General features: G+C 37.9%; 5 protein-coding genes across 5 annotated transcripts; 3 read left to right on the top strand and 2 right to left on the bottom strand.

Moving 5' to 3' along the window:
- Window positions 1-10,080: 10,080 nt before the first annotated feature.
- adgra1a (adhesion G protein-coupled receptor A1a) lies at window positions 10,081-17,598 on the top strand (the record flags this gene model as incomplete). The annotated part of the gene is made up of 5 exons (XM_081393736.1): window positions 10,081-10,202; window positions 13,556-13,679; window positions 14,917-15,068; window positions 15,827-15,922; window positions 16,131-17,598. Exons 1-5 carry the CDS (start codon window positions 10,153-10,155, stop codon window positions 17,596-17,598), a joined length of 1,890 nt encoding a protein of 629 aa, XP_081249862.1. The 5' UTR covers window positions 10,081-10,152.
- Window positions 17,599-25,909: 8,311 nt separating this feature from the next.
- LOC308706922 (zinc finger protein 518A) lies at window positions 25,910-36,100 on the bottom strand. Its single transcript, XM_081392833.1, has 2 exons — window positions 35,729-36,100; window positions 25,910-32,953 (listed from the first exon to the last, which is right to left on the bottom strand). Exon 2 carries the CDS (start codon window positions 32,933-32,935, stop codon window positions 28,415-28,417), a length of 4,521 nt encoding a protein of 1,506 aa, XP_081248959.1. The 5' UTR covers window positions 32,936-32,953; window positions 35,729-36,100; the 3' UTR covers window positions 25,910-28,414.
- Window positions 36,101-39,110: 3,010 nt separating this feature from the next.
- Window positions 39,111-40,852, top strand: mxtx2 (mix-type homeobox gene 2). Its single transcript, XM_081392596.1, has 3 exons — window positions 39,111-39,226; window positions 39,329-39,501; window positions 39,602-40,852. The coding sequence occupies exons 1-3, from the start codon at window positions 39,208-39,210 to the stop codon at window positions 40,277-40,279; spliced, it is 870 nt and encodes a 289-aa protein (XP_081248722.1). The 5' UTR covers window positions 39,111-39,207; the 3' UTR covers window positions 40,280-40,852.
- Window positions 40,853-41,622: 770 nt separating this feature from the next.
- On the top strand, window positions 41,623-58,894 carry bms1 (BMS1 ribosome biogenesis factor). Its single transcript, XM_081392474.1, has 23 exons — window positions 41,623-41,824; window positions 42,930-43,106; window positions 43,279-43,469; window positions 43,685-43,764; window positions 44,513-44,701; window positions 44,780-44,922; window positions 45,021-45,142; window positions 46,096-46,289; window positions 46,517-46,656; window positions 46,767-47,338; window positions 47,621-47,722; window positions 47,856-48,010; window positions 48,126-48,207; window positions 52,136-52,215; window positions 52,315-52,518; window positions 52,937-53,125; window positions 53,289-53,469; window positions 54,343-54,401; window positions 54,510-54,632; window positions 54,769-54,916; window positions 56,304-56,479; window positions 56,579-56,740; window positions 57,976-58,894. Exons 2-23 carry the CDS (start codon window positions 42,937-42,939, stop codon window positions 58,201-58,203), a joined length of 3,690 nt encoding a protein of 1,229 aa, XP_081248600.1. The 5' UTR covers window positions 41,623-41,824; window positions 42,930-42,936; the 3' UTR covers window positions 58,204-58,894.
- A 3,242-nt stretch (window positions 58,895-62,136) lies between these two features.
- sh2d4bb (SH2 domain containing 4Bb) lies at window positions 62,137-69,025 on the bottom strand (the record flags this gene model as incomplete). Its single annotated transcript, XM_081392730.1, has 8 exons — window positions 62,137-62,229; window positions 63,561-63,781; window positions 65,342-65,469; window positions 65,694-66,003; window positions 66,101-66,239; window positions 67,361-67,514; window positions 67,684-67,843; window positions 68,863-69,025. The coding sequence occupies 8 exons, from the start codon at window positions 69,023-69,025 to the stop codon at window positions 62,137-62,139; spliced, it is 1,368 nt and encodes a 455-aa protein (XP_081248856.1).
- Window positions 69,026-69,454: the final 429 nt, after the last annotated feature.

Below are 69,454 nucleotides of genomic sequence, written 5' to 3'. Positions count from 1 at the left end.
GGTGGTGCCGCTCGGTCTGCAGGGGGCTCATGTGACTTCTCCGCGGTCGATGGTGGTGAAACGCGCTCTGGGTCTGGCAGTGGGTGGGGCGCAATGCTCTCCAGACACGTCACGACAGATTCCCTCCAACTCAGTCTGGTGGTGTCTGGAAGGTTGATGGTGTTGTGGAAGTTCACCCCGATCCAGAACAGGTTCTTTAGGGTCTCGTCTGGCAGTGGGTGGGGCGCAACACTCTCCAGACACCTCACAACAGCTTCCCTCCAACTCAGTCCGATGGTGTCTGGAAGGTTGATATATATTTAATTATTTATTTATTTTTAAATAATCATGTGCACAGATAAATAACTCGTTGTAAATACTGCAATAATCCATAAAAAAATATTTTGATTTCATGGTGACATTAATTCATGGTGTCATTTGCATGGCACGGCTGGTGATGTCAACATGGCAGCACCCGCTCCTTGTAGAAAAAAAAGTTTTTTTGTGACTTGTGTCATAAGTATTTATCTCATGTGAGTGAGATTTTAATCTCAGTTGTTTTAAGAAATATCATAAGGTGTTGTTAATTTATTTATGTAGGCTAAACTTTTTGAGTTAGCCAAAAATTACTACGAGTACATCTTTAACACCTTCGAGTACACCTTTAACAATTTTTACTGAAAACCTCTCTCTCACACGTTTTATAGGGTCTTTCCATAGACATAATTATTTTATGCTGTACAAACTGTATTCTATCCCCCTAAACCTACCCAGAAAACGTAATGCATTTTTTACATTTTCAAAAAACATCACTTAGTATGATTTATAAGCTGTTTTCCTCATGTGGACCAAAAAATATTTCCCCACAAGGATAATTTGCCCTCTTTGTGGGGACATTGGCCACACACATAGGCTATATGTGTGTTCTACAGAATTGGTGCAAACTGCTGTTGCACAAACAAAAAATGTAAGTATTCAAATTTTACATTTTTACAAATATCCTTCTATTATCTATTGAATCCCACAATAATATTTTAAATATCAGTAAGCTTAATATATAAAATCATCATTTATTGGGTACTTTCAATTGGGAGGGGGCTGTCCCAAACCCTAACCCCTAAATTTCAACTTGTGAAAATGATATTGAAATGTTTGAAAAAAAAAAATCATTGTTGTTTTTAAAAATCTCTTTTTTTTTTTTTTAAGTGAAGTAAAAACAACAACATTTATTTTATATTTTATTTTTAAATCATGAAACTTTATGTAAAAAAATGTGTCCCGCATTTTCATGTCAATACCGAAACTGTGTGTGTTTTAGTCCATTGGTTGAGACTGATTTTAACCACACCCCTAGATTTTTGATCAGGAAATTTTCCTGTTCCCCTCTCTCTTATAGTCTCTCTTTCATTGTAGATAGGTACCATCATGTTGAGGGAAATGTTTTCAAAAGTTTGAAAATCTGTGTGTAAATTTAAGGAACGTCACTACCAAACACCTTTTTTTCTGGAATTAAGCAAACTTTTTTGGGTGTTTTTTCCATAAAATTTAGTTTTTATGTATGTACAACTGTTCAGAACTGTGCTAGGTAACCTTGTGCTGGTTATCATCTTTGAGCAAGGCTTAAAAGTATCTAAAATTTGTCACTACCGAAACAGTCACTACCAAAACATGGTGAAGTTTCGGTTGTGACATCATGTTTTTTTGAATGTTACTCGATCAAATTTAGTTTTTATGTGTGTACAACTGTTTAGAACTGTGCTAGTTAATCACGTGCTTATTTGCATCTTTGAGTTAGGCTCAAAAGTATCCAAAATTGTCACTACCGAAACATGTCATTGTTGTTTTAGTAGTGACAAAAGGGAACACATAATCATTTATTTGGGGGAAATAAACAAAAATTTAGTACAGTTATGCAAATCATTAGTATCTTAGTATGTTTTAGTAATGTTTTAGTATACGAGTTAAAATTCTGTAATGTGATGAGGTTGCTACCAAAACATTACCGTCACTATAGCGAATATGTGCCCTCACGACCGAAACATGCATGTTTTGTCTAAAATAAAGCATATTAAATTATCAACTAAGATGTTATTGTAGTGTTTGGTTCAATGCATATTCAAACTAATGAATCATTAACTTTGAATCAGTATGATTAACTTAATGCTTTTTACAAAGAAATATTGGATTCAAAATACAACAAATATGATAAATGACATTTAAAATAGTTAAAATTGTCATTGTTATTGATTTACCTGTGAAAACTTTTTTTTTTAAATAGCAAAAAAAATAATATATTTACAAGGTAGATGTAAACAAAATATTAATAGTCCAATATAAGCCTTCTTATTAAATTATTTATTATTGTGTTTTGGTAGTGACAAATTTGGGGAGAGGAAAAATATTCCAAAACTTTCTGAAAATACAATATAATAATTAACTGCACAATTACAAGAAATGTGTACCTTGGATATTATACAATTTGCTTGTATACAAAATTAGTGAAAAAATAAAAAAATGTAAGACCTTTCCAACTCTGACTTTTAACCAGTTCTGTAGAACAGCCCATACAAATAGGCTTGGCTACGCAGACAAACACAAATAGAAATCTTAAGGATGATTAAGAAACGCTTTTAAGAAATAACAGGGCGAGACCTCCCGATGTGATTCTCCAAAACGCGCTACATGCGAAGGGTAAAACCTGGTAGGTTGTCTCTTTAAATCAGCGCTGCAGCGCTGATGTGCCCGCGAGCTCAGATGGTTACAACCATTTCCACCTCTGCAGTGGGTAACTGTAATCGCGCGCGCTCAACAGCGCCGCTCACGCGACCGACGACATTGCATTGTTTCCACACGAATTCTCTCTCTCCTTCAGATTGGTATCCCACGCTAAAGTGAAAACTTATCAGACGCCTTTTTGGGGGTGGGAAGAATAAATATTTTTACACGGTATTTCTGAGAGAAACTTACATTTTTCTCCCCCTCATTATTATTACTTTAATAGTCCATCATCTCACGTGTTTCCGTTAACGGTGGTGAGAGGAGAACTCTGACCACCTACTGACCACCACTTTTGAGGAGTAAAGTTGAGGTTGGGCCTGTTGCTAATGATGGGAACAAATCATAATAAATCCAAAAGGTCTGTTTACGACTTCAAACGCCTTCTTCAAAATTAGTACATTTCACTGGCTTATGTGAAAAATTAATACTAATATGTTAATATTGTCATGTGTTCATTTTATTATTATTATTTTTTGTGTGTGTAAAATAGGCTCCTGATTACAACAAAACACATCATGTGAACAAGTCACCACTGATTGAATTAATTTCCACTAGTCAAACATTTCTTGGTTCATTTCGAGTCGGACATGAGGAAAGCATTACCTTGGGGTTCAGTAAGTGAGTCACAAATTTCAGTAACAGCTCTCCCAATGAGCAAAAGTGTATTGATTAAATATAATGAACCGGCTCATAAGAGTCATTTGTTCGAGAATCGGACTAGCTTGTGGTATATATTTTTGAATCACTAAAAGAACCGACTCATAAGAGTCTTTGGTTAAACATTGTTCACGCTGTATCATGTCTCCTGCTGATTCAGTGGCGGTGTTGCAGTGGATGGTAGTACGGGAAACACTCAGAGTATTTCACCACGGTGTTCCTTTTGCATCGGCGGAACAATGCAGATTCGAGAATCGTTACCGGAACCGAACGTCATGAAAATCATTTGGTTCTGCTATTTTTTTTGAAAAATGGAACCGGTTGATCGGTTCTCGGTTCGCAACCCAAGATCTGATATTTGTCTTCCTCAGAGATGCATGGAGTAGCCTATATTACTCGCTCACGCTCGTCAAGCCTTAGATAACGGGACGTAAAGATGGGGTACGACACCAGTTGCTCTCTTTAAAATAGGTAAGGATATTTGCAGTAGGCTAAACGTTACGTTTTAGATAGTAGCCTTGGCGATCTCGTTCTGATACTGCAAGTGATATTCACAAAATAGGGTAGCTCATGAATTCACGCACCTACGTTCATTTAAAAAACATTTTTCTGATGAAAGTCTTGAGTGTGCCATTTTGGGAAGGTAAGGTAAAGGGGTGTTGGCTATGTTTGCTCGTCATAAGGTTACGATTCTGGAGACACTAGAGAGTGTTCCGTTCCCAGGGCTTTGAAATAGCAGCAAGGCTATTTTAAAACCTTTATTACACTGCCTACGCTGTGAAGTGGTCGTCTAGCTCTTTTTCTCGGATGCTTGTGCTTTAACATTTGCACGAGTGATATTTACTAAGACTTACGTCACGGCGAATGCGCACGTGCCCAACGGAAATCGCCGCAAATTACTTAAGTTCAATCATTCTGAGTCGACTATTAACAAGGAATGGTTAGTGTTGATGTCCGCTTTGTTTTTTTTTGTTTTTTGTGCCTTTTTTATGGGGTGTTCTGCAGCCTCTCCTGTCGGAGAATGACCCTCCCTCAGCGCCTGTCGGAATGCCGTTTCTCTCCGCGTGCACAAGGGCCACGCGCCAGATGGCCACATCATAACCGACTGTGATACTTGATACTATTGCATTAAAGCTGGACCTTATCTTTGCGGATCTGATGGTAAGTGATTCTAAGTACCTAATTTATATTTTTAGTTTAGTTTTAGGCTGTTCATGTTACGAGATAAAACTTTGCTGTCTCTCCATCTCTTATCCACACACAAAAAAACTTTAGATGATGACCTGTTTCTCTTTTTAGCTACTAATGGCAGTGAATTGAGAGGTTTTTTTTTTCACCAAACAAACGGGCGTTTGCGGTGGGCAGTAGCCTAGCATTGATCTCCGATGTGATATACGAAATTAAAGCGATGCCTCACAATGGCATCGCATCATAGATTAACGTTGCATTTTCTCAGGGGCAGAGAAAGAGGATCCATTAGTTACTAGTGCCAGACGCTTGCTCAATATCGCCGCACTGTTAAATTAACTTTATTCAATTACGTATAGTCGATGCACTGTCTTTGAATCTCTGAAAATGGTAGAGATTGTGTAGAAGGGATTTAGTCAGAGGGTAACCGCACTGGTGGCTCTGGAAGCTGGAGTGCGCGTGTGATGAATATCAATTGTCATTGTCAGCTAATCATCACAAGGGGCTGTGGCGTGTCTGTGGCATTGGTTATTCCTGAGGCAAAGGCGATTTTACTTTGTTTTCCGATTACAATGGTTTTTTTTTTTTATCTGTGCCAGCACTAAAGTATAGAGGCTACTCGAGGTTGTATGACGTGAATAGGTTTTAATTGTGTGCGTTATGACGTCTAAATTGGCTGTTTGACGTCGGCTGTCGCCGCTTCCTCTTTTCAGATATCTAGCCAATCAGGTCACTGGTATCAGCCAACGTTTTCTTTTTCACCGCACAGAAAGCACAGCAGATCACAGCAGCACCACGGAGAGTGCCTTTAGCGCTTTATCGGGTTTAAGCACCAAGGACAGAGACCCGAACCAACTAGGCCTACAGTCAATGACAAGTGTTAAAAATGGCCTTGATCTAATAATTTAACAACCTAGATCTCAGCAAGGGCGTAGGTTTGCTTTGAAAATAGGGTCATATTGCAGGGAGGCAGGGTAAAATATTAGATTATAATCTTTTTAAACAAACCACAGTTTAAAACAGCGAGTCGCACAGGAACCTGATTAGAGTGTTGATGTTGAGAAATGTCACTGCGTGGGTGTGCTTAATGTTAAAAATAATATTTATTCTATCATATCACAAGGCTCATTTGTATATTTTTCTCAAGCCTCACAATTGTATATATTACAGCTGACCTATTCTATCAGGTTTCTTTTATTTATTATTATTATTATTATTATTATTATTTTAAATGAACCAGTCATTACATTACATTAAGCATTATCCTTCTGTCTGGTCAGTGGTGAACCTGATCTTAGGCAATAGAGGGTGCATGTTTGGCACGCAGTATACTGACCAACAAAGTAGTTTGGGCCCAAATATCAGGGCATTTTCCTACTATCCCTATCTAAATGTATGTCTATAGATCTCAAAATGCATTTTAAATGTAGTCAGCAGCAGGTTTCCCAGTGCTGCTTTTATTTATTCAGTCTTCTATGTAGTGTTCAGTGTGCTATGTAGTGCCTTTTATGAGTATGATATTTTATTGTAATTAATATCCCATCTTTACTGTTTTCTAGATATTAGGTGATCAGGATCACCCTGAATATATTTACATATATATTAATAGATATAAATAAATTAACATTAAATATTGATTATTTCATTAGCGTTCTTGTAGAGGCAGTGGTGAGACAGAACACAGGTTAAACCAATATCCTGGATGAGTGGTCAGTTGTACAGCATTGTCCGTATCCAAAAATATCTGATTGCTGAATGCTGCGATTTGACCAATCAGAAATGCGTTTTTCAGAGAGCTGTGTAAAAATTTGAAGTATGTTCTCCCGAGCACCACATTATCCATTAGACCTTGCAAAAGAGCTTTTTCAGATTACAGAGGACATGAAAGTGCAAGGGATGTGCAGAGCAGCTCTCTTAAACAGCACACTCGTGCATACTTTCCACAAGGATTACAGTGAAGATCATAGCTCCCTACCACCAACATTGCAGATGAAAATTGAATTGCATACTAAAGTTAGTTTAATTATAGATAATATGGTAATTCATTTTAGTTGTTTATACGGTAGGGAAATCTTGAATATTAAACAGTATTTGTAGAAAAAATACAAAGATAGTTGTTATATAATGGGTGTTTTACTGCTTTTTGTTTTATGCGGTGTGTGAGAGAGAGAGAAGGAGAGAGAGCGTGTGTGTGTGTGTGTGTACGTGCATGCAAGCCTATGGGCCTTGTGGATGCATCTGCATATGACTTTTATATATTAAGCCATGTATGTTTGCAACATTTGTACTCATGTGTAAATATGAGTGTGCACAGTTGGTATTTGTTTATGAATATATCTGTAAACGCCTGCAACAAGCCCAAACCGTCATATTCTGTTGGAAAGATGAGTCTGTGCACTGGAGCAGACTGATTGACCAAGTTTTGTCTCTAAGATAAGCATGCTCACTGAGGCACACAGAAGGAGAGGCCAAGAACACTCTTAATGCTCAATATGCATCAGAGACCTAAATATGGAGGAGTCACACCAATTTTTATAACATCATATTAGTATGAACAAGTTTTATGAGATTGGACAGTTTCAGCTTTGTAGCATGCTGTAAAGACGCTGTATTGATCAATCAATTTCAGTGCCTCATTAAATATCACTTTACTCATACATCTGTGAGAAAAGTGTCAATCACTTTGGCCCCTGAACGTACAATATACCCTAATCAATTTAAGAGCTATAGGCTATAGCGATATAGAAGCTATTTCGCTAATCATATTGAATCCAAGCACAGTCTGTCTGAGTGAGAAAGCATGGTGTCTTAGTGACAGCAGCCGGTCCTTTCCCATTGTTTCACTGCCTCCATTTGCTTTAGAATTGGATCTGTCAGTTTTCATATGATCGCCCTCTCAAAACTCCTAACAATTTGTCTCTCAATGGCACATATTTTAAAACTGATTTTAGATGTCATGTTTTATCAGTTCTTGCATCCACATAGTATATTTAGTTTTCTTTTTCCAGGTCTGTGATATTGTGATTGCATTTACTCTTCTGCCACCAAATGTGCTATCGACAGGTCGGGAATGTCACTGCTTGAAGAAAGAGGGTCAGTTCACAGAATGTTAGCAGTTCTACTGAGTCCTCTTTTAAAGGGTCTTAAAACACATTTTTTGAGATGTTAACAGATATGTACAGGTTAAACGTCAATGAAAACAATAGCACTCATTATGTTTATTATTAAGAGAAAGATGGTTATTTTTTCGTTTTTCTGAGCCATATCCGGTTTAAAACGCAAAGAGTGGTGTTTGACTGCCGTGGCATCACTGCGCTGTATTACGCACGAGATCGCATTACAGCTGAGAATTCAAATGTGACAAGACCAGCTCGGCGCTGTTCATTCACCTCTGCCTGTTCAGCATTGCGTTCGGTCACAAATGTCATAAGTGTATGTTTCCTCATTACAGTGTTGTTTGCATTTTCTCCGTGATGAGGTCAGAACTGGAGTTTGACTACCAACATAAAGAAAATATGTCTGTAACAGTATTTAATTCGTAACAATAAGTTACCGAACCGGAGCAAGTGTGTTTTTCCTCCACTCATATTTTAATATTCTTTTTTCTGAATAATGTGTTGCATGTTTGTGTTTTATTGGTTGTACACTCCCTCTACACTCCCACTTTTCCACAGCTTTACACACCCATTTTTTTTAGTACTTTTCAAAGCTGAGGTGTGAATGACCAGGCTAAAACAGGGGGGGGGGGGGTATAGAGAAAGAGATAGAGTTAGTATAGAGGGATGTCAAATAAATATCCTAAAGGAGTGTTCTGTGAAATTCCTAGATTTTCCTGTAGTGAGGTGACCCTGATTAGATCTTTATTTAGAGCAAACTCTGACTGTAGCGTACCCCAAAGCCTTGATAAACGTTTTATGGGCAAACTGTTTGAAATGACTTTCTCTCAAATGCTTTGGGGCACTAAAGGAGTTGATATTAATCAGCATTAACTTTCTGTGCAACAGTGGTTTGATGTCTTAGGGCATTAAAGGTACGGTATCTTTACTGAAGAACTGAGGTCAAAGGATCAATAATGTGACGCTGAGTGATGCTTTATGGGAAACTGATTAATGGGCAGCAATTGTGCTGATCTCACCTTGGATTAAAGCAGACATGCACTCTGGGAGACAGGGACACACAAGTGCAAAAAATACTATGAAGCTAAATCATATACAATGCAGGACATATTTTTTTTTGTACGATGATTTCAATTGCTCTTTTCATAGCTAATACCTTCATGGACCAAATTTATATGTGCTAGTTAAAGGCTGTCTTTTATTTTTGAAACGGGCATTCTGGTTATTTCTTTTTACCTAAATATAACTTGCTGAAGATTGAAGGAAGTGTTGAATGACGTCTGCATGTTATTCTCTCGTTTAAAGATGGAGACTAAAGGAAAGTGGCTGTTTTAATGTGGAGCGTACACTCTTAAAAATTAACGTTCCAAAAGGGAGTTATCGCATCGATGCAACAGACCTAATTCAGAGCAGTGCCATGACAGGTATGAAAGTGAGGCTGTGAGGGATAGTATTACCATGTTTTCTATGGCATCCACTGTAAAACGCAGTATAAAGCTCCTAGATCCCCTAGCATTTTCCACGGCTCATGCAGTCTGAAGTTTTTTGTCTACTGAAATTTCTTGGAAAGATATTTTTGCAAAAATGGTGCTGCTGTAAATGTCTCTAAAAAAAGAAAAAAAAGGCTCTTCCCCAAAGAGCCTTTCAGTGAACAGTTCTTAAAAAGAACCATTTTTATTCTTAGTGTGAAGAACATTTTAATAATCCAAAGAACCTTTTTCCACTATAAAGAACCTTTAGTGCAATAGAAAGTTTCCATGGATGTTAAAGGTTCTTCGTGAAACCATTGATACCAATAAAGAACCTTTATTTTTAAGAGTGTATTTTGTCTGTTGGAGTGTAAAGAAATGCATGTACATCTGTGGTGCTGCTTTCCAGAGGGGAAGGAGCCCTTCAGGCACACAACAAAGGAAATCTTCGGGCTGGGTGATAAAATAGACATGCTGAAAGAGATTGATGCGTATGGGGGTGTAGTCTTTGACTCAAAGGGACGAGACTCTCCTCTTCTGTTGTTTTTCTTTCTTCTGGTCTCCCCCTCCCACTCACCCCTTTTTGTTCTTCCTCTTATTTCACATTAAAATAGATATATATGTTTTACTGGTCAGCTTCTTAAATCCAACAACTTTTATTCATGTTGTGCATCTGTACCATAACTCATACTTCATCACCAATAGACTGACTTTTGTGGTATGAAGAGTCAGTTAAAAGTCTGCAACCAAAGATGGACACGAACAATATGCGTTAATAAATATATAGAAACAAATTAGGGAAATGTGCATGTACAATATAAAGACTATTGCATTTTTATCATCTGACAGAGTCAAGAAGTCATCTCATATTCTGATTTTATTGACAGGATTTAAAGAGGGTGCTGTCCTTTCCTCCATATCCAGGGGATTATCTGCACCCAGTGGTGTACGCCTGCACTGCAGTGATGTTGCTCTGTCTGCTGATTTCTATCATGACATACATTGTACACCACAGGTATGTACTATAATTAAGCTGCACCAGTGACATAAATGATTAAATACAGCATAGATCTGAAAAAAAAAACCTGTTAGTTCATTAGAGTTGAGCATGCACTGATATTGCCATTCTGACTGATATTATATAATATACACGACAGTTCAACAGTATGGGGTCAGTAAGATTTTCTTAATGGTTTTTGAAAGAAATCTCTTATGCTCACCAAATACAAACTGCAAGTTACCTTACTGTGACCCTGAATCACAAAACAAGTCGCACGGGTATATTTGTGGCAATAGCCAACAATTCATTGTATGGGTCAAAATTATCGATTTTTCTTTTATGCCAAAAATCATTAGGATATTAAGTAAAGATCATGTTCCAGGAAGATATTTTGTAAATTTCCTACCATAAATATATAAAACATTTATTTTTGTGAGTGAATGCAGCACAATCGCAAACATAAATGGACAATTTTAAAGCGATTTTCTCAATGTTTCGATTTTTTGCACCCTCAGATTCAAGATTTTCAAATAGTTGTATCTCGGACAAATATTGTCCTATCCTAACAAACAATACATAAATGGAAAGCTTATTTATTCAGCTTTCAGATGACGTATACATCTCAATTAAAAAAAAAAAAGACCCATGTGACTGGTTTTGTGGTCCAGGGTCACAGGTGAAAACTGTAAAAGGTTTAATTGATTCTTCTTATTTTTGTTATCAGTAATATACATTAGTGTGTTTTGTTACATGCTATGTTATTTAGTTAATGTTTATTGCATTATTTTAGTAAGAGTAGAGACAAGTGAGACGAGAAATAATATAAAAAGAAAATTAGTCAAAACTGAGAATTTGGTAGAAGAAACATAGACCATCTCTTTATTGTCTTGCTGTAATCTCTTCCAAGAGTCCATTCTAAAAATGTATTGCTCAAAGGTTGCTCTTTCTTTCTTTTTTTTGATTACATTGGGGGTTTTCACTTTTAATGGACAGGACAGTAGGCAGGAAACAATGGGAGAGGCAAGAAGGGAACAGGAGCAGGAAAAATCCCTTTAGCTGGGACTTGAAATCATGCTGACTGATGTGCAGTTGTGTCTCGATGTCGATGTGCTGCCCACAAGGCTGTGGCAGAGGTTTCTCTAAGCTCAGAATACTAAGGGCTGACTATTCTCTTATGTCTCATTTAGGTATCAGCTTTGTCTTCAGATGTCTTCAATTTTATTTTAGGAGAAACATGTAAAATATATATATATATTTTCAGTAATGTAAATACTGAACTATAATTTAAACAGCATTATACATTTCAGAATATCAAGGGTTACTAGTTTAAATTTAACTTCAATGACAATGCATGTATATTGTGTTTGATTTGAATGGTGTGGATTAAGTTTGAGACTACCCAGAAGGAAAAAAAAGATCAAAAATAAGATCTCTAACATCCCAAATGTTTCTCCTAGACAGAAATTAGGTTACATTAACATCAAATGGCGACTTTTGATTGAGTCTCCTATCCTGCTTCTCAAACTTGTCCCCTGAAACAATTATTTTTATCACTCTCACAATGGTCTCCATTAAAGTTTTAGAAAAGATCTCAACATCACACACTGTGCTCAGATTTTTTCTCCTTAGCTAGAGACTCTGACTTTCTCATACATTAGTCTCCTCTAAAGTTCAGAGAGATCTCAACAACTTTCCAAAGTGTGCACCAAGTCAAGGACTTGAAAGGCACTAAATGAAGTTAAAAAATCATAAATTCAGAGCCTTTATTAAGAGTAAAATGGTTTAGATTAGAATTAATCTTAATTGTTCGCATAAAATAGACCAGTACAGTTTATGTGCACAGGGCACATCATTTGTTCTTGGAAACAAGAATGTACCTGGTGCTTTAATCAGAACTGATTTTCAGAAGTCATTCTAAAGGAACAGTCCCCCTGGAGCTTTCTTTGCTGAAAGGTACATTGAATCCCTTATGACTCAATCCTTAACTAATATGATTATTAATACATATGGTAGAAATGCTCATATTGAGTTCATATTAAGATCTCTTCTAACTTTTAGAGACAAATGTGAGGGCTTCCGAGTCTCTAGCTAAGGAGGAAAATCTGAGCACAGTGTGTGTAGTTGTATAGATCTCTTCTGAACTTAGGAGGAGATGAATGTGAGAGCTTTAGATTCTCTAGCTAAGGAACAAAATCTGAGCTCAGTGTGTGATGTTGTAGAAATCTCTTCTGAAGTTAGGAGGAGATGAATGTGAGAGCTTTAGAGTCTCTAGCTAAGGAGAAAAATCTGAGCTCAGTGTGTGATGTTGTTAAGATCTCTTCTAAACTTTAGAGGAGACAAAATGAGACCTCCAGAGTCTGTAGCTTAGTAGAAAAACCTTGGCATAGTGTGTGATGTTTTCGAAATCTCATCTGAAACTGAAAGGAGTTAAAAATGAGACCACCGAAGTCTTTAATTTAGGGGGAAATATGAGCACAGTGTCTAATTTTATTGAGGTCTCTTCTACCTTTTTAAAGGAGACACATTTTAGAGTCTCTAGCTAAGAAGGCAAATATTAGCACAGTGTGTGATGTTGTTGAGCTTTTGTCTCATGAGACAAGTGTGAGAAGCAGGAGACTCAAGCAAAAGTCTCCATTTAATGTTAAAGTAACCTCATTTATGTCTAGGAGAAACATTTGAGATGTTAAAGAGATCTCATTTTTGACTTTTCTTTCCATTGGGTTGGTATAATGGATAAATTAACAAGGACAATTTGGAGCTGAAATTAGTTTGAAATTAATCCACATTTAAATAAACACTGGCCAATCAACAGGACTACTGGTACTGATATATAAAGATGACTAATATTAGCCAAATACCAATACATTAATAATATACTTTTTGGTCTAGTGTCTTTCTGCAGCCAGAATTCAGTGATATTTACTAGTGAAATGTTACATTTTACATGATGGTGCCTTTTTGTATTGTCTTTCCTCCACTGAAAACATACAGTAGCTATTTGGAGCACCAGTACTAACACTGGAAGGTCACAGTAAGGATTGTTTTTGGGACAGTCTGCCACGATATTGCTGTGTTTCTGAGTCAGACCGCCAATATTTATAGTATCATCACCCCTGACTGTCACAGTTATTTCCAGTGAGTAATGCTTGCTCTGTGGAGAGGGGGCCACTTCTAACCTTAGAGGGTCGGTGCCAAATTTAGTGAGCCACTCTACTTTGAGACACTTTGCAGACGGGGTCAAAAAGATTCTTTAGTCATAGCATTGCGCTTCAAAGGCAGTTACTTGTCCCCTTCAGTGGTAAGCTGTTGATGTATTACTCATGGCGCAACTGTCTCTTCTTCTGACAAGAGTGTGTGTGCCTCTGCAGCATAATCCGAATCAGCAGGAAAGGATGGCACATGCTCCTCAACTTCCTCTTCCACACTGCCGTGACGTTTGGGGTGTTTGCAGGGGGCATCAACCAGATCAAGTACCCTGTGATCTGTCAAGTGGTAAGTCTCCCATTTCTCTACTCTGTTTCTTTGGCCTGAGCGAACCACATTATTCATGCCCTGTGTCTGTGGCTCTCAGCTCAGAGTCACTGTAGCATATGGCCTCTTTGACTCCTGAATTAGCATGGTCGCCATTTACTAAGTCACAGAGGGCTTTGTTTGGCAGGGCTGCTCAGTGGTGAGAGGCTAATGCACTGGGGCTCTAGGATTGCCATAGCCTTTCAAAGTGTAGCACTTATTCCTTCATCAGAGACATTTTCCAGCCTGGATCAGTGAGTTAGATTAATTTGATTATGTTTATAGCTGCATGCTTATTAAACATATTTTACTTAATGACAGCAGTTGATTCACTGTCAGTAAAGCTCTAGGTTTAAAAGCATCAGATTTATGACTCGACTCATAATAAACATGCATTAGACATGCGGCCCGTACACAGTATACTGTGTCTACAGCAGGGCAGTGATGACTGACAAATTCTTCCTCTTTCATATTAATCAAGAATTAAAAGAAACATGTAATTTGTCAAATATTTCAAATGAAAACATGACAGTATCAGGGTTGTGAATTGAATTTGAATTGGAATGACAGGAAGAGAAATTTATTGAATTGCAGGGAAGTGTTTTGCTGCTTACTCGCTATTTCAAGCTGTATGATGAAAACGACAACTGTTTAAGAGTTTGGAAGAAGTGTTCTTCTTATTGAGTACACTTTTCTGGTTTCTGGAAGCATTCATGCTAGATCATCCCATTCACATTGCTTAAGAATCATTTGCATAATCTAAATATTTAGTTTAATATTAAATAGTTAATGTGTTTATGTGACTAACATTTATTTACATTTTCCTAAATGTAAACAAAAAAGTGAAAAGTGAATATCACAATATATATATTTTTGAATATATGAATACATTTATTTTTTATACATTTACACAATTTATTGGAAAAACACGACTGATACTCACAGCACATCATCATTTACATCCAGTACCCCATATAAAAGTCATGTTTATCTTATATGAACGGATGGAAGATTTATTTTATGCAGTAAGTGCATTGGACCAAAGAGGACAACAGCATGACCTCACTGTCTGAGGAGGATTACCTCAAACTCCCCCTCAGTGCATCCTTCCTCACACACCAAGGCGGCTACACACACACTTCTGCTTCAGTTTTCTGTGCCAGTCTGCCCTCTATGAGTGAGCTTTCAATGTTTAATATTTCATCTTGTTCGTTGACAGGTCGGCATTATCTTGCACTACTCCTCCCTCTCTAGCATGCTATGGTTGCTCTTCACTGCCAGAAATATTTGCAAGGAGGTGTCCAAGGCTCCGCCCATACCTCAGGACAGGGACCCTCCCACACAAGCACGCCCTAAAGCCACCATTTTAAGGTACACAGCATGAATGTCCATGAATGCACTAAAGATTGAGAATTCTAATTCAGAACTGGGGTTATTTTTCAAAAAAATTCTTAGGATATCTCAGGATCTCTCATGTTTTCCAAGGGTGCATTTAAAAACAATCAAACATTAAAAACAGTAATATTCTGATACATTATTACACTTTAAAATAACTGTTTTCTATTGTAATAGTGATGGCGTGTCCTGTGATGGCGAACAAACTCAAAAGACTAATTCCTGTGACTCAAAAGAGCAGCATTAATTTGAACTAATTAAAAATATTTTGCAACATTAAAAATTTATTTATTGTCACTTTTGATTTTATTCCTTTCTGCATAAAGGTATTAATTTGTTTTAAAAAAATCTTACCGACCCCAATATTTTGAACAGTCGTGTATATATTTTTTCTTTTAAGAATTGAATGCAATTTTTCTGTGATTTGATCATGTTCAGTCAAAATAAAAATAAAAATGATTTCATAATAAATAATGATCTTAAACTAGATGAGTCAATTTTGTGAACAAAACTTTGATGTTGGCTTGAGGAAGCCTGAATAGAAAGTTAGTAGTATAGTTCTAAAAGCTTGAAGTTTTAATGTTTTACAGATTTAGAATCTATTAGATAGATAGATACTTAATTAGATACTTTACAACTGCCATCCCTAGACAGGTATCATTTTGATCAGATAATGAAAATCTGTTTTTCTGTATTTTTTAACCCCATTTTCTCCTCTTTGACCTCTTTGTAAGGTTTTATCTGGTCAGTGGTGGGGTACCCCTAATCATAGTGGGCGTTACGGCTGCTGTTAGCTTGGATAACTATGGTAGCAGAGATGACGCCCCTTAGTAAGTATCACATTTACTGGCAGTGCCTAATTAGCTGTCAATTGTAATATGTTTACTCCATTTTTACCAAGCCAGTAAGAAATCACTAATGTCACTGATTCCGGGAGATGTGTCTTAATTAATGCTTTAAATTAGCATGAGGTCTGTTATTAGATGTAGAGTTGTACCAACACTGTCAGTTGAATTATTGTCTCTATCTGTGCTGCAGCTGTTGGATGGCCTGGAAGCCCAGTCTGGGCGGCTTCTACGGACCCACTGCCTTCTTGGTCTTGGTAATGTGCATTTACTTTCTGATCACATTCGTGCAGCTAAAGCGGCACCCGGAGCGCAAGTACGAGCTCAAGGCCATGACCGAAGAACAGCAGCGTCTAGCCGTGGCTGAAATCGGACACTGCCACGCCGTCAGTGGAGAGCCAGGTGAGCACGGTGAGCACACAGGCTGCACAGCCATCACAGCGTCTATGTTGGCCAACGAGCACTCTTTCAAAGCTCAGCTGAGGGCCACCGCCTTTACGCTCTTCCTCTTCCTGGCCACCTGGGCTTTTGGCGCGCTGGCTGTATCACAGGGTCATTTTCTAGACATGATCTTCAGCTGCCTGTACGGAGCATTTTCAGTCACATTGGGGCTTTTTCTGCTGATTCAGCACTGTGCCAAACGTGACGACGTGTGGCACCGGTGGTGGGCCTGTTGCCCCAACAAACCAAAGGTGGAGGCCAATGGGGAAGCGGCAGGGAACGCCGTCCCCGCCACCCACAGTCACAGCCATACCCCGTCCCACGGGCAGAATCAAATCCACTGCCAGGTCGACTCGTCCTGCCTGGGTAAACCTCTACTCTCCCCTCACCTCCACTCCCCATCGCCACACTGTAAGTTGGGTACTCTGCCTTCCACCCAGAACCATATGAGCACCTGCTGTGCCACGCTTCACAGTCCCTCTTCGATCGGGAATGCGACCCTTACACAGTCCCTCACTGATGAACTTCCCCGGCCAACCCTTCCCCTGCAAAGCTGCCTAAAGGACAGGTCTAAGACTCGATCCTTCAACCGACCTCGGCCCTGCCTCAGGGACTATTCTTACCACATGACCTCCACCAGCATGGATAGCAGCGTGCACAGCTCCCATTTGGACAGCCCCCACAATGTGCACCTGGACAACCCTCTAACCTGCCACACGTCACACTTGGATACTCAACTCTCTTGTCACAGCCCCCATCCGGACAACCAGCTACACTGCCCCAGTCCTAGTCCTCACCTCGAGAGTCTGGCTTCACACGGCCTTCACGATAGCCTCTCCTGCCATAGCGGGCACTTGGACAGTCAGCTCTCCTGCCACAGACACATGTGCTGTGCCAAAGCAGACCCGTTCTCGAGCATATGCTGCCCTAAAGCTGAACCGTTTGTCAGCTCTTGCCAGGCGGAGGATCCTGACATGGGACCGCTGATGTACAGTTGCGCAAAAATGGCAGATAAACAGGACGACGCCATGCTGCACTTGGATATAACACCTCCGCAGGCATCTCTGTCATGCTCCCAGGCCACGCTTGGCAGGAAAGGCACCCTCAGCCGGCGAGGGACGCTGAGCCGGAACAGTAGTCAGCAGGAGGACTACCTACTTGCCTCGGATTCCACGGGTAACATTAGGACTGGACCTTGGAAAAACGAGACAACCGTGTAGGCTTGTGAATTACGTGCTAACCTGTTTCTCTCGCCTGAGCTAAACTACTGTGTAGTCCCAGGGCTGTTACCCAAAGGCCCTCTCTTCTCTGAGCTAAGCTACTGTGTAGTCCCTCTGCTGTGACTTCCCTCTCTCACCCGCCCCATAAACCTTCTCTTCCCCTTTAAAGAGGTTTGAACCTCTGCTTACCTCTTCTCAGACTTCATTTCATGTCTCATCCCAGCTCCATTTGGTTTGTTCTCTTGACGGTTTGATATGGCAACAAAGATCACATGCCATACATTTTAATTTGGATGGTCTTTTATAATCAAACTGATTTTTGTACATGTGTTTTTGGGTATGGTAACATAATGTGCAATTATGTTGTTGTGGATGTGTGTGTGTGTGTGTGTGTGTGTGTTTAGTAGGTAAGAAAGAAGTGAATGCATGTGTATATGTCTATTTGCATGTGACAACATGCTTGTGTGTGTAGATACCAGATAGCAAGATGAGTCCTCTCTTTTAGAGCCAAAATCTCCCACATTTCCGTTTTGCAATTTAGTAAAAAATAAATAAATAAATAAATAAAAAAACTCTAAATGATCGCCAAGTGTGAAAACACCAGCATTTAATTAGATTTTCACTTTGAAAAAAAAAACCTGTGAATTATCACTGCGGAAATTAAGATGAATCAATGAACATATGGGAGTTATATGTGCCAAATAGTACAATAATGAAAATGCAACTTTTTAAAACTGAGATCTAGCCCAAAGTACCAAGTAGTCTGTGATATGTTGGTAATGGTGTGTGGTTGTCAAAACGAAGCTGTAATTTTTTTCTTTTTTTTTGTTCTACAGACATAAAAACAGCAAACAAATAGTCTCCCTGTGTTTCCATGGTGACAAATCATGAAGGGAGGTGCCCAGTCAGAATGCATTTTGAACTGCACATGTGATGTATGCATTGCACATACAGTATTTAGTTACTGGCAATGAGGTGCAGATCAGTTCAAGTCAATGGCCTTACAGAACCCATCAGTTTTGCGTTGATCAAAAGTCTTATCTTGCACTAAAGCATGTTCACTGTAATCTAGGAAGCAATCATTTACATGTCTAATGGGCTACACACATTCATGTGTTTGACAGTAAAGCATCTAAGCTTACTGGAAACACTCATGGTATTTATTCTGAGGCAAAAAATTGAGGGCTTCACTTTCTACATGAGAAGAAAGGAGACTTATTAACAGTTTATATCACTGTGCTAACTCACCTTGCTCATAAAAAGTGTCTGATTTTAACAGTTTACCCACTGATCGTTTGACAACTGAGCTTCCAAAAAAATTCTGTGTCTGCATCAACTCATATTGCAAGTAATAATTGGTAAATCATTTAGTAAGTTCATTGAAACATTAGACATGCAATATTTTTTTTTTTTTACTGAATATTGATTCAAGAAATGAATAAATTTTACATAATGCCACTTAAAAAGTAAATCACTAAAGAGTGTCACTATGTAAATTAGATTTTTTTTATTTATTTTTTTTATTAGTAAAACTGTTGATATTAGTTTTGGCCTGGGTTTAATTGAACTTGATATGTGATTTGGTTATTGAATGTTACAGTATTTATTCTTGATTTATTTATTTTTTCATTTGAATCAACACACCTGATTTATAAAATATAAGTGGGTGCAGATGCAACTTTGTCTTTTCATTAAACTTAATATGTGATTTTGTGAGCATATTCTATTTTTTCTTGATTTAAATGAAGACAAACACATGATCACAGAAATCTGCAAATAGCTACTTGATTCTGTGCACATTTAAGGAGTAATATATATATATATATATATATATATATATATATATATATATATATATATATATATATATATTCAATACCATGTGATCATATTTGTCTCATTTGTTTTTTAATACTATGTGCCATTATTTAATCATAATAAAATTAATAATATTTAATGCCAACCGAAGCATCATGTGGAACATCTGGAAAATTCTTTATGTTGTGTTTCTTTGTGAGCTCAGGGATCATGTTGCATTTTTCACAAGTACAACCACACAAGATATAAATTTGCATGGAATTAATATTGGCTATTGGCCCCCAGAGTGTCACCAAATTATAATAATAAAAAAACTATTTTTTAAAAAGAAATGCCTCTCACCCAACTCATGCTTTCTGCAGGTGTGTAACACACGGATACTATTAAGCCCTCCCTTGAATCCCTGGAGGAAATGAAATTTGTCTAGCTGCCTGATTTGCCAGGCGTTGTGCTTTATCTTCACCTACATATCCCACCTGTCATTGATAGCATATGAAAGAACTACAGTTTTTTTTTTTTTTTTTGGTGAGTACATGTGATTTGTGCTCTGACCTGACCCAAAGCCAGTTGTTTTGTTTTTTACATTTGCCACAATTTCCAATAAATGTATTTTATCACCTGATGCTGTGGTCCTGTTCTCTCTCTCTTTCTAGAGGCTTCAAAGTATTGTGCGAAAATGCAATGCATAATGCTCAAAGTTGCCTGAGTGCTTCCCTAACTAGATCTATTTCTCATTCTGCCCGTTCGCAGTGTTGTGTGAAGGCCAGTGCGCTTTGTCAAAATCATCCCTGAACTCAGCAGGAAGAAAAGGCATCGCCTTCGCCTTGAGTCGGGCGTGTGCTTATCATGGCTGCGTCTCAGCTCTTGCTGACAGCCTTCAGAGCTGCAGGGCCTGGACCATTGTTTATTCATCAGTCCTCCCCGTTCTGCAGCTGATCCCTGCTCACACATTCTGTTGTCAAGGACTCTGACATCGGCTCGGAACTGTAGGAACCAAGAGATGATGAACAACTGCCAGCCTCTAAAGGAGTTTTTAGCCTCCAGCTCAACAGCTGTGAGAGGTTACCACTGGTACATGCTTGGGAACTTTTCAATGTTTTATACTGAACATTTGCCCACACTTAGTTGCCCACAAGGCTTCTTGAGGTCCTGACTAATAGACTTCTTGACACACAGACAAAAAAAAAATCCTTTGTTTAATTAAAGAGGCCTTATATGTAAGAATCCAAATCGAGAAGAAAAGCAGAAGAATGCAGGGGTGAATAGGTCATTTGTTGAAGTGGAAGACAATCAGCACAATGCATTCAAGCCAAACTAGTTCACACGGCTAAATGAGAATAAGCAATGTGGAGTTCACTGAGTAACCCATTGGGTTAAAATGTTCTGTGGAGACGAGCGCCTTCGCTTCTAATCGCGTCAGAACTGCAGGGGAGCTGCTCCTCACTTCCATCTGCTGGTGGACTTTAACACTGTCCAGCAGAATGCACACTTGACAGGCTCAGGTCAGGGAGTTTATTTGGGCTTGTGTCATAGGACCAAATGCAGATTCATCAAACTATCATCTCCTAAGACTGTGGCACTGTTAATAACAAAATGACTAACAAATTGTTCGTTATTAAAAATGTTTTGATTTTGTAAACGATAGTGGGGGCGAAAAATGTGCACTGTGACAATAATTCATTCCTGATTAACAAAATCAAGTCCTGCCCTACTTTTTTTTTTTTTTTTGAGAAGCCATTTCACAATTTCCAACTTATGCTGACTTTAACACTTGCGTAGTGGTTATGCGACAGTCCACGGCCCTCTGAATCAGATTGTATCTGAGTACCATTAAAAAAATGACAATTACTTAACCCTTTGACATTACTTATTTAGAGTTTCATGGGACTGTGTGACCTATTTATTTTGTGCCTTATATAGATGCGAGCATGTGGTTACTCTCTGATGTTCTGGTTTTGGTTTGAATGGTAATGGACAGAATGCAGTTCTGACAAGCTATCAGAGAGAGAGAGAGAGTGGGAGGGGGAGGGAGCAGTGAAAATGATGTACTGAAGAGGAAGGAGGATAAATAGATCCATAGGCGGGGGATGGCAAAGGATAGGAATAGAACAGTGTGGTGAGATGGAGAAGTGGACAGGTATCTTATAAATAGCCTCCTTTGATTAAAATGTAAGGATGGCTCTTTTTCTTTTTTGACGTTTTGGAATTATTGATTATATAATGTCAAATGTAGGGCAAGATGGGCCAAGGTGCCCCCACCATCACTAGTATTTTTTTTCTGTTAACAATACATCTGAACATTTATCGAGTAGCTGGGTCCTCATTCATCTTGACTTCAGCTGATCTGCAATATTTGTGATATTTTTTCCATCTCAATAGTTTTGAAGTTTAATGATCCAATGTTTTGTTATTGGATAACATCTTTTGAATTTATTTTGATTTGTATGGTATATGCATATATATGGTATGGTGTAGTATATATATATTATGTACACACACACACACACACACACACACACACACACACACACACACACACACACACAAATTTAGTTAAAGGGATAGTTCACTTTGAAATTAAATTTTGGTATGTTTTAGCTTACCTCAAGGGCATCCAAGATGTAGGTGTCTTTTTTCCGCAGTAGTTTCCATTTTGAAATTTTTAGGTCAAACCGTTCTTGTCTGACAGTCATTTAATGCAGGTCTATGGTCACTGTCTCAAAGAGCATGCACAGAGTCCAAATTAAAACAATTCCCCGTCGTCCAAATTAAACAATTCCCCATCGTAAATACACATTGATGGCCTAAGACACGAAACGAGCGGTTTGTGTGAGAAAACGAACAGTATTTATATCGTTGTTACCTCTTGAACACAACCGCGTCCAAGTGATCTGAGGGCGCGGGCGGGTATAGATATATACACTAGATGTCGCCTTGGCTACTGCAGTTCATTGGAACGAAACCGTAGCCAAGGCGACATAGTGTATATATCTATACCCGCCCGCGCCCTCAGATCACTTGGACGTGGTTGGAATTGTTTAATTTGGACGATGGGGAATTGTTTTAATTTGGACTCTGTGCATGCTCTTTGAGACAGTGACCATAGACCTGCATTAAATGACTGACAGACAAGAACGGTTTGACCTAAAAATATCATAATTGAAACCACTGCGGAAAAAAAGACACCTACATCTTGGATGCCCTTGAGGTAAGCTAAAACATACCAAAATTTAATTTCAAAGTGAACTATCCCTTTAAATTATATACAAATTTAATAAGCTGTTTTTGATAATTACATTTCAAACATTATTTATCATATTGTAGCATATTAATGTATATTAAAAACATTGAAAAATGACAAATTAGGTATTACTTCTGCAGTTACTAAATATATAGTTCATTTAAGTTTAAATACAGCAGAATTTGTCTTTATCTGCTTATTGAACTGTGAAACAAAATGGTGACTACATAACAATAGTTTAATCAGTGAAGTCTATTCTCTTTTTCCTTCCATTTCTAATCTTTGTGTGTTAATGCTTCATTTCTCACGGAATGGGCTGCCATCCTTCCTTCCCGCAGGCCACTCCATGGCCTGAACCACTTCAATGGCAGGAAGTCAGAGGCGGTCTGCAGATAGCTTTGGTACAAGCCTGACCTATTTAAATCCTGTCAAAGCAGGAGGACCTGTCTCTCACTTTCCTGCTCAGTGAGGGTCCACAGGTTTTCTGAAGCCCAGCACTGAATACCACCACATACAATCAATCAGTCGATCCCAGATTAAACAGTCAGTCTTAGATCTGTGATCTGCGCATGAGGCCATAAGTCTCCCCTGATACAACGGCCCATTTATGCATTTCAAATATCCTCATCGCGACATAGGATAATGACTCACGGCAAATCGTAGCCTGGGTAGAGATTTTGCCCTCATTATCATGACAGAGCCTTCATGAAAATGAAGGCCGAACCAGGGCCTAGTAAATTAGAGCGTGTATTGGACAGCAACTTAAATAGTATAATAAATACATTCATTTGGAGTGTCATGTACTGCTGAACTACATACATAGCCTATATATATTCTCGTTTAATTTTATATATAACACCCACTAGCATTACTCTTTATATACATGATCCGAAATAGGCAGTCTATAGGAGAGACTGGGGCTAGTTGTCATCATTTATCTCAGTAACTAACAGGCATGAAAACAGGTCAGGGGTAAAAAAGGTGAGAAGGATGCGGCATATATACCCCCCCCCCCCATTATGCAATATATAATTTATATATTAATATATAAAAAAATAATAAAATAAATGTAATGAGTGAGTAAGAACGCGTGAGAGTTAACACGAACAGATGAAATTAGTTCAATTAATAGAATTGAACTATACTCCACAGTGATGAACCACCCCCCCCCATCACTGTGATGAGTGGACCTCTGCCACTCTAGGGGGGTTCGGGGGCATGCTCCCCCGTAAGAAAATTGTGTGCTTTTTAATGTTAAATTCATCAATCTGGTGCAAATTAAACAAAGAAAAATTCAAAACTCTTTTAGTTACAGTGTCTGTCTACATTACTACTACAATAATAGTTATAATATTAATCCCATGATAGTAATAGCCATATATTGTAAAACAAATGCACTGAAAAATAAAGGAAACTTTCATAATTAGTTTTGTACTAATTTCTATAGGCCTACTTGAAAGAGTATATTTCTATACTTCACATTAAAGATGTGATTGGGCTAGCCCAGTGTCAATCAAGAAAAGAACCAATGGGCCGCTGATCTACGTATTTCATCGGGTGTCAGAGAAAAAAAAAACTATTTACTACTACTATTTATCACGCATTAAAAATGCCCCAAACCAGTCGTCTGTATGATAATCTGAAACAAGGACTGTCCTGCTTCACTTCACAGATGCTGAGTGAAAGGAGAATTATAGAATGAAAGGATACTCATTTATATGACACTTTATTAATCAGGAGAACAGCTCGTTCAGCGCGTCATACGTCGTCCTTTCAGTTTCGGTTTTCAATCGATCAAGTTTTTTCACGTTCTCTCGATAAACCACCCCTTTCAATCCGATCGAAATGATTTGTAATAGACACTTTGAGTTTTTAACGGGTTATGTTAAAGCCCTACTTGTTATTAATGTTCTCTAGTATTAAATATCTCTAGTGAATGCATTATCATATCACCGTATTATTTACCGCCATGCGAGCCACAAATTAAAGCTTGGCGAGCCGCGCAATGAGTACTTGTTCCTGCTCGCTCAGCGCTCACGGCGCCCGCGCCCGCTCGCGATATTATCTCGCCCACTTCTATGTCAAAATTAAAAATAATGACATTGGCAACATCGCTGTCTGTATCTGACAGGACAGTTAACATTGTAAGCTAACTTACCTCAGGCTTGCTTTCCGGCGTGCGGTTCTATGTTCGGCAGTGTGTCCAGTTGTCAGACTCGCGGTGTAAAAGACTTTGAAAACATTTCTGCCCGTTACTCTGACTCGCATGTTTCGGCATTAGGAATGATGCTTGTTTTTTAAAGCTGCGAAGTTTATGGTAACTTTATAGGGGATAAATGCTGGCCTCGACCTCGAACACCCCCCCCCCCCCTCTAAAATATTTTCTCATCGGATCTGCACAAATCACGTAGGTGACCCTTTTAGGTTTTAAAACGGCGAATTTCGCCGAAAGGTGAGGAGTTTTCATGCCTGAACTAAGTTTTGAGTCAAAAGCCCAATAATGAAAATGCATGTTTTCTCTAGCTGTGGTTTTGTGTTGGTTTCAGAACAATCTTAGAACTAATTTTAATTTCAATTTCTTTTTTGTTCAAGAGAACCGAAAATTACACTGGCATACATTCAGGCAAGTGACAAATATATATTGAGGGCAAAATTTGACACATTTTTAGTTTAGGGATAAGTTACTAATACTGTATGTAGTAGATAAGAGAATATCAAAATGAATTTAGAACACTAAATGACACAATAAAAGTTAATTGTGAATTGAATTGTATTACCGCAGCATGCAGATCAGCATAAAGTTCTCTGAAACATCTACAACTTTGTTAAATATTTGAAAATGAAACTATTTATACAATTAAATTAATATTATTAGACCTCACAGCAAATAATGCATTAGGAAACATACATTTTTCTGTATTATGAATGAAGGCAAAAGAATAAATATAGTTGACCACATAAAAATGTGTAGAATGTTTTTACCAGAATAAAGATATCTCTAAAGAAACCTATGTGTTGGCATCATATATGAACCAATGAAGTCAATATTGTGCCAATGTTCTAGTAAAACATCCTCTTAATGACGTTATAAAATCAGAACTAAATTACTAACCTAATACAATACTGCCACCTAGAGGTGATTGCTTCCTAGCAACATCTCCATCTTCAAGATTAAGTCACATAAATACCAACATATAAATAGGCAACCCCAGAGGCAATAAAAGTGTCATAGTCATAAAAAAAATTACATTCTTCAAAGGTATTTACATTTATTAAAGAAGGAACTGCAAGGAGGTAAATACAGTACAATATAGTGTCAACCTGGTGCATCACATTTTAGGCACTTAGCATAAAAAAATAAACTTGTCTCTCAGATCCTAATAAAAACCTGTGTGACATGGGCATTACAACAAGAAGGAAGGACATTTTTGCCTCATGACAAACATTATTTGGTTGACAGATGTCTGAGTGAGGACTATATTTTTGCTCATTCATGGCGTGACATTACTTGTTTCAAGCTGGGCGATTTGAGCTGAATATTAGGTGACCGTTAGGGTTTGCATAAACAATTCCACTACTTCACATGTATAACAGTGATTGTCATGTCACAAAGAGGGTGACATACATACTGAGTGAATATTAAAAAAAAAACTTTATATGCCAACAACATAGTTCTCATGTGTTAGAAACAGTTAACGGAGCAAACACAGGAAAGTAAAGCTTCAGAGAAATCACTGATTTATGACAACTATAATACACTGAACACTCGCTACTTAAATCATGGATGGATTATTACCTTTCTGCCATCAAAGCTTCATTCAAGCACAATGGACAAAGAATGATTAATGGACACAGACAAATTAAAACATCTGTCCTAACAATTACAGAGATCTCTCAGTGAGACTTGAGCGTGGCAGATCACAGCACTTGTGAGGCGTTTATCTACATTTAAAGAGAAATTCTATGAGAGAAACTCAAAAATTAGCAGATTGACAGATCAATTCAAAAGCACCATTGAGTCCACTGTATCACATCTGGACAGTGTTAACTGGGTTGACATAAAACAACAGTTTCATAAAGCATGCTTTAAATGTAAAGGATATACTGAATGTTATAACAAAAACAACTGCTGATATGGGACAGAAACCCACATTTTAAAAAGGTCTGATATCGGAGCTATCAATGAGAAAATAGTGTCTCAAAAATAGTTTAAAGAAAGTCTTAACTTCTGCTTTTAAAGTTAACAAATCAGTTGAAAGCAAAAAATCAATGTAGTCTAGCACAAATGAATGGTCAATCTTAATCTTTGAACTCTGCTAAACACACACAAATCTTACAAATGTGGACTTTACCATGAAATGAAACGGACCTTGTAAAAACTTTGAGGCAGAATGAGGCACTCAAGTATCACAGAAAATGAAAATACAGTTAGTGTTTAGTTGGCTTTTTGAGGTTTGTTGGCTTGCATCTCAATACGTCATGTTTTATATATTTTTTTAGTAAAGCATAATAGTACATTTACAGGTGCATTTCTTCATTTCAAATAAGTGAAAGGACAACAAAAAGCACCAAAGCCATAACTAACAGATGTAGGTTCAGAATATATTTTCAGAAAAAACATTCAAACTATTATAAAGTCCATTATTGCTACTGAAGGGACACCGGGTCTGATTTGATGTAATGAAGGTATACAAAACTGACCCTAAGAAACAACATGAGAACAAATACAGCGTATTAATGGCAAACCACCTCACAGGACACATAATTTCAAAAGGATGGCTTCCACAGGAACCAGTTGGGCTTGTTTTTAGGCAATATTCTAAAATAATACTTAATGGAAGAGTTCATCCCAGAATGAAAATTACCATTTGCTCACCCACATGTCATTCCAAAGCTGTATGACTTTTTCTTCTATGGAACACACACACAAAACTTTCTGAAGAATGTTTTTCCAGGTTTTGCCCGTGCAATGAAAATCAATAGGGTCCAAAACAACTACATTGACTTCATTGTATGAAAAAACAAAACAAAAAAAAAAACAAACATATTTTGTGTTCCACAGAACAAAGTCATAAAGGTTTGGAAAGAAATGAGGGTGAACTAAATGACAAAATTTCATTTTCTGGGGATCTATCCCTTTAAAATTTGCAGATGCATTCTGAACTTTTCACAATATCTAAGCCCCAAAGGACATAAATGGGAAAACAATATGGTTCAATGACGTAGGAAGTAGGACATTTGTAGCCAACTTAAACTGTACTTAAAATGGTACATAATGTTTAAATCTACAATTGTACACAGCTTCAGAATGAAAGATAATTACTTCTTTATAAACTGGACCATTCACTTATTCAAAGACTATGGAATTACCTGAGAAATTGGTTCAATTGTCTGCATTAAAAAAGTTATATAAGAGACAGCACCATCTTATACCAGTGATCTTCCTGCTTGCACCATAAACATACAGTGTGTCCAGTTTTCACAGTAACAATCTATACATACTCAAGGGTTTCGCTTTAAATATACAAGGGTGAAAATTATTTACATACAAACTTGTTTCAGGTACCAAACGCTTCTCTATTACACTATACCCTTTAAAAGCTTCTGGAGAAAAATCTATGGAAAAATAATATAGACAGGATAACTGTATCTTACTGTACTATTAAAAAAAGAAGAAAAGATTACAAAAAAAAAAAAAAATCTGTTTTCTATAACGTAGGATGGCATTTGGCTCAATCCAGGGGCTCTGCAGTTGCATTAGAACAGCTTATTCCAGTCTCTTGTTGCCTCCATTAGATGCCGTTGACCATGGCCAATCCAGTCCTCTTGGTTGTTGAAAACTCGGCCACAAAACCAGCAACAAAATGTTGACTGCTGCTCTGAACCAGCAGATGAGGACCTCACCACCTCATACTTATTTCTGCTAGTCTTTTTTAACTTGAGTTTTAGAATGAATCTCTCTTGAACAGTGCCTCCTACTGGCCTTGATCTTTTGCTCCCATTGCCATTGGAAGCATTCTGCTTTGAAAGTGTTTTTGGAGACTCAGAGAGGGCTTTAACTGTACTTTGGGACAGTGCCACCTTGAGAACTTCACCTTTGTATTTGTTCACCGACCTCATGATGCTAGAAACTTCAGGAATATCTGCATCTGGGTGGTTCAGGACAACCACAGGCTGGTTTCGACGGGGACATTTGATTTCTTGAAGTGGACTAAAGGGACAGAGCCTTAGCATTCTCATGACATCTTTCGCAACAGGCTCCCAAATTGAGGTAGCATCTTTCTCAGACGACTTGCTCGAGATTCTCCTCATTTTGGAGGAGCCCTCCAGCATTTCCTCAAACAAAGCCCTTCGCCTCCGTTTCCTTTGGCTTCGTGGACGGATGGGACAGGGAACAAGTGGCAACTTCTGTAATGCTACATCATGTTCAGCCCTGCTTTTGTTTTGAACATTGGATTGGGGTAAAATATGTTTAAGCTGGGATGCTGGGATGAGTTTATGAGTGAGACCCTGGGAATTAGTAGAGGTTTTCAGACCTGCCGACACATTGGTTAAAGATTTATTTGAGGACATTAACAAGCAAGGGGACTGTAAAGAGCTTGTGGCAAGGTATACCGACTTTTTGGCTGTGGTGTATGGAGCAGTGGAGAGAAATCTGGTGCCGTTGGGACCTCTAACTATCTTAAGGAATACCCTGTTTTTGCCCGCCTCATTTACTTGGTTGCCCTGGTTCAAAGCTTTCCCATCTGAATTGTTCAAAAGAATACCCGACTTAGCTGGAGAAATGTATCTAAGTAAGTAAGCTTGCCTCCCAGACTGCAAGGGACTGGTTTTATCTGCTGAATTCACAGGCATGGCCAATACAGGACGAGTTGCAAGCACAGTCTTAGGACTTGGACCATTTGACTCACTACTAACTGGGGTAACAGGGAGTGATCTCTGAACTAAATAACAAGTCTGTGGCACATTGGTCGCCTGTTCTCCAGATGAGGACTTGACAGCACCTGAAAAAAGAAGAGATGCTTTAAGAGCTGCAGCATTGACGAAATAGCGGTTTCCACTGCCGCTCGGTGCCATTTGGATAGACGCTTGACCTTTAGTTTCCAGACTTGAACTTTGTGTAGACATGCCAATTCTGCCTCCATTTAAAGTCAGAGCTATTCCCTTAGTCTTGCTGGCTGTCTCAATCCCAGGTTTCACATAGGACACATTAATTTTGGGAGAACTGGACTTAGTAATCAGCTTGAACCCAGCTCCACTTTTCAGCTGAACTGGCACAGCATATGGAGTGTCAGTAGTTTGAAGGAACATCTGCTGTTTTCCTTCAGGTGTTTGCAAAATCCGAAGTGTGGTTTTGGTCGGCCTAACAGTTTCTTGTCCTGTACCTGAAGACATCATTCTTTCTTTCTCAAGCTGCTGGCTGATAATAGCGTCCGAGTGCTTTTCAAGTATCTTTCCCAAAACAGCTGCGCTAGTCAAGCTTGCCGCTGGGTTCTCACTTGCAAATGTGACGCCTTCCGGTTTCTTCTCTGATGAGGATGAACAAGCCGTTTCTACTTCTTTTTCTGGAAGCACAGGAATGAGTGAATCATCAACAGTAGCTATGCACTCATCAACCTCAATATCACTATCTGACACTCGCTCTAATGCTGGATCACTCTCATTAGCCACTCCCTTGTTATCTTCTTCCACTGGAAGAGGAGGCGATGCCGGCAGAGTTAAGCTCCAGTCACCAAAGTCCTCCTCGCACTCTTCTTCCTCTAGCCCCAGCGGTGAGTCTTCCTCAGGCTGCAATGAATCGGGAGAGCTCCCGAAGGAATCTTTAGAATAATTGTGGAAACTAAAGACCTCTTGACTTGGGGAATTAAGAACGTTATTTTCAACCTCTGTGTTACAATCTTTGGCATCAGGTGATGCACCTTTACTAGTTTCATTTTGTGAGATTGCCTCCGTGGTTTTGTTTTTAGTTACTTCAAAGAACTTTCCAACTACACTGTCTGAAGCTTTGGTCTCACTTGAGTCAGAAGGAGAATTTGGGTAAAACTGAGAGGTCTCTCCAACTTCTGTGTTAAAAGTCTTAATGTCAGTCATCTCACAAAATGTGGTCACAACTTTGTGAGAATTAGAATCTTGCCCTTCTGCAGCCACTGAATCAATGATGTTTTTTTCCACAGAACGTTTAATAGGGCAGCTCGGTTCATTGTTATTCTTACATGGTTTACCACCTTTTGAACTGAATTGAGGTTGCTGGATAAGAGATTCTTCCAAAAGCACAGCAAATGTTGCATCTGTTGTTTCTATATTAGGAAGTTTAGATTTTAGGATATCAACGTGTGTGACCTTGTCATCTACAGACATTTCAGGATCAGATTTTGAATTGGAAGAGTCACAGGAATGATGTGTGGTTTCATCAGCAGGTGACTGTGAACCTGAGGGTTGATCCATAACTGAAGCGAAAGCTGTAGCCTCATATTCAGATGGGTTTACTTGAGCAATTTGCAAATCTGAAAGTGTAGTCTCAGAACCAGCAGAGGAAAACTCTGATTTTGAAACAGGAGGTGTGGCGGCTGGATTTGCTGTCTGGATATCATCAATGTAGCTTTTTTCACTTGAACAGAGGAAAGATACCTCATGAAGATGCGGCGATGAACTCCCACTCGATTGGCGGCATTGATACAGAGAAAGTGCAGCATCTTTTGACGCTGTAGACAGTACACCATGTGAGACTTCAGTACCATGTGAGACTTCAGTATCCTCATTATTAACCTGCCATGCCTTACTTGCAGTCTTAAAGCTAACTTTGTGCTCCTCTGTCAGGGGGAGATGGTTGCCAATGTGATTTTCAACTTCCGGTGACTCTTCTTTTATTGAAGATGGCTCATTTGATTCTCCAGACTCTAAATTGAGGAGAGATCCTATGCTTGGTGAGGATGAAGAGCAAGGGCTGCTGGTTGTTTTATCTTCATCATCACCGATGTGTGAATCAGAAACCTCATTTTCAGTGGAGTCCTCTGGTTTTGTCGGTATGACTTTTAGAACTAAATGCTTTTTACCATCTACTATCTTAAAGCCCATTACTTTAGTGGTACAGTTTGGTGGAATAGATATTTTATTCTTCACCATAAGAACAGTCAGTCCATTGTTGTTGGTTGAATTCAGAAGTCCTGGACTAATCTCATGCTCTTGTAACTTTGGTTGTGGCATTGTTGATGGAATAAGGTGCAAAGTTTGTGGCTCACTTTGTACGGGAGACTTTGTCCATTTATTACTCTCCTTTTTAACCCCAACAGCTCTTTCAAGAAACTGCTGGGTTTCCTCCAAGGTTTTTTCAGGATTAAACAACCTGCCATTATGATCGAGCAGACCTACACCAGGGAGTGAGTTAAGTTTTGACATCCACTGCGATTCTCTGGATCCTCCACCTGGAGGAGATTTCTTAAGCAACAGTTTTAGTCCAGTTGAATTAACACCAGAATTGTCCTCATTTGCTCTCCTCTTGTTCATCTCCTCACCATGTGCCACTGTAAGATGTTTGTTCAGGTACTCTCTGCGAGCTGCACTATAGCCACATATCTGACAAGAGAAAGGAAAAGTCCCTGAATACACCAAGTTATGCTTCTGAAGCTCTCCTTGTGTGGGGCTACCATGCGGACATTTCACACATTTGTGGTTGCGTTCGTTGTGACGATGGATGTGCTGAACAAAGGTTCCTGCATCTCTGGTGGAGAACTCACACTTTTTACAGCGAAACTGTCCATTACGGCTGTGGCAGTTGGTAAAGTGCCTGGTGAGCAAAAGAAGTGAATACTGCACCCCATCGTTGCAAATCTCGCACGTGACCAAAGTGTTTCGATGTCCAATGCGATGTCGCTGAAGAGATGAGAATTCATTGGTGACAAACGAGCACAGATCACAAGGATAAGTTGGAAGGGTTCCTTTGTGTGATCCTTGAAAATGCTTCAGCAAGTCATTAGGGCTGTAAGTGGTGTCATCTTTGCATTCAGAACAACAAAAACTCAGTATTTTTCCAGAGAAGATTGCGCCCTGCTGCATCTTACATGGAGTCTTTCCAGAAGCTTTGCCATCTATGTGAAGATTATCAGTGGCTGACTCCTCAGGGTGTGTTTCATCTTGGTCACACTGCTCGTTACAAGAGGCTGTCTCTGGAAGCTGATGTGCCAACTCGAGTGGCAAAGTGTGGTTCAGTAAGGTGTCATCATCCTGGCTCTGGTCATGGCTTTCAGGGGGATCATCTGATGCAGTCAGGTCAACCTCCATGCTTTATAATATATACTCCTGCAATATTTGGAAAACAAAAAACAAAACAAAAACATTATTATATTGAAATAAGTGAATAATACTACTGTACAGTTAATGTTTTACAGCATTTAAGAAAAATGACCTCTATTAAATACATCTTGTAAGAGCTACTATGCTTTAATTTACACTTTAATCAAACATATATGCAATATGTTGAGTATAAAAGTATTACAGAAACACAGTAGTCAACATTTAAAGTGGATAAAAAAAAGTTAATTAAAGTTGTCCAAAGACAAGAACAGGTCTTGTTCAAAATGTATGAATAACTTTGATGAAAGGTTTTGATCCACTTTAAATGTTGACTACTGTAATTTAACTTCCACTAAAGGTAATTTTTTCCCACAAGATGACTTACTATAGACTACATATTCTCTCTAGCGCAGTCTACAATACTATTGTTTGTTTAAAAGTGACAGACAACATCTTCTTGCCTGTCATGCTTGTCTTAGTTTGTGTCAAAAAAGCAGAACAGAAAACCTTTCAATGCCATTCACTGCGATTCCTTGCATCTGGAAAAACTGGTTGTCACATTTTTATAGCCTTTAACAGCCAAGTTATATACTGCAGATTAAGAAATAACTTTTATTCATGAATGTTGCAAAAATTTAATCATTAGGAGCCCAGATGGAGTTACTTTTAATTTTCTGTGCCAATTTTGCAGAATATTATCCAGAAAAGTTTTTATACACACCACTTAGAAGTTTATAATCAACAAAATATCATCAAATAGGCTATGCCAAACAATATCTGATAAATAAACAGATAAGGGGCATGGGATGTGAAGAATTTTTAGAATATTGGTTGTTCAAAGTCTGCGAAAATCTGCAGAGCATTTTGCAAATTTCCATGTGGACCTACCTATCACAACTTTTATCTGTGTTTAGGAGATGATCACAACAGCATACTATCATACTACACTAATTCCTGCAACAGTTTATAGCATGTCTCCTCTGCACGGTATGCAAATTTTCTGCATGCAAAAAATACATGGATGATCCACTACATTTTCCAAAATGAGCAGTACTCTGTTTACTGTGCAGAATATAGCACTTCCCATTAATTTGTGGTTCATCGGTGAAGAATGAACTGACATGAGTAATTCAAACTGCAGAATTTAAACATTTGTCTTGACTCATGATTGAGCTGCCAAATGTTAAGATATCTGTAAGATATCTATAAGATATCTTAACATTATCAAATGTTAAGATACACAAAATGACATTATATTTTCAAATTTTATTTCCAAGATAATAAATGGATACCACTTGCTAAATGAAATGTGCAATGACGTCATGTGATTTAGTGTAGGTCACGTAACAACAACTGCTGTAATACTGTTTAATAATACTATTTGAAATGTTTACTGTGGAGAATAACCCTGGAGTCTAACCCTGAGAAAAGCAAACTCTGTCTGTATGGTAACCTGTTGAAATGTAATAATTTAGAAATATGTCAATATCTATCAAATCAAATCTATAATTTTTTTTTAAGATTAAATGTTGTGATTCAACAATTATACAGCAATCAAACTTTGCCATTTACCAATTTAATCCCACTGGTCACATCTTGTCAAAATTTACGTTTGAGTCAATTGTCTAAAAATTAATTTTTAAGCTTGTTCTGGCACATATAAAGAATGATCACAATACATGTAAACATGCCAGTGGTCACATTTGTGAACAGTAGGAAAACCCTCAGACTAATTTTTACAACAACTCAATAACATTAAATATTTAAAAACAACTGATTGATACACGTTATATAATTTTAAATTTCAAAACTGTTACATCAAATGAAAAGTAAAATTTAATTTATTCATTGATTATTTTTCCACTTTTCCATGCAATTGCTTGATAGTAAAAAATTAAAAATTAAAAAAAAAACCTCTATTGGGTCATTAACCAACTGAGCAATCAGACTCCCAATGGCTATTATTGTGACCAGCATTACTAACTTGTACATAACTTTAGAAAATGAAAGAAATGCAAGAAAATGTTAATTTCACTGGGCTATCTGACGAGCTGGGAGAACGCTGGAATTAAATGGATTAATGTTTGTATGACTAATTTACAACCAAGATGTGAAGTGATGCATGGAACATCATTTCATATGTAAACTCTCTTGTTAAGTGTAAACTTCATCAGCATGATCGTATCTCATACCCATATCCGTGCACATCTTTTGTAACAGACAGCGTTGATTTATCCTTTCTCATTTTCCACAATTGCTATTAGCCAAACTTTTCATCAGAATTTCATTACTTCATAATCTTTCTACAGATGCGCAAACAAACTTTTTAAAAACATGATACAAAACCAGCAACACCTAACAACAAAGTCCTGCATCTGCGAAGAAATAAAGTTATTTAAATTAAGTTGACATTCACCAACTTTGTGCAACGCGGACACGCACAATGCACAGCCAACTAAAGGAAGTGCCATGTCAATCGACTCAACACGACAATTATGGCTGTGCATTTCTGGATGCACACCGATTATCCCGCTACTCTCTTAGCGAACAAACCTACAAATGTCAAAGTCATTCACTCATAAGCCATGTTATTTATCCACATCAACAAAAATAAAGCAACTCGCCCCCACCCACGCTGGATGTAATCATACGATTAAAAACACAAAGAAGTCAACGTAAGAGCGCACTACTCAAAAAAAGTCACAGTTGTATTGGAGTTGAATGCCACTGTGTCTTAGTTGAAACCGCTGTTTCAAATAAGCGCAGTTTAGAGAAATTTACCTCTCTTTTCTCTTTAGACTGGCAGGTCGGTGACGGCAGCCATGACAGTTCCATCCGGGTTCCGCTGCCTTCAATGCGCGTGAGGCAGGAACTCAGAGCGGATGAATATGGATTACCTGAAACACTCATTAGGTCGTCTTTACAAACATATATTTCCTTTTAAACCTCAAAGCAAATTCTCTAAATGGAATACACATTTCCTTTGGTTAATTGATGAATTAAACGTGTTTTTTTAATTAAAATCGACGCAGTTTTCGGTCTGTTTCAGGCGCAGTTTTGTCCATCTATAAAAGTGGCAGTGCATACTGCTGTTTTGTAGACTCAAGGGACGCCATGACTCACTCTAAATCATGGAGCGCCATCTTGACCTACAATATCATTACTCTGATAGATAGTTAAATAGTGTTTACTAGGTTTCAAATACTGGCGCACTGGAATGCGCAAATAGATGTAACAATCATATTGTGCTTCTGCGATGATAATAAATATGATGATGCTTTTCGTGGGTAGTTATCTAACATTTATGTAACAAGTGATCCTAGACTATATCAGGGTAACCATAATTTCAAATATAAATAAAAGAATATAGACATAGTACTGCAATGAATGTTAATTAAATTAGATTGATAAGGCTTCAAGCTGTTTTTTATTGCAAGTAGTTTATAATAAAATATGGCAAACATTGTTCTCATATTGCAACCTCAGGCTTTACACTTCACATTTGAGGAATTAGATACATTTACATTTATTTACTAAATAAATAACATTGTTAATGCAGTTTTATTTAGAAGGCTTTTACATTTTGTTCTACAATATATGACTACCACTATCATGTGAAATTACAAATCAGACATGGTCCTTTTCAGAAAAACATTGCAAATTGAGTCTCCAAAAAGAAGAACTGTAGGTATGTAATTTATGCTGTTTGTCATTTGAAGCCATGTAGGTAGGATACGATTTAGAGTAAACGATGACCAGGGTCAGAAATTCATTGGGCTGAAAGGCCACCAAAAGGGACAAAAATGACTTTAATATTTGAAATGTTAGTCTGACATATTTCAGATATTTGATAATACTCTGCTCTAGGTATATTAGAAATGCATTAAATTAAATGTCTACTTATAAAATTTTAAATTCAATAAAGGGATCATAAACTATTTGAAAGCTGTATGTATAATAACAGTGTTTCATTTACTAAAAAAGAACATTAAAATGTATGTAATACTGAAATAATATGGTAATGTGCAAATATTGTAATTTTAAAGTAGTAGCCTAAGCAGAGTAATACATGTAGTAATGTTTTTATAAACAGCCTTACAAATTGTCTTGACATGTTTGCAAATTGATCAAGTGTAAAACAAAAGATGATGGATGAATGAAGTGTAAATTAAGGTGTGGCATATGAAGGTGTGACTTGCCCATTAGAGATCAGAGCCCACTTACTTCAAAAATCAGATTTGTGGAATTACTGTATGCAACTGTTTGTCATTGTGGGCCATAAGCTAAAAGATCCAGAATGAGAAATGATGATGACCAGGTCAGAAATGTGCCAGGCCCTGGGACAATATTTAATAGCACTTTGATGGAAATAGAAGAAAAAGAAGAGCTTTGTCCTGAAATCAAGGTTTTGAAACACTTTGAAATGAACACTATAGGAGATGCATAAGTTTTGTTATTGTATTCATTGTTTCAGTAAGAACATCCCAGTGCTTCTTAAAGTTATTTCTATAGATAGTGTAATCAATTACACTTTTATTATTGTCAGAAAAAAAATCATATAGACCTATAGGCATCTATGACTGGGGTCTTTTCATATCAATAAAGGCATATTCACAGCTGTTAAAGGGTATGAATTAGCTATATAGGAGCCATTGTATAGATTGATTGGGACATATCAATCAACGAGGCGTAAACACATTCATCAAACCTATTCACACCTATGACAGAGGTCATAATCTTTTCAAATCTGATTATCACATAATGTTGAAATTTGAGAGCAGATTAAAATCTATTTCTTGTATGATACAAAAATCCACTATTTATGTTTATTTGTTCATCTAAAATAAATAGTTATATATGTAACTTATTTATGATTGAGAGAATGTTTCAACACAGAACAATGTTTTAGTTCTACTATATTTTTTTAGACAAGATTTACGCATTTCAATTAATAGTACATACCATCAAATTGAAATAAACAATCCTTAGATATTATTCATATTATTATTTAAGAATTTTAAATGAGTGAAAAAAAATATTGCTTAATAAAACATTTTGTATAAACCATAAACTTAAATTTAAACATATTTTTATTTTTTTATGAATAAGAATCAAATATAATAAATGGTCATACAATTTAATTGATAAATTAATGTGACAATTCCTTAAGCATAGCTCTTTTAGAATATTACATTTTCAAAATGTTTTAGTAAAAACATCACTGTGTTAATGATCACAAATAGTTAATGCTCATATACTGCATTTTGAATGTAAAATCTTATAAATATAATCATATATAAAATATCATATATAAAATATCATATATAAAAATAAGAAACACATAGGAGCATTTACTTGTATATTATTTTAATGTATAATAGTACATGTTATACAAATAATAAAATGGACACATAAAGTAAAATGTCTGCTATTACAAAAATCTTAATACATTTTAATGGAACAAGGGAATGGACCATTTAGTTTATGTGATTGGTATTCATAAACTTAAACATATTTTCATTTTTTTTTTCTTGTTCCATTAAAATTTATACAAAATGTTTTATTAAGCTCTAGTTTAAATCATTTAAAGTTTCTAGTTTAAATCATTTACAATTCTTAATCCATCTAAATCATCTAAAGATTATTTCATTTAATTTGAGGGAATTTTACTATACAATTGATATTCTTAAATCTTAAAAAGAAGGCTCAACATTTTTTGAGTGTACTTACATGTTTTTTGTTGTTTAAATGTAAATTTGCATATACATATTTTTAACATTTTAAAGTAAAATGTAAATGCGAGCTGGATGTATAATTACATAATTTATTTACACAAAAGAGAATTAAAATGTATGTAAAATCATAAAAAAATATGGTAATGTACCTGCAAATATACTTTTTTTTTAGGTAGTAAAAAAAATAGGTAGTAAGCAGTAATATTTCAATACTTCAACAGTCTTACAAAATGTCTTGAGATACTTGATGAATAACAAAAGATGATGGATGAATGAAGTGTAAATTAAGGTGTGGCATTTATGAAGGTGTGACTTGTCCATTAGAGATCAAAGAGCCCACTTAACCTTTAAAGTGTACAGGTGTTAGGACGGCCCCCTCTGGACCAAGGTGGGCAGGTATAAATAGTAGTTACTCTCAGTTCTTGGTCAGTAGCACAAGGAGCAGTAAAACAACATCCAGCTTGACCTACAGAGTCCTAACAGAATTACATTCTACAAGTGATAATCAAAAGATCCTTGAAAGCCATGTGGATGGACTGCATTGGTAAGTATTATTGTTTTTAATTATTTCTTTTTTAGATTTTAATTTCCTGGAATAATTATTTATCTTGTGCCTTAATAAAAACATTTATTTTTACTCTTACAGCTCAAGATGGAAACTCACAGGCCAGTAAGATTGCAGGCCGCAGGAAGAGAACAAGTTTCTCCAAAGAGCACTTGGAACTACTTAAAATGGCTTTCAGAGTGGACCCCTACCCTGGTATTAGTGTCAGGGAAAGTCTATCTCAAGCCACTGGCCTACCCGAGTCACGGATTCAGGTATGTAAAGAACAATACAGATAACAAACAGTTTTAAAAAAAGTATAAAAATGTTTGTAACACATCAACATTCTAACATAATTGTTTTGTTTTTTTCCAGGTGTGGTTCCAGAACAAGAGAGCCAGAACCCAAAAGAACAGAGCCACTTGGACCTCACCACAGCTAGACAGTACCTCTCCTCTGCCCAGCCCTTTCCTACCCCCTCACATGGCTAGTGTTGGAGTCAGTGGCCAACAGAGAGGCAATCAAGAGTCATCCTTCAACATTCAGATGTCTCAAACGTCTCCTCAGCACTTTACTTTTCCTCCAAGTGACTACAGCACACCTGCCATTAAGCCTCGACAAAACAGGTTGATGGGAACCAGCTCTTGTTCTCCCTCTGATCTGCAAGCAATTGCAGACAGCTGGAGCTCTGGAGGAAGCACACAGAGCTCTCCTGAGTCTACATGGAGTCTCCCAGTACAGAGTTTTGGGAATTCCTACGAGGACGAGAGTCATTTCTTCCTCTACCCACCACCTCCTTATCCTCATGGAAGTACCAGTGTTGGGTGTGTTAGTGGCCTGGAGTCACTTCCGACTTCTCCTGCCTCTACTGATTCTGCATTTTGGGATATGGGATCTTTGCCAGACATCGACTGTGGAAGCCCATGGAACTGCATCGCTGAGGAGCAGCCTGTGGCCCCACTTCCAGATCTGTCCTCTCAGAATCTGGAGGATGTCCTTGGGGAAATGGAGCCAGCCTGGTGGAACTTCAATGGCCAGATGGATCTAAAGTAATCTAGCAAACATCCATAACCTAAAGGAGACAAACACTGTTTTAACATGGGGTTTAACTTGAGGGATAGGATTCTTTCTTTTTGAACTGTATTATATGGAAAGCATGGTATTGTGCAAGTGCTGGTTACAGAGCAATATCAGATATCCACATTGGACATTTAATTACATTGGTTATTTAATGGACTTTATTTATTTAAAATTTCTACCAAGGAATAGATTGTAAACAGTAGCCCACGGTTGCACCAAATAGTAACTTATTGTAAACATTAGCCTAAGGTTGCACCAAAAAGTAACTTATTTATTTTTAATGCTCTTTTTAAGGTATTACAGTGCAGTTGGGATATTTATTTACATTTAATGAAGCTCACACCACCTATACTGTCACTTTGTAAAATAACTGATATTTATTTGAAATAAAATGTTAAAATGTATGTTTGTTGTTGTTGAATTCTTTGATTCCGATGCGTTGGGAATCGACAGTCAACATTAAACGTTTAGAGTTGATTCCCATGAGTGGAATATTAAGGGCCTTCCGGACATGTCTGGGCATATTACATTGATAATATACAGAGTGACATTCTTCCCTACTATATAGTAGGCAAAAAACAGTACAAAAGAAGTATGTCCGAATTCAAGGTAGGCTACTCATAAAAGAGTAGGCAAAAAGTATCCGAATGACCTACTTTTTCAGGCGAGATTCTGAAGTGTGTCTACGATGGATACTTTTTCCCACTAGGCCACGGGAGAGGATTTGTGAATGGCAGTGAAGCAATATAGGCTAACAGATGCTTGTAGGTCACATGATAAGACAACATGGCAAATGTTCTACACACACTCTATAAAACATACTTTTTATGTTTTAATTAGGCTACTTTAAAATAATTAGCCTACCTCAAGAGAGTAAGTGATTTCAGACACAGCCTCAGTAATTTGGAGATTTGGATTCAGTTCAGTGTTTTTTTATTCTCTTCAGCAAAAAGAGTCGTTTTATGTGAGTAAAATTTGTTCACTGATTGAGTCGATAAGTTTCTCTGTAGGTTACACAATTACGCCAGTAGGGAGGAGTCTTTTATTCGCTCAAAATATCTATTAATTAAAAAAAAATCAGATTCACTCAGAAGATTAATTGAGAAATCAATAATAGTATCTCGACTCCATTTACGGCATTTCCCAACACTGTTCGACATTTCCATTTTACATCAAAGACCGCATCACGAGTTTATGGTTTTCTGTTGCTGAACAACTTGTTCTAACATTCGGTTTTTACAAGTATCATAAAATCAACATCTAGGCATAATAATCAAGGAAAAGTCTTTTGTATGCGGAACGGTGTAACACGGATCGTTCTTTCCAGGGTCCTTTTTGACAAGACAGACTCTGTCGAACGTAACCACTTCCGCCTCTCACCGGAAGCGCATAGCGCTACACACGTGTAAACAGTGGAGAGAGAATCACGTTGTGCGCCTGATATGATACCATGATTTAACATCTTGAATTCTGCGATTATATGTGCAGCGGATTGAAATAAACAGCAACCGCACAAAGGTGAGCCTTTATTTTCCATGCCTAAAAGTGACTGCTTTGATGATGATTTAAAGAAAAACGTGTTTATTCCTCAATTGTTCCAACGTAAAATACCTGAAATTAAATTACAGTAGATAACCATTTTGTCCAAATCGACCAATTCTGTACGTTGTTCATGCATGTTTTATTCTAATTGCTAGTTGTTTGGAGGTTACCAGTGGGTTTGACTGTAGCACGATTCAATGTGTGTAACGTTAGTTTATAGGGGTGTAACAATATATCTCAATACAAATATACAACAATATGTATCATGGATAGTGACACTGTATTGTGTATAGTTCACCCAAAATGAAAATTATTGTGTGAGAAAAAATTAAAGTTTTCAGAGTTTTAGTGTCAGCACTACATTAAACTACTATTTATAATGTTGAATATAATGTATAATAATGCAATGGGTGAATATTTGTGGGTCCTGATAATGCCAAATGTCTTATGTTACCAGTAAAAAGTGGCCTACATTATTTTAAATATATCTAGTCAGTGACATAGTGCAAGCTTATTCGTCTAAAATAATTCTATATTTTCAGCTTCAGAATCATGAGTATTTTTATCCCTGTCACCATTGTCCGGTGCATTAGGTTACCAGAACCAAGTCCAAGCCTATTCATTTACACCCACAATGTAATATCAAATTTACCATTTTAATCAACAGTACATTTTTTTGTTACATTTTGCCATATGTCAATATTGTATCATGAGTTCAGTATCTTGATGTGTATCAAATCGTGACATGAGGGTATCGTTACACCCCTGGTAGTTTATTCTGTCTTTAAATCCAGTGTATTATTCACAACCATTGTGTTATAGATATGTGTAGGAAGTAAAGTCTTACTGATTCTGGATGTTCTGTAGGTATGGTTTGACTTTGACTTGTCAGACTTAAAATTACCAGAGAATATCAATATGCAATGTAAAAACTGCAGCTGTCACCCGGCAGCTGTTCTTGCCTGGCTTTCCACTGAGGTTAAGCAGGGTTTAGGTAGTCAATATCTGGATGGGAGACATCTATATCATTCTATGAAGTCAAATAAAGATCATTGCTGATAATCTGTCTTATCTCCTGAAGAGCAAAGATGGAGAAGAAAGAACAGAAGCGGCACCAGCATAAGCACAGTGGGCCCAAAGCACTGAAGAAGAACAGAAAGAAGGAGCATGGCACTGAACCAGAGCAGGATGAGCGCAAGAGGAACCCACGAGCGTTTAGTGTTAAGTCAGCTGTGCGCATGGCAAAAACCTTCCATAGGTCAGTGCTCAGAAAGCTTCATTCAACATTACCCATCTTCCACTGATTTTTCCACTTTATCCTATTAATGAGTGAAATATTTTCATATTATTCCTTTGCCATTCCCTTTGTTCTAATAACATTCACTCATTTTTAAAGTAAAATTATTTGTCCCTTCTACTTTATTTTGTAGGGCTCAGGATATTAAAACAAAGAAACATCACATTCCCCTGGTAGACCGGACCCCTCTGGAGCCCCCGCCTATTGTTATAGTGGTGATGGGACCTCCAAAAGTGGGCAAAAGCACCCTTATTCGATGCTTGATCAAAAACTTCACGCGGCAGAAGCTTTCTGACATCTGTGGACCCGTGACTATAGTTTCTGGTCAGTTTTGTAATGCATAATAAAAAAGCGTATGTCAAATATTTTCCATTTACACTTGATATTAACATCCACCTTGGGTGTCACATGTCAAAAATCAAATGTCACAGTTGTGGTAAGATTAAAACTGATGTATACTTCAGAGCAACAGCGTACTGACTTTTCCAGACAGAATCAATAAGCTGTGAGGTGACTTTTTCTCTTGTAAATGTTTATAGGAAAGAAACGCCGCCTGACCTTCATTGAGTGCAACAATGACATCAACACCATGATTGATTTGGCAAAGGTTGCTGACTTGGTGAGTGCAAGCCTGCATCATTTCAATTTCAATATAATTTTAAATATAATTTATTCATGTTATGGTAAAGCTGAATTTTCAGCATCGTTACTCCAGTCTTCAGTGTCACATGATCCTTCAGAAATCATTCTAATATGGTGATTTGGTGATGTTAAAAACAGGTGTGATGTTTAATATTTTCGTAGATACCATGATCACTTTTTTCAGGATTCTTTGGTGAATAGAAAGTTTAAAAGAACATTTAATTTGTAACATAAATGCTTTTTAGCGCAATTTTCCAACGGACAAAATTGCGATTGTTAACTCATGATTTCTGTTCTGTCTGTGCGCACCAATCTTGCACTTCTATCTCCTCCTCAACCAGACCACCTAGAGACTTCGGGTTTTCGGCATTATGTTAAGGAAGGTCTAATCTCGGGAACGCACAAAAAAAACAAAAAACAAAAAAAACATAAAAAGATTTACTATCTCTTAGTGTTGTGATCCCATGACGTCAGAAAATTGCGCTAAAACACTCACTGAGTTTTTATTACTTGTTTTGTTACTTTTGACCAATTTAATGCAGCTTCGTTGAAATATTAATTTCTTTAAAAAAAAAAACATTTGAAAGGTAGTGTACATGTTGACTCAGTACTAATCTAGATAACTAGTAGCCTCAAAAGTCTGGTTTTATTTGAATGTTAGACTGTATTATTACTTAATTGTCATGTTTTCCAGTAATGCAGCACTGATATTTTGACTTTATTAGGTTCTGATGCTGATTGATGCAAGTTTTGGCTTTGAAATGGAGACCTTTGAGTTCCTGAATATTTGCCAAGTTCATGGCTTCCCCCGGATCATGGGGGTCCTCACACATTTGGACACCTTCAAGGACAACAAGAGACTTCGAAAAACAAAAAAACGCCTCAAACACAGATTCTGGACTGAAGTTTTCCAGGTACGTCAACAACCCGGCATATAACTGACATATCTTTTAAAGAGAACTGTCTTGTGTCTGAATATAAAAGTCTTGCAGGGTGCCAAGCTCTTTTACCTGTCTGGAATGGTGTATGGAGAGTACCAGACACAGGAAGTTAAGAACCTTGGGCGGTTCATCTCCGTCATGAAGTTCAGGCCTCTTGTCTGGCAGACTTCTCACCCCTATGTGTTAGCTGACCGGTGAGTGACCTGAAGAAAATGTTTCTTTTATTTATTATCTTTCTAAGCATTTGCTGCATTTAACAGCCAATGATTTGTTTGTTTGTTTTTCCGAATAGTATGGAGGATCTTACTGATCCTGAGGCTATAAGGTTAAATCCCAAATGTGACAGAACCGTCTCTCTGTACGGCTACCTGCGTGGGACTTTTTTGAAGAATAAATGTCAGGTCCACATTCCTGGTGAGCTGTCATTAATGTTTGCAAAATTCTTTTTTGTAAACAAGTTTTGCTTCAGGAACCAGATTTTACATTGTACGTGTGGCAACCCAATATTTTATTTTTTACAAAATTGAATTTGGACTATTTCATGCTCTTGTCAGCCAATAATTTTCTGCACAAACCACACTGTGGTCAGTGAAACAGTTTGCTGTAAGTGAACATGCATTTAATGTAATTTGGGGCATATTTCTTTTTACTTTTACAGTTTTGTTCATGGTTTTTAAGGAAGAGAGCAAGTTCACAACCTGTCCATTTGGCATCTGGTTCCTTTGACTAACTTTAAGCAATTGACAGATGAATTTGCACTAAATGTTTGATTGGACACACATCCTTTGATGTCAGCAGCAAAATATAGACTCTTGAAAGCATTTTTGTCTACTCTCGTTTAAAAGTTAATACACTTAACCTATCGGTTATTTACCGTGGGGTAATTAATACTTTTTAAAATTTGAAATAAATAAATAAATACTTTTATTCAGCAAGGACACATTAAATTGAGTGACAGTGACAGTAGACTTTTACATTGTTACAAAATATTTATATTTTAACTGTACTTTTGAACTAACTTTTCATCAAAAAAAATCCTAAAAATATTAAGGAATTCTTATTATACACATATATTTCCTCAAAGATATTTAGCAGCACTGTTTTCAACATTGATGATGATAATAAATGTTTCTTGAGCACCAAATCAGCATATTATAATAATATTATAATACATTTGTAATAATATTTTACAATATTTATGTTTTTACTGTATTATTTATCAAATAAATGCAGACTTTCTGCTGAGCATAAGAAACTTATTTTATAAAAATTAAAAAAATCTTACCGACCCCAAACATTAGTGTATTCATTTTGTTATGCTAACTATGCAATATTATATGGTTGAAAACTACTGATAAATGTTGCAGGTGTGGGGGACTTCTCTGTGGCTGATGTTAGCTTCCTGCCGGACCCTTGCCCTCTCCCGGAAGCGATTAAGAAGAGAGCACTGAACGTAAAGGAACGTTTATTGTATGCCCCCATGGCTGGCGTTGGGGGATTGGTGTATGATAAGGATGCCGTCTACATCGATATGCCTTGTGGACATGCCAACAAGCAGCAGGTCAGATTTCAGTCACATCACGTCCCCGTGACAGCGTTACCTACAGTTGATTTAATACCAGATGCAATAATGTCTGCAGTTTACAGGGCAGTCACAGCTTATTACACCAAGTGGCACTTTTTACGCTCAATTTTGTTCCATCAGCGAATGTGACCTTGACGTTTGAAGACGATTTGTGATCTGATGGATATTAAGTGTTTTAATGGTGTGAGAAATGTGTTTCCCAGGAGGAGGTGCGGCCCACCACTGAACTCGTTCAGTCTCTTATTGGAACACAAGCCACTTTGGATGTAAAAATGGCTGCCAGCAAAGTGTCACTTTTCACAGGAACTGCTGCACTAACACCGGAGGAGGTTCAGGAAAATGGGTACGATTTGCTAATTAAAATTATTGTATTGCAAACAGTCATTGTAATGTATCTTACATTATCTTACAAAAACTTATTTTTTTGAATGCATTCACTGAACTAATCAACAGGAAGCAGAACCCTATGGAAAGCCTTGAATGGGATGAAAAAGCACAGAGAGAGAGGAGGAGAGCTGTCTTTGCTGATCAAGATGAGGAAGATGATGATGATGATGATGATGAAGGTGATGAGGAGGAAATGAGTGAAGAAGAAGAGGATGATGAAGAAGAAGAGGGTGAGGAAAATGAAGAGGGGGTGGCAACACTGAAAAAGCCAGATAAGACCGCAATGGAGGCGGCAGCTCCTCCTGTGAAGAAACAGAAAGTTGAGGAGCGTGCAGAGATGCCTGTGTTTGCTGATAGTGACGATGAACTGGAAAAGAGTGAAGGAGAGGAAACTGAAGATGATGAAAGTGATGATGAGGAGATGAAAGAAGGGGAGCCTGCAAAAAAAAGCTCAGGTCCAGACTCTGGTCTCTGCTCAGAGGAAGATGATGATGAGGACGATGAGGAAGATGACGAGGATGATGATGATGAGGAGGAGGAAGATGGAGATGAGATTGTAAAATCAAAGATGTCCTCCAAGCATCTAGAGGAAGAAGAGAAAGACATGGAGGATGCAGAGATGGGTTATGAAACTGCAGGTACTTTGTTACTAAATAAAATGTCCCAAATAATCCAAACATTAGATTTTATTATTTGTTTTCAAGTGATCTTAATTTAATTTATTCAGATTTAGGAATTCTAAATTAAATCATTGTTCACTTTGTCATACCCTAAGCTGCCTTTACTTATTTCCCCTTAAAATTTTAAATTTAAAATTCCCCTTTTTGCCTGTTTTTATTATTATTGAATTTTACTGCTCTGAAATCCCCTTTTGAACATGTTGAATGTATTTTTTTTTTATGTGGATGTTTATGTTGAAGGAGCACTACGATGGAAGGAAGGTTTGGCCGAGAAAGCAACAGAGGCATATTTAAGACAACAGCGTGCAGCTCCAAACCTGCGCAAGCTAGTGTATGGCACAGGTGAGTTATGAGTACTGACATTTAATTCACTCCCTGAAAAAAGGCATAACATGAGGATCAGCATTAATTTTCATAAAGTGCATAAACCGCTAGTGCCAACCTGTAATGTATCTGATAATTGTATGTTTCTCAGTGGCGGAGGAGGGAGAGGAGGATTCTAATGATGAAGAAGAGCTGGGCGGTTTATTTAAAGTCAGCCGTCCAGAGAAGAGTAAGAAAGTACGAGCGGATGCGATGGACTGCTCTCGCTTTCAGCCAGACAGCAGCCATGACTGGGATCAGGAGGAGGTGAGAGGCAGCATAAAAACACATGTGCATATGCATTCAAATGTATTTGCATAATGAATTTAAATGTGCCGTTTGTTGTCCATGTCTTGTTTTCTTAAGATTTGTGTCTTTTCAGATGCTTGCATCTATCAGGGACTGTTTTGTGACTGGAAAATGGGAGGAGGATAAAGATGCTTCAACGCTGCTTAAGGAAGATGGTAAGAAAACTTAATGCACCAGATATCATCAGCAGCTGATGATTCTGGGCAGTTCTCTGCCATAAGGGTGTTATAAGTACCGGTACTTTGGCACTTGGTCAATACTAATGCAAAAATGTTTACGATACAGAATTTACTACAGTATGTATTAATTTATGTCTTAGGTGAACCAGGACAAAATATCAGATTTATGAGATAAAAAAAAAAAAAATAGGCCTTGCAGTGTAAATGCAGATTATTTGACCTGCCACTGTTTAGTATGTAATTAATATTAATAAAAATAGTATTGATTGAACTCAATTATTGCTTTTAAATGTAGTATCTAATATTATTTATATTAATGCAAAATGTTTAAGTAATATTGGCCTGGTTTTTACAAACAGGGCTTAGATTAAAGGTATAGCGGAGGATTTTCACGAATTTTAGAAAAGAACCGCCCTCTCCACTTTTTGAAAAAATGCACATGCGCAACACTCTACCTGCTCCCGAGAAGGAACGCCTATTAAACGTGTGCACGAGAGAGCAAATTGAGATGTTTACCGTGTCTATGCGGTGCGTGACTTGTGCCAGGGCTAGCATCGCTAATCATAGCTTACATTAGCTTTTACTAGCAGTGATTTTAAATGGATTTCTCCAAATAGCATGCCACACTTTACCTGTCGAGTAGAAACTTCGCGACTGAGGCATCAGTGGGAAGCCCAACCTGTGTTTTGAGCGCACGCCATTGTGTGAATGAATCTCCCAAAAACACTCTGGTCTTGTTTCTATCTTCTGCGGCCTTTCTCTTCTTCTCATACACCTCGTAGACTTTTTTTCTCTTGCGACCCTCAGCCATTTTCAAAGGAATGGCTGAAACCGTAGCTCACCACAAATATACGCCTGAAAGTGCGCATGCGCAGAAAGCGAAAACTACCTAGGAACGAGCACGTACGACGGCCTTACATAAACATATCAAAAGAATGATTGACACTTAGGAGGACCAATAGTCTTGATGATCCACCCAGAAAAAGAAAATCCTCCGCAATACCTTTAAGTAGTTAAATTTAAGGACATTTAAAGACCCCCTGTGGTGAAAATAAAGTATTTAATGTTGTTTATATGTCTGTGTGGTGTTTTTAATATGCTTTAAGACAAACCCTGTGCAAAGTCATAAGTCAACACCATTGCTGAGTATTTTCTCCTTAAAACTGCAGTGAACCCTGCAGTTCAAGGGTCTGAACTGTTTTTGAGACAGTCTCAAAAAACGCTGCTGTTTCTGACGTCACAAACTACCTTGTAACCAATCACATCAGTGTGCGGGTGGGCTTTAGCATATCTTTAACGGCGAACTAGCAGAGGAGTCTTGAGAAAAGCCAGGTTATCCCGGTATATTTTTCTGTTGATATGAAAAATCGTGTACAATTAGCAATATAGCTGGTGAATTATGTATATGATGTATATTTCGGAGTTATAATGAATTATGTGCCTTTCTCCACTGACATTCTAAATTGTTCAAAGCACTCTTTTACTCATTTTGGTGATCAAAATGAGTTTTAAGGAATAAGTAGCTGTAGCATTTATAAATGTGCCTTTGAAAAAACATTACTGTGTGGTGTGCATCTTGAGACAAAACAATGGCATTGACATATTTTATGATATGCTAAAGCCTGCCCGCACATTGATGTGACGATTGGTTACAAGGTAGTTTGTGACGTCAGAAACATCAGCGTTTTTGAGACTGTCTTTGGTTCACTGCAGTTTTAAGGAGAAAATACTCAGCAATATTTTAAAGGTCCCGTTCTTCGTGATCCCATGTTTCAAACTTTAGTTAGTGTGTAATGTTGTTGTTAGAGTATAAATAATATCTGTAAAATTCTAAAGCTCAAAGTTCAATTCCAAGCGAGATATTTTATTTAACAGAAGTCGACTACATCGAACGGCCCGTTTGGACTACATCCCTCTACTTCCTTCTTTAATGACGTCATTAAAACCGTTTTTTGACTAACCTCCGCCCACAGGAATGCTCCCTCAACTCTACCGAAATTCGTTTATGTACTTGCGCACTTCTAATAACTTACTGTGTTTACTCAGCTCTTACGGTGATTTTCTGAAGTAAAACTGACGCTTCATCTTTTGTGTGATGTACAATAAACTTTATTAAACTCATCAGTATGTTTGATAATCATTCAGACAGCAGACTTGTAGGCTATTAATAAATAATGGATACATACAAGCAGATGACAAATACGTTATAATAACCGTAATTAAACTACTAAACTATACCTGTTTCATCTCTATACAGCACTCTGACTCTGTAGGCATTATTGTCCGACTCGAAATGAACGCCGTTACTGAGAGTTTCTGATATTATCATCATTCCGTGAGATGAAATTGTCCTGAGAGTCTGAGCGCGAGCTCATGAAGCTCCGCCCCCTGTGTCGTCCAGCAGCAGCTTATTTGCATTTTAAGGGCACACACTAAAACAGCGCGTTTTTCTGAGCCCCAAAAATGACAATTTAAAGGTGCTGTAAGCGATTCCGGGAGACGTTACTTCTTGTTGACATTCGAATTGTCAAACAAAACGGAGGCTAGCTAGACCCTCCCTCCTCCTCATCCCGTCTCCTCCCCTCCCTTCCGACATAAAGGAAAGTCCAAATAGTCACAACAAACAAAGTTAAGTTTTACTGATACTTCATTCAATGAGTAATGTCGCCAAGTTAGATAAATGCTTTTATATATTGCAGAACAGAATGCAGAAAAAGAGAAACATTATCTTAAAATCGTCTCGCCACCTGAGGTTATAACTATAGCTCCCATACAAGGACGCAATAATAGCACGATAACGTTCGCGTTTCCCAGTGAGCATAAACATCGGCGGCGGCGTAAACAAATTTAGTCAAAGTTGTCAATAGCCTATAAATGAACATTCAAATTCATAACAAACAGTGGATGAAAACAATCATTCACACAAATTGTCGCCCTACTGTGAATTTGCTTGATCATTTACAATAGAGATTGATCGCTGCTAGAAACATACATGTTGTATTCACCAAAGTTAACGCTGACTGCATAGATCTAGCTAATTACATCCTTGTGTTGGTTTAGTGAACATGAACGTCAGTTTAGAAAGAAAAATGGATTTACCTGTTCTGCAAAAACAGAGCAACTATGTCGGATTGGAAGCCCTTCTGCCGGCGGAGTTCTCGCCACCTTTTAAAGGTTTTTCCGATGTAAATTCGGGACTTCGTGCGTTCCTTATCCTTGTCCCTCTTCTTTGCAATTTGTTCATCGGAACGTCGTCTCTTTGGTCGTGTGTCGGCCATAATTCAAACTTCCCTCTTCATGCTTCTCTGTTCTCTCTCCTCCACACCCCCTTCACGTGCACGCGCACTAACCCCCCAAACCCCACCCTCCAATACTTCTTGTCGGTTATTGGCTAGAACTCTGTTTATTATGTTTCGTGGTGCGGGTGAGCCTAGTTTGTTTTTGTTGCCGTTTGTGGAGCCTGTGGTGTCTAGAGAGACCGCGTTTTTTTACAGTGTGTTCAGGGGACAGGCAGCTAGCGGATAGTGAGGAGATGTTTGCTGGTTGCGACAAAAAATGTTTTGGCCTAAAAAACGCATTGCATCACTTACAGCACCTTTAAACATGCTGTAAAAAATGATCTGTTGGGTATTTTGAGCTGAAACTTCACATACACACTCTGGGGACATCAGAGACTTATTTTACATCTTGTGAAAAGGGGCATAATACGGGACCTTTAAGATATGTCAGTGCAAGTTGCTTTTAGTTAAAACAGCCCAAACATGCATTTTAGTCCGGGACCAGCTTAAGCCTTGTCTGTGAAATTTGAAACTAGAAATTTTACTGGTTTTGATATTGACTACTGAGATTTTGGTACTGTGACATCCATATTATATAATTTATTTAATCTCTCTTGTCTTTCTAGATGAACTCTATGGAGATTTTGAAGATTTGGAAACGGGAGAAGTTCACAAATCAAAAGCTGGGAATAAAGACCAAGCTGAGGTATTAAAATCAAACTAGTTTTAAAGCATTATCTTCTGATTGTATCTGACATGTTTTTGTGGTGCCTATTTATTTATTGCATTTTTAATTTAAACACAGGGAGAGAATGATGGTGGTGATGATGATGATGATGATGATGAAGAGGAGGAGGCTCCCCAAGTGAAACTTGATGATGCTGAAGTTCAAAAGAACAAGCGTTTGGAGAAGAAGAGGCGGTTGAAGGAGAGGTTCAATACACAATATGATGATGGCGACGCCACATACTTTGATGACCTGAAGGAGGAGATGCAGAAACAGGCTGAGGTCAGAGGTCAAAGTTGAGTCAGACACAGTCAGCCTTCTTGTAGAGGAGAGCAAGAATAAGTGTAACATTAAATTTTTTGTTCCAGTGCTACAAACCTGTATGCATTTCTTTGTGTCTGTGAAACAAAAGAGGATATTTTGTAAAATGCCCCAGTGGTTTTAATTATTTTTTTATTTTTTATTATATACAATGAAAGTCAGTAGGGTCCAGTGATGTTTTTTTATCTAGTTGACTTTCACTGTATTGAAAACATTCTTCAAAATATCTTTTGTGCTCCACGGAGGAAAGCCATACAGATTATGTAGGTTATGTATGTACAGTATGTATGTATATAAAAGTGAATAATTTAAATTTTTGGGTGAAAAACTCTTTTAATTGAGAATTTCTATCATACTGACTCTCGCCTTCGTGTTGTAGCTGAACAAGCAAGAGTTCGAAGACATGGATGATGAAGTTCGAGTTCAGTACGAGGGCTTCAGGCCAGGCATGTACGTTCGTGTGGAGATCCCTGCTTTACCTTGTGAATTCGTCACCAACTTTGACCCCCACTATCCTGTCATCCTTGGCGGTTTGGGAGCGAGTGAGGGCAATGTAGGCTACTTGCAGGTAAGTCTATTTGTAGCAGACAATTGGATATTTTACAAGTTCTAGTGTAGTCGATAACCTTGTGAATAAAGTGAAGAACACCTGATGCAACTCCAAGCCAAATGTCATTACAAGGCAGGACTTGGTAAAAGATTCCAGTCCTTTCTTTATCTCCTCCACACAGATGCGTCTGAAGAAACACCGCTGGCACCATCGTATCTTGAAAACCCGTGACCCTCTTATCCTATCTTTGGGCTGGAGGCGCTTTCAGACCATTCCCCTCTACTACATCGAGGACCACAACGGGCGTCACCGCCTGCTCAAATACACACCTGAACACATGCACTGCGGTGCCACCATCTGGGGTGAGAGACAAACCATACACATACCTCTCCGGTATTGGAAATGTAACTGTATATGCTCATTCTCGTGCTGCTTCAGCTCTGCTTGAGCGGCCAGTGTAATACAGAACACATACTGCATCTGTGTTTGTCATCTTTTCACCACAAGTTGTAAGCGGAGAACAGAGGATACTATGTTATAGTGCGTTGGTAAACATAATTCCATCTCTGCAAACAATATGCGTTACTCTACACTGCACAAAACTCTGCATTTGAACAGTCAATAGCAAATACTTTAACAAATAATAAAACATACTTACAGGCAAATAAAGTGCTTTTGCTTATTGTGCAAGCTTATTGTGTATTTATGGATTATTAACCATCAAATTATTGACTGATGTGAATTTTAATAATGCTGCATCTGTAATATTTTATTTAAAATAATTAAATAATATATGTAATATAATAATGAATACATTTAAAAACAAATAATATTATTTAATTTTGCCTAGGGCAACTCTATGCCCATACATTTTCAGTTTGATTATAAATTGTAGAGTTTTAATATTGTCCATTTTATGGATTATTGGCCATGAAGATGATTATCAGCATATAAGAATTTTAATATTGGGGCATCCACAATTATAAAAATAATACTTTTTTTGTGTCTATTGCAACTCCATGCCATGTTCTTTATGTAGGCCTCGCATCTAAAACAAAATGTGAATCATTTAGCAGCATCAAAAACTCAGAAACATGCAATGCTGCGACTGTTTGAGCAGTTCTGCACAAGCTTGCTGACAGTTTGATTGTTCGATTAGTTGTGAAGCTCTACTCTGTCTCTCACTTCTCATTCTTGTCATTTCATGCACATTCCATCATTCTACTCTTCTCTAGGACCTATAACACCCCAGGGTACAGGCTTCCTGGCCGTGCAGACGGTCGGAGGTATCAAGGTAAGACACCAGCATATGATGACAGCACAGGAGCAGCCTGGGTCACAGCTTCAGTCCAACAAAGGCTTCCCTTTTCTCTTGGACTCATCCCATCTTATTTCCCCTCAGGCCAGTTTCCGCATTGCTGCCACAGGAGTGGTTCTGGACCTGGACAAATCTGTTACTATTGTGAAGAAGCTCAAACTGATTGGATACCCTTATAAAATCTTTAAGAACACCTGCTTTATCCAGGTAGGGAGTCCTGCAGTGTCAGGAGTTTCTCCGCAATGTAGCGGCACAGCACACCAGGGAGCTGTAATAAAATACTCCTCATCCTCTCTCAGAATAATTGGACCCTCTTATGTTTGGTCTTTTTTCCGACTCTAAGGGAATGTTTAACACCGTCCTGGAGGTTGCGAAGTTTGAGGGTGCGTCCGTCCGCACAGTCAGTGGCATTAAAGGGCAGATAAAGAAAGCCTTGCGCACCCCACCCGGCGCCTTAAGAGCCACGTTTGAGGACAGACTACTGATGAGTGGTGAGTCAGACTTATTTCTGTTTATAAATGTTTTTGTTGCCTCAGTCAGTTTTTTACCAGTATTTATTCATTTGAATTTGTATATAATGAGCTGTGCTTTGGGAGTTTTATCAATGTGCTTTATTTATCAGAAAAGTCTATGATTGTAATGACTCCCAAGAAGCTCTGTTGTACATAAACAACCACCTTGTTAAAATGGAGGGTATTATTGCTGATTATTATGCTCCTCTCTGGAGAGACGGGCATGTGGAAAATCTTCCAGTGAGGCAGTTTGCGGATTCGAGGCTTATTAGGTCTACTGCATCTTTTATTAGATGATGATTTGTTTATATTAGGGCTGCGAAATTAATCAGAATAAAAAATCTGAATCCCTTTATGGCCGTGTGATTATTAAACCGCAAAAGCCTGTGATTTAATTAAAATATGAAAAAACACTGTGTTTCAAAGTGAAGGTGCATTATTCTGCTACACACAGTTTACTCCAAGCAAAGGCAAAACACTCACGTTTCGCATAATTCCAAACGTTTTGGCTGCTACTAAGTATTATACAAATCTAATAACATGACCCCAGGTCACAGAAAAGGAGCACAGTAGAAAATCTTCAGCTATACATAGAAATGTCTTTCTACACTGTTGTAAATGATTTTGAAAGAAATGTTTATTTGATCAAAAATACAGTAAAACAGTAAATTGTGAATTTTTTTTTTTTTTTTTAAGAATAACTGTTCTATTTTTATTTATTCTAAAATGTAATTCTTATGATGACAAAGCTGAAATTTTAGCATCATTACTCCAGTCTTCAGGGTCACATGATCCTTTAGAAATCATTCTGATATGCTGATTTGGTGCTCAAGAAACATTTCTAATTATTATTAATGTTGAAAACAGTGGTGCTGCTTAATACTTTTCTAGAAACCGTAATATATTTTTCTCTCAGGGTTCTTTGATGAATGGCAAATTCAAAAGAACAGCATTTATTCGAAATAGGAATCATTTTAAATGTTTTTACTGTCACCTTTGAACAAATTAATGCATGCTTGCTGAATAAAAGCATTCATTTTCTTACTAATTTCCTTCCTCACTATTAAAATCTTACTGACCCACATCTTTAGAATGACAGTGTATATAATATAACAACTTAAGTTAAAAAAATAATAAGGGAAAATGGAAATAAGAGAAAATGGAACAGAAATCCACTTTGGTGGTTAGGAAATGCACTGGTTCAATGACTTGTTGACATGTTTATCATATTTGCAATTCAAAACATATATTTTGTAAAATTTAAGTAATATTAATAAAATATATACAATATTGCAATAATATTTGCAATGTTATTGTTTTCATCAAATAGTGCAGTCCTCAAATTTTTATGAATGTGTGTCTTTAGATATTGTGTTTCTGCGCTCCTGGTATCCGGTCTCGGTTCCTCAGCTGTATAATCCAGTGACATCTCTACTAATGCCGGTTGGACAAAAGGACACATGGGGAGGTATGAGGACCCTCGGACAGCTTAAATACGACCTGGGCATCCGCAATAAACCCAACCAGGACTCACTGTACAAGGTAAGCCTTCTTCCAGAAATGTTAAGTCACCAGTTAGTTGTTGTTATGATTGTTTGCTGTTGTACTCTTCATCTTCAACCCTGTCCTTGAATCCCACAGCCGGTTGTGAGGCAAGTTCGACACTTCAACCCCCTCCACATTCCCAAAGAGCTGCATAAGGCCCTCCCCTTCAAAAGCAAATCCAAACAGATGCAGGCCAAAGGCAAGACGCCACGGGACCTGCAGAGACCGGCTGTCATACGAGAGCCCCATGAGAAAAAGGTGAGAGCCGCCTGACTCGTCCATCTCTGTTTTACATATGTCATGCCTTTGTGAGCTTTTTTTACTGTCATTATACTAAGACGGTTTTAATATCCACTATTAGTCTAAAGTTAATCCACCAAAGAAACCTCCAGAGTGCTGGCTGCGAAATATCATATTTCTTTAATCCGTGTCCCTGGCAAATACCAAGACAGCTTGCTGGCCAATTTCTTTACCAATCCCCTTTGAAATCCGCTCGTCTGAAAGATGACACGGGGGGGTTACATTTTTAATCAATTTCTTTTTCTACTCCTGTTTCCAAGATATGGAAGGCATTGATGTGAGAAAGTAATAAAGAGTTTTTAATCATTGTCATCTTTTAATCTGCTAGACTTTTTTTTAATCATTCCATTAGAGGTTGGTGTATTAATTCTTACAACTAAAAGGTTTTATTCAGTTACAAAACTGTAATTACTAGGACAAGACGCTCAAAGGAATACAAGGTTAAGAGCCCATGACTTTCAAATTCTTTTATCACTCTCAATGCAACCTGCTGTCTTTTTGTGAGATTTCTGGCCCATTAACCATTCAAGGAATACAAATAAATACTAAAAATAAAGAAAGGAAAACAAGTGTTGACATTATAGGAAATCAGCTTGAAGGCACCTAAAAGCACACTTATTTTTATTGTGAGGTTCATGGCTTTTGTAATAGTGATCACGTCAATCATTGTTAATTAATATTTGCTATTGCATTCATTAATGTTAATAAATTGAATTTGTTTTAAAAAACGCTACCAAAAAGATCCATAATGCATCAAAAAAAGTAAATGGCAAGTTGTGACATTGTAGGAAATCAACTTGAAGGCATTAAAGCACACTTATTTTTAATTATTATTAGGGCCCAAGCCCTGAAAGTGTAACTAAAGGCACCAGGGTGGCGGTGCCACCGGCTTGGGCCCGCAATCGCTGCTCGCAGCTATATTATTATTATTATTATTATTTATTTATTGTTTTTGCTTGTTTTTTTATTGTGCGGTTCAGGGCTTCTGTAATAGTGATCACGTCTGTGGTTAAAGAGCGAAGGTAGTTGAGATAAAAGGTCTAACATCATGTTTACTTGGTTTGATATTTTGTTTTCTAATGCAGTGAAGTTCATGTTTTGTTAAGAGTGACTTATGTGGTATGTTGTCATGTTTTACCCTTAAGGGCTCATGTCTCAGTTTATTAATAAAACCTCTAAACCTTTTCCACCAGGTGGCAGCGTTGATTCAGGCTCTGAGCTCAGTCTACGCATACAAGAATAAGAAGGCGAAAGCAGAACAGAACACCAAGCACAAAGAATTCCTGAAACAGAAAGAGAAAGAGGATGCAGAGAGGCAGAAAAGGCTGAAAGAGGAGAGAAAGAAAACCTACCGTGCAATGGGACAAAAAGAGAAGAAGAAACTCAAATCCAGTCTGAAGGGAGCATCCAAGGACAATTGAGTCTACCTCAACTCGCACCTGATTCTGTTAGACTGTGACTCCAGGCCCATCGGATCACGCTCTTATTTAGACAGTTCTTATTTAGACACAATTTGATTCTCACACCAGCTGCTGTTTCTAAGCTGGCTCAAGAGTTGAGATGATGACACCGTGTGAGACCGGAATATGGGTATCGTTGAAGTCTAAAAGATACAATCTCACCATAAACAAGAACAATAGAACTGCCTGGTGAAACTGAAAGGATTTTCTATAAATAAATAAAAATATGGTAACACTTTACAATAAGGTTCAATTAACATAAGTTAATGCATTAGGTATAATAAACTAACAGTGAACATTTTTACAGCATTCATTAATCTAGGTTTTTTTTATTGTTAATTCATGTTTGTTCATAATACATTAACAGAAGTTGATTTGTACAACTTGTTAATGTATTAGTGGATTTATAAATGAACCTACATCAGTAAATACTTTAAAACTATGGTTCATTGTTAATTCACATTTGCTATTGCATTCGCTAATGTTAATAAATGTAATCTTTTTTTAAATGCTGCCAAAAAGATCCATAATGCATCAAAAAAGGTAAATTGCAATTTCTTTCTGATATCTACCACAGTCACGTGAAACCGCTTATACTTGTGTTATTATATATTTTTTTTTTCAATAAAAATCCATTGGAAAACGGGTAAGGAAATGATGTTTGTTTCATATAAAAGAGTGGGATGCTTGTCAACATTCAGTGTAATCAGCTTGTAATGAATTATTTAGCAGGGGATGGAGGTGCCTACTCGTTGGCCCTTAAATTTTATCCTGTGAGGTCTGGTTTTAACAGCCTTGTTTTTTTTAGCCATTAGTGAGTTGGTGTGATTTTGTGCTTTTTTGTTGTTGTCAGACCTAATCATCTGCCTGCTGCTGAGCAGTTTTTTGTTTTTCTCGCAAAGCAAAACGGCAGGTTGATGAAAAGCCTATGAATAGCAACTGTACTGCAATTTGTCAGCATCAGGGATTGTATGGACAGATGTTCAATAGTGCGGGGAGTGTCTCCATATGTGCGATTGAGATTTATTGACGGTGGTAATTAAGCATGTGAGGTGTTTCGGTGTCTTTAGAGGAAGAGAATATCAATTAGATGGTCCTGCAAAACTGAGTCTCTCAGAACTAATACATGTCTGTCCTGAACCTGTCTCCAGTCGGTAGCAATTAACCACACGGTTTTGTTCTTCAAATGTCTTATGCTTGAATTAGCTGGTGAGTGCTAGTCGCACGCGCCAGCCAGACCTTTGACGTATTGAGTTGTATGCTGTTTAGGGCTGGTTTATCTAAAATAGATCATACAGTAATAATAGACTATCATGGAGGAATTAATTGAAGTAATGGCGGTTTCTGTGCACAGCTGCACAGAAAACACTGGGAAAAAATACTTAAATATGTCTCTAATCAGAATCTGTCTAATTATAAGAACACACTATTTCACAGAGATAGCACAGAAAATGAAGCGTACTATAGACCTATACACCAGACCGTGGAAAATCAGATCATTAGTTCCTCTTTATATAAACCTAATACCTTAAACATGATTGTTTTCACACAAACTGGTCTATTTGAGCAAAATAAATATCTTTCTGTTTGACAAGTACCAAAAATGTATAGGTCTTTCTGTGTTTTGTTGGTTTCTCGTGGTTGCTTTTCAGTTGTTTCTGGCTGAGATTGTGTGATAGCCCATTCTGTTGAAGGAAAGCTGATTGGAGAGGGTCTGAAAACACTTCAGGCTAATCAAACTGTAACAGCCTAAGATATGTCTGCAAGTAAGTCTTTTTTTTTTTTTATTGTTTGTCTCATGTCAAGTCTAGATATACAAAAATTTCCCAAGGTCGCCCATTTTATCTCACCATTATTAAGAATTATAATGCTGAAAACTGTTGTTTTAACAGCGTATCTATCGATATAAAGCTTTTGACATGTTCTGAAGGTAAGTTTGGGGACACACCAATGCTTCAAGTTGATTTTCAAATCATGGATGAAAAAAAAAGGTGTTTTTTCTTTTCTCCCCAAAACAATATGGCTGTCGTAGCAACAGATAATTTTGTTTGTGTTCTCTTTAGCAAGTCAAGTTGCAGTGTGGTTTGGTAGCTACAGATCTATGCTAGTGAGCAAAATGTTGTTTCGAACACTCATGGAATATCTCAGTTTTGCAATGCACATTTATATTTTGTTTTTTGGCCACAAGCTCTACAATTGTTGTAATTGCAGAAGTTTTTCTTTAGGTAAAGCAGGTGCTGTGAAGATCATTGGGTCAGTTTAATGCATGTCTGCATCATGTTACATTGGCTGGTGCTTGACAGGAGACTTTTGTGTCCAGTGTAATGGGTTTGTTACCATTTTCTGACAGTCATCGGCTCCCTGGTATATCAAGTATATCATTTTCCATTCCCCCCCCCAAGATACACACATAAACACACAACAGTCTTATGAATTGCTGATGGCCATCGGAAGAACACTCGCTTGACTGGAAATATATGGGTAAACTGAAACTGCCTTTCCCATGATTTTTTTCCGATGTCTTTCATCGTAGTTTGTCACCCTGCACCTCTGCTCCACTGCTCAATGTGTTCGTCAGGTCTTTGCCGGTACTGCTATCTAAAATAGCTCCTTCCCCTTGAACAATGTGCAGACTAGCAAGGCCAGTCATGCAGTTCTCAGAAATCTGATCTCCTTTATGCCTCTGTGTGACTGTGCGGGAAGTCAGACTGTAGTCAGTAACTGTTGGTGCTCAGGGACATGCAGGATCATAGAGGGATACTTGTGTAGGCTGGAAAATTGGTGGAAAGACTAGCACTTGAAACATTATGGGGGTGAGGTGGTCACACTACACTTTGCATATGGATAGACTGTTCCTCTTTTGTAGCGTACCAATGTTTCCATTTGGTCAACCTATGTTTTGACCAATATTTAACTATTAGAAGACCTGTACAACTGAAAATAAATCGCTGGTTATTTTATTTTATATTTAAATTAAATTTTCAAAAGCTTAAGAAGGTTTAATATGGTCTTCCAGTCTGAGCATCAAAATAATAATAATGATAATAATAATGCCCCAAACCTCTCTACCAGCCTGAACTGTCTGGGAGACTAGCTAGGATCTTAGGCTGGTTTAAGATGGGTTTTACATACCACATTGACCAGTTTAAGCTGGTATCTTGAACCATTGACTTGCATAGTATTTTTTTTTTCCTTCTATGGAAGTCAATGGTTATCGTCAACTGTCTGGTTACCAACATTCTTCAAAATATCTTCTTTAGTTCAACAGACGAAAGAAACTCATACAGGTTTGTAACAACATAAGGGTGAGTAAATGATGACAGAATTTTCATTTTTGAGTGAACTATTCCTTTAGTCGAACACACCGGAACCAGCTGATCAAGGTCTTTAGGATTACTACTAGGAAGGCTACAGGCAGGTGAGTTTTATCAGTGTTGAAGCTAAACTGCCAGACAGTGGCTGCATCTGAAATCGCATACTTATCTACTATATAGTAGGCCTATGTAAAAAACTGTAGGCTATGTGACAAAAGTAGTATGTCCAAATTCAAAGTACTGATAAAAGAGTAGGCAAAAAGCAAAGTGTGCATACGATAAGACACTTTACCATCCCATCAGGCCATGGGAGAGGATTGCCCATCCATGACCTAGAGTGTGACATCATATCCTGTTGCCCATATTTGTGGGGGTAAAAATGATTTTACATGCTTGAAGTCTGATGTGACTGCACCTTTACTATCACCCACACTGAAACCAAATAAGCAAATTAACGCAAGTAAAAAGTGTTTATTTACATTTGACAGAAGAAGCTTGGCAGACAACAAATAGAAGCTGTGCAGTGTATATGTTATGATATATATTACATGCAAAAAATATGGTATAGTCAAATTGAGTTTCACATAAAAAGCCCTCCGTAGTCAGTTGTGGAGCTTTTCGGCCTGCAGGGGTCCTGGAGTAGTTCTCCTCCAGACGTGGTGATTGCTTCCTCCTGGAGGAAAAGCAGACCATCAGCCATCGAAATCAACATCAGTCCTGGGACAGGTAAGCATTAGCAACACTATCAAGTCTCTGCATCAAACGCACAGATGGAAGGACAGGTGTGCTCGCCATGTTTATGTTCCTTATGCCCCATGGGTTCTGCGATCGCCCTGTGAGCTTGTTTGTCAGTCGTGCTACGACAGTTGTAGTATTCAGAATACAGAAAAAGTTCAGAAACAGCATCTATACTCCAGTCTTCAGTGTCACATGATCCTTCAGAAATCACTCTAATATGCTGATTTGATGCTCACGAAACATTTCTTTTTATTATCAATGCTGAAAACAATTGTCCTGCTTAATATTTTTGTGGAAACTGTCATACATTGTCTTTGATGAATAGAAAGTTTTGAAATAAGTCTTTACTGTTACGTTTGATTAATTGAATGAGTCCTTACTAGGGGTGTAACAATATACCGTGGATAGTGACAATATGTATTGTGTATAGTTCACCCAAAATGAAAATTACTGTGAGAAAAAAAAATCAAGTGTTCAGAGTTTTAGTGTTAGTACTACATTAAACAACTATTTATAATGTTGAATATAATGTATAATAATGCAATGGGGGAATATTTGTGGGTCATGATAATGCCAAATATCTTATATTTAAAACAATGTAGGCCACTTTTTACTGGTAACATATCGAGTCAGTGACACAGTGCAAGCATATTCATCTAAAATAATTCTGTATTTTCAGCTTCAGAATCAGGAATATTTTTATTCAGGGGTCACCATTGTCCGGTGCATTGGGTTACCAGCATCAAGTCCAAGCCTATTCATTTACACCCACAATGTAATATCAAATTTACCATTTTAATCAACAGTAAATTTACTCATGAAAATGTAAATGTAAATTTAATGTCTTGGAGTTTCGCAATAATATCGTATCGTGAGTTCAGTATCGTTAGCCTATATCGAATCGTGACATGAGGGTCTTGTTACACCCCTAGTCCTTACTGAATAAAAGTATTTATTTCTCACTCAAACATTTTTTTACTGAACCAAAAGTTCTAAATGACAGTATATACTGTGTGTACATTTTATATATATATATATTTTTTTTAGCCAATGTTGTTATCGTGTTAGTTTATCTTTGTTTGATAAAATATATCTCATCACGTTTAAAAAAATCATTTAATTAGGAGAGTGTCAAACAGTAACATTTTGTTAACACATATTATGAGTCCTTTAGTTTAATAGACATATCGTGTTCGATTTCTTGCTAGCTAGCAATCTCTTAAATCACCTTCCAAGACTTTGTCTACTCCAGGAAAGAGGGCTTACCTTATGGAAGTCAATGAGGTCAGCTAAGGTGGCGTGACGGTTCTGGTCAACGCCTAGGAAGCTGTAATAATCACCCGAGGCGTCAATGAGGAAGTGCTTAAAGCCAAAGGTGGTGCGGCAGGACAACGTGTAGCCCCAGATCCGCTCACTCACTCTGACCAAGAAACAGCCTTCTGCGGCATTGGTCAGCAAAGCCTCTGACTCCTGTCGTGATATTATTCCTGCAGGGTTTAGAGATGGGTGACAGTGAGAAAGACAGATGGAGAGCCAGAGACTGGAGGAGGCAGAGTGACAGACAGGAGGAGGCAGATATGGAGAGATATTGAGTGAGAGTGCAGCTGGAAGTGCAGGTGTTGTGCTCTGATCTTGGAGTGACGCTGGCAGCGTTCTCGTGTTTCCTGGTCGAATAGCGTCACTCAGATGGTCGTTAATCTTATCATTGTCCAATCAGAGGCCACATTGTGGCTCCACTCATCCTGACACAAGCTTTGTATTATTGAGTCTTTCTGTCTGCCTATTTCCTCCTCTCTCTGTCACTTTCATTATTATTTTCTCAATTTAATCAATGTTTAGTTCAGTGCAACCACTGAACTACTGCTCGTTCCCACTAAACTGTGACTGAACTGTGAGTCCATTTCTAAAAGACTCCTGTCAGCGTTGCCCCAATGCATTTGAACACTGTGGAGTGCAGCGTCAGTGTTACCCTAGCGCCGGTCAAGCGTTGTAATGTGCCACTTAAAGTTCAAACTATTTCAACTCTAACTTCAAATGACCCCGTTTGCCACTGACCTTTTGAAGTGCAGTCAATGGTCAACAGACAGTTCTCACAATGTGTCTATTTTCGCAAGCTTTTGCTAGCTTTGCACGTTCGCTTGTAATTTCTTATAAGCCTACATGATTTTGTGTCTTGTGCTTTTTCATCTATCTATCCATTACTGTTCAAAAGTTTGGGGTCGGTAAGGTTTTTTGATATCTTTGAAAGAGGTCTCTTATGCTCACCAAGGCTGCATTTATTTGACAAAAAAATACAGTAGGCTAATATTGTAAAATATTATTACAATAGAACGTAACTCTATATTTTTATACAACACATTCTCATCCTTGGGCGTCATATACTGACGCTTTTGACATTCCGTCGACATCGAACGCACATGGAGCTTTGTTCGGTTATGGGTAGATTTAGGTGTGGTGTAGGGTTAGGGTTAGACGGCTAGGAGGCGCCTTCTGGCCCATTTCTATCTGCGTCTCATATTGACGCTAAAGGGTGCCATGTGCATTCGATGTCGACGAAATGTCAAAAGCGTCAATATATGACGCCCTAGGATGAGAACGGGCTGGATTTTCTACTTAAGAAAAACATTTTTGCAGGGGAAAATGTTTATCATGGCCACGAATTAACAATTAGTTCCTACAACTTACTAATATGTCAGCACGTTTTACTAATTCGTCCCATCGTTTTAAGTATACTTAATACTTAAAAGGAGGGAGGAAATTATTATACAGTGCGCACAATGTATACATTGTGCGCACTGTATAATAATTTCCTCCCTCCTTTTACTAAATCACGAACACATTGTAATAATTTGTTCCCTTTGTTTAAGTTCAATCAAAATGAGGGAACTAATTAGTTCAACGTTTACTAAAGCGAGGGAACGAATTCTAGTTTACTATCTCCTGAAATCGCCCTTCCTTTACACGTCGTGTGGAGGTCAAAGTGCTGGATGATTCTTGTGCTGAAGCCCTGACGTAAGATGTGAAAGGTCCTTAAGAGCGTTCTTTACCGTGGAACCAGGGGGCGATGGTGTTGCTGCTTCGCTCATAACCCGCTCGTCTCGGTCTCTGCTCCTCTTTAAACCAGCGAATGATGGATTCTCGAGAGTTTGGCCGAGGTGGACGAATCCAAACTGGGCTGAAAGGCATTGGAAAACAGTTTTGTGATGTGCGGTTAGCCTTCAAATGTTGTTTCACTTAATTGACTGTTCACTTAACAGACTAGAGTACGAGAGTGGTGTGTTTTGTCTGGAATGCAAGTTATGCTACTCAACTTAAAAAAATAAAAATAATATCACACTCAACACAAATGCATAAGGTATGGTTGGGATCAATTATCATTGATTTGATTATTGATTTTACCATTCAGTGAGTGACTGTGTGACTGGATTGCTGTAACGTCGGTGTTGTCGGCGCCTGTAATGGCCTGAAGTGAGTTGGCCAGTACTTGTTACGGGTGAATGGCTGGCCTCAGCTGGAGGGGTCGGATGTTCAATGACCGCGCCGTGCCGTCGGTTGTGACCCGATCCGTTCGGGTGCGTCTTATGGAACAGGCCGCTGAGTCCAGCCACCAGGCCCTTCTCGATAGCCCGCAGAGACTGGCGCTTGTATTCATCTCTAGCCCATCGTGCCTTGCACTTCATCTCCTCATCCGCCGCCTTGGAGCGTCGTACTGTGGGAATTGGAGAGAAATTTGAATAGAAATAAGCTACTTTATATTAGAGCAGCCAAAGTTCCCATTTTCTCTCCCATTCCGTTTGTTCTCTCACATTGTTCCTGCCATTCTTTGTCATCTCTCTCACTCCTCTTTTCCTCCTGCTTCAGAGAGATGTACAGCTCCTTTGCTCTCCTCTCCTCAGTTTGGCGGATTTCTTCCTCGCCTCGCTGTCTCTCTTCCTCCTCATATTTCTGTGAGAATAGGGGAAAGAATCAGCCTTTGCTAACACAAAGGCACAGAAGTTTCGCCGCAGCTTGCTTTAGTTTTTTCATTTTCGGTGCCATTAAGCTGGGAATATAAATGATTATTTCGGTGGACAATGTCATTAACCCAAACATCAGTGCTTTCAACTCTATTATAGATCAGGCGTACAAATGTTGGCCTTGTGTCTCAGAGATCACTATCTACATTCGGAGAGGTTGCCAACTTTTAAATAATTAATTCTCAGAACATGGAGCACATAGCAATTAAGCCTAATTAACCTCAGTCTCTATTGTAAGGCCATTATTAAAGGCCTGGTTGAAGAATAAATGCAAGGAGCCTTAACTATTGGATCTTTTGTCACAACTGAGCCGTCAAGATCAAGATTTTTATGCTCTTTTGGGGGGGTTGTAAATGTATTATAAAGTAAATATGTATGAGTCAGTGGTGTGCTGTGGTGTTCTTAAATGAGGCGGCAAAAAATGGAACTAAAAAAAAGTAAATTCATGTCTTATTTATACTCCATGTCAACATTTTCCTGGTTAAATAAACATTATTTACACTGAGAAAAAAAAAAAAATATATATATATATATATATATATATATTGTATTTTTACATTAACAATGTAATTAATGTTGTGTTTATTAAAACCATAAATCTCATTAAAATAGTGTTTTAAGCATTTTCACATTTATTCCAAACTAAGCAATGCAGCAACGAATTTAGTTTATTTGTGAACTGATGTTCAGCTGTTATTTTCATTCAGGGGAGGCAGGAGAGACACAGGTTTCGCTGTGGGACAGTGTTACCTTAGATGATTCATTCACTTTAATGTCCTATTTTCTAATATTTGTGTTGTTTTATTTTTGTATTGTGGATTGTTTTTTCATCCAGTTGTTTTGAGGAGGCATTGCCTCCCTTGTTTCCTCGGAGGAAAGGCCTCTGGTGTGAATGTGTGTTTGTTTTTGTGTCTTTAAAACCCGAGGACACGAGGCATAAAGCTTTATTCAATGGTTTGTTTAGAACTGTGTCCCCCTTTCAAAAGTTGCATAAAATATTCTGTGGTTTTGTCATATCTATTTGAAGGAACATATTCCAGCCAAACCCACCTTCAGTTCCTCTCTAATGCGATCTTCCTCTTCTTCCTGCTTGGCTGCCTTTCTGTCATCTGTCTCCTCCTTCCATTTTTCTGCCACGAAGCGAGCCTTCTCCTTTGCCATGGCATCTCGAAACTTCTTTTCAATCTCTGCCTCCTTCACACGCCTCAGGAAATTCAGCAGAGCTTGAGTGATGCACTTTCTATCCCCCTGTATTTCTATCATTATCACCACCCCCTGCTCTCAATTTTTAGATGAATCACATCTGTCAATCTTCACCCACCCTCAGTGTCCCACTGCACCCGTCCCTTGACCCTGTCCCATGGTTTTCTCACCGGAGTTCCTGTGCCTCTCGCTGGGCCTGCTTCCTGGCTCTCTCCTCCATCAGCTCTTCCACGATGTCTTCAAAGGGCTTGTCCCCCGGGGCCTCCCCCATAACCCATACCCATACCTCTCCATCTGATCCCAGAAGCCACTGAATGCCTCTGCGGTCGCCTGGGAAAAGACACCACACGGCAAACAGTGAAATGATAGCTTGAGGAAACACACTTTCCAGACCCATCAGACCGAATTCAGATAAGATAAAGACGAAATAACACAGACGGCGCGACAAAGCTGGAAGAGATTATCCTACTGGGATCCTTTGTATGCTGCGGGAACATGACAACTGAACAAGATAATGGAGGAACTTTTGAAAACAAGCGGACATTAGCTGTCAGTGCACAGACACAATCTTTGGTGTCCTTTGATGCATGATGTAACATGCTGCATGATGTAATCCTAATCCAGCTCATTTGCACCACTTCCTTAAAGTTGATTTTTGTTAAGATGTACTTTCTAAAATACTTTCTCCAATCCCCTTCAATATGTAGAGATATAAGTAAGCCATTTGTAGACTGATTTCCCCAAAAGGTGACGATAACTTATGGTGATCGTTTTTTTTTCTCTGAAAGAAATTAATTACTTTTATTCGGCAAGGATGCATTAAACTGGCCACAAGAGACAATAAATGCAATAGCTATATATAAATATTGTAATAAAATAGAAATAAATTATTATATTTCACAATATTACTGTATTTTTTATAGAATAATTCCAGCCTTGGTGAGCATAAATATTAACCCTATGTGAAAGCAATTAAAGTAACCGACATAACATTGCGGGGGGGGGGGGGGGGGGGATATTATTCAATATCATTGAATGATATTTTAAATGAAATTATTTCAGAATTTTGCATTACAAATGATCAAAATACCAAATAGTTCAAGAGCTTTTTTCAGAACTCATTTTCTTTTCTATTATTTGGTTTGAAAAGTATACTTGTGTTATCTTTCCCTAATTAATGCCACTTGGTTTGATAATTTATGTAGGCTAATCATTAGATGCAAAGACATACATCATACATTTTTAGATGTGGCATAAATGTCAAAATACTTTGAACCACTGTTTATTAAAAAACACGTAGACATGATCAAATAAAGGTACAAATTCTCACTCTCACACACTGGACTCACTCTTCTTGTTTAGAGCTTGGCTGGTGTCTCTTCCCTCCCTCTTATTCCAGCGCAGGACCTGCTCTTCCCGAATCTTATAGAAGAGGATCTGCTTCTGCTCTTCGTTGAGTTCAGCCAACAGGTCGGGCTCTATATACATATCCTGAAGAATCTGCTGCATCATCCTGACGGATTGCCAAGTATATGTCCTTCTCGGAATCGTCTGACCTTTGTCTAGTCACTGCAGACTGTAAGTCCAAGTGTATGTCTGTCTCTCAGGATCAGTATTCAATGGCTGAGGAAGGCCTAGGGTTTGTTCAGTGTAATGCACAGCTGATCTAAGTCTCTATTTGAGTGCGGCATTACTACTGTAAGACTTTCTTTCCTTTCACCCTCCTTTTTATATACCTCTCTGTTCGACAACTGTTGATCACAAATGCATCCCTTCCTTTAATCTTGACCCGAGTATGGTCTCTGTCTCTCCGCTACTCTCATCCTGCAATGGTGTTTTGTTCTTGCGTTTAGATCCTTTATATGGGGTTTAATTTCACCCTCTCCGCCCTCTGTCTGTCTCCTGCTGTGATCCTACATGCCAGGTGTGTCTGACACAACT

Source organism: Scardinius erythrophthalmus, assembly GCF_964197995.2.
Source record: "Scardinius erythrophthalmus genome assembly, chromosome: 18".
NCBI lineage: Eukaryota > Metazoa > Chordata > Actinopteri > Cypriniformes > Leuciscidae > Scardinius > Scardinius erythrophthalmus.
The sequence above is the reverse complement of the archived record's forward strand: the minus strand, read 5'-3'. Positions and strand labels throughout refer to the sequence as shown.

Coding starts and splice junctions, on each gene's coding strand:
- LOC308706922 (XM_081392833.1), bottom strand. CDS start 32,935: ATGGAGGTTGACCTGACTGCATCAGATGATCCCCCTGAAAGCCATGAC.
- mxtx2 (XM_081392596.1), top strand. Junction 39,502..39,601: donor TACCCGAGTCACGGATTCAG/GTATGTAAAGAA, acceptor GTTTTTTTCCAG/GTGTGGTTCCAGAACAAGAG.
- bms1 (XM_081392474.1), top strand. CDS start 42,937: ATGGAGAAGAAAGAACAGAAGCGGCACCAGCATAAGCACAGTGGGCCC. Junction 46,657..46,766: donor GAGGAGGTTCAGGAAAATGG/GTACGATTTGCT, acceptor ACTAATCAACAG/GAAGCAGAACCCTATGGAAA. Junction 53,470..54,342: donor CTGCGGTGCCACCATCTGGG/GTGAGAGACAAA, acceptor ACTCTTCTCTAG/GACCTATAACACCCCAGGGT.